Consider the following 55684-nt stretch of genomic DNA (forward strand, 5'->3'; position numbering starts at 1 on the left):
TTCTACATGATAACCGCCAGTTCCTTTTGGCACTTTTCCCCCCTCTGTTCCCACTGTTTTGATTTGAGTCCAAAAAAAAAAAAAAAAAAAAAAAACCAACAACAACAACAAAAACACCAGGTGTGGTGGTGCACGCCTTTAATCCCTGCACTCGGGTGGCAGAGACAGGCAGATTTCTGAGTTCCAGGCCAGCCTAGTCTACAAAGTGAGTTCCAGGACAGCCAGAGCTATACAGAGAAACCCTTGTCTCGAAAAACCAAAACCAAAACAAACAAAAACAAAATCAAATGTTTAAATATTTGTTTATTTGTTTAACTTCTGAGGAAAATGTCTCCTAAGAGTAAGAAGGGAGATGGAGGAGAAAGGATACAGTGGCAGGTAGTGCCGAGAGGAGAAGGAGAGGCAAGATGCTTCAGCCCAGAGCCTAGTACTGGGGAGATTCAGCCAAATCTATCAGGAGTCCCAGTTAGCATTCCCACCGCACTATTGGTGTTGGGAAACTAGAGGACACCATCAAGACTGGGCAGGTGCAGCCACTGGAAGCTCTCAGTATCAGCTCCCCAACAGCCTAGAGTTGCTGGCAGTTGTGAATCACTTAATGTGGGTGCTGGGAACCAAACTCAGATCCTCTGTAAGAGCAGCAAGTTCTTACATACTGAGCCATCATCTCTCCAGGCCCCTTGTGCTTTTACGGACAATGCTGCCTTGGTTTTCCGGTATGCCTCTTTTGAGAGATTTTTAGCTTATTTTTAATGGCTAAATTCCTAGTTGTGGACTCACAGAATCAAAGGGGTAGTAATGCTAACATTGAAATAAATGTTGCCTAATTGCTCTCCAAAGCTTATACCAGTCTGCTTATACCAGGCACACAAGGGCATGTTTATTTACACCCTCGACAACAATAGAGTTACTATAACAACCGTTTAAAAGCGCTGCCAATCTGATAGGTGAAAAATTAGTTCCTGGGAAGTTTAATTTGTGTGCATGTTGGACAAAGAGATCGAGTTTAATCATCTGTCTTTCTTGAACTATTTCTATCTGTCCTTTTGGGGAGGAACTGGCTATTCAGATCCTCTGAGCATCTTTATTTCTCTTTGTTCTTTGTAGTTTCCTGTTGATTCACATACTGGGTAAACGTCACCTCAAGAAACCTTTTCTTGATTTGTCAGCCGACTTTGTATTATCTTGGAAGCCTTATAAATATACAGATTTTAATAAATTTATAAATAATTTCTGTAATGGTTTCTTCCACCCAATAATTTTATTCTTAAATTTCTCTCCTCTTTCCCTTCCCACTGACCCACTCCATTTTATTTATTTATTCATTCGTTTGTTTATTTACTTATTTATTGGAGACAGAGTGTCACCATATAGCACTTGGTGGCACAGAACTGGCTCTAGATCAGGCTGGTCTCCAACTCACAGAAACCAGCCTGCCCCTGTCTCCCAAGTGCTGGATTTAAAGGTGTACACCACCACACCTGGCCTTCTGCTCTTTTCTTTACAAAGTGTATTGATCTACTTATTTGGTGTGGAAGGGTAGGTGGGTACTTAGGTGCTACTGCATGTTATGGAAGTCAGAGGACAGCTTGTGGGACTGGATTCTCTCTTCCACCCATGTGGGTCTTGGGGATAGAGCTTGGATCCATGGGATTGGCATCAAATGCAGTTACTGAGTCATTTTGCTGGCCTCCTCTTCTACTCTCAATTTCTCCTTCCCTCTCAGTCTTCTTTTCTAAAGGCTTCCCCCTCCCCTGCTTCCTTTTCCCTTGCCTTCCTGAAGCATTCACTTCACCCCAGGAGGCGGTTTACCTTGCCTTTGCAAAGTCACCATTAGGATAAAGTGCAACAATGTGGGAAAACTCAAGTCCAGTGTTTACAGCGCACACTGAAAGCCAATAACCACCTGCTCTTTCTGTCTATTACCTGGGCTCCGACTTTTTTTTTTCATCCTAAGCCTCTGCAGGGAAGCATTCCAATTTGGCAGCCAATCCAAGCCCTTCTGAACTGTAACCCTTGTCTGTTTTCCAATCTGACCGCAGATCTTAACTATCTGGAGACTGGCCCAAAGATGGGGCCCTAGGCTTTCCTATAGTACCTGACTTCCTGCGCGCCTGGGTACCTGGCCTGGGCACCCGGTGGGGTTACCTGTAAGCTGTCTTTTGCAGGGTTCATTCCTAGCCTTGTGCTTTCCTCAACCCTGGGGAAACTTCCTCCTTGGGCTTTCGCCCAGAGACTGCAAGTTGTTGGAGGCCATCTTCTCATTCCATGTCTCAGAAATGAATGTCTCTGTGAAACTGGACCCGACTGGTACTTTCTGAACTCCATCTTGCAATCCCTGTAAAAAGAGTGGATTAATTCCTTGATGAGGAAGAAGCCCATACTGTCTTTCTGAGGGGCATGCTGAGTGGGGCCTTTCCTGTGCTTCCACCAGTGTTAGCCCGGGTTTCCAGGTTGACATGACTGGTGGCGTCCCCCACATGTCTGCCTGTCATGCTTTCTCCCAGAGGTCACCCAACCCAGAAAACCCCAAGAGCTTTCCAATATCCACTGGTTTACCTTTCTACAATTATGCCTTGGGTTGGGAATAAGGCTCAATTGGCAGAAGGCTTGCCACCACACACAAGGCCTTGGGTTTAAACTCCTGAAAAACTTAAAAACAAAGCAAAACAAAACAAAACAGAAACCCACCCACTCCTATAGAGAGCTTATAGGCAATCAATGGCTTCTGAGAGAAGAAGAGTCAGTTTTCTTTAGAAGTCAGCTTCTAGATAGATTATCCAATCCCAGTGGTCAACCTTAAACATATGCATTGCAAGCAACATTAAGTAGGATGCTAGCTCTCTGGAAGTAGTTGCAGAGGCAGGAAAATCAAAAGTTTGAGGTCACCCTCTGCTACCTAGCAAGTTTTAGGCTAGCTTGGCCTACTTGAAACCCTGCCTCAAGAAATGTAAAACAGGCATTAGAAAGATGGCTCACCAGTTAAGAGCACTGGTTGCTGTTCCAAAGGACCCAGGTTTAATTCCCAGCACCCACATGGTGGCCCATAACCATCTGTAACTCTATTCTTAGGCAATCTAACACTGCTTCTGACTTCCACAGACTCCTGAATGCTTGTGGTATACAGGCATATTCTCAGACACACACACAAACACATAAAATAAAATCAAAAGTTTTTAAACAAAGAAATGAAAACCAAGAGCCAAGAAATAATGCCCTGTCAATGCAAGAAACATAGTTGTCACCTCAAATGGAATAAGAAGCAGTTTGTCTTAGTGTTCTATTGCTGTGAAGAGACACCATGACCATGGCAACTCTTATAAGGAACAGCATTTAACTGGGGCTGGCTTACAAGTTCAGAGATCCAGTCCATTATCATCATGATGGGAGGCATGGCAGTTCATTGTCGTTATGGCAGGGAACATGGGGACTTGCAGGGACATAGTGGTGGAGAAGTATCTATGAGTTCTACATCTGGATCCACAGGCAGCAGGAAGAGAGAGGGACACCGGGCCTGATTGGTCTTTTAAAAACCTCAAAGCCCAACCCCAGCTACACACTTCCTCCACCAAGGCCATACCTTCTAACTTTTCTAATCCTTCCAAATGATGCCTCTTCCTAGTAACCAAGCATTATGAGCCTGTGGGGGGCATCCTTGTTCAAACCACTACACAGTATTCTGGAGTCAAATCTGAGTGGCCACAGATTTAAGTGACCCCAAAGTCTATGCTCCAGTGAAGTAAAAAATGTCAAGTTGGTTTTTTTTTATCTTTTAATCACATTTATTTATCGTGAATGTATTTGTGTGTGCACAACATACATGTGCACTTATACTACAGGTGTGTGTGTGTGTGTGTGTGTGTGTGTGTGTGTGTGTGTTGGCATCTTTATGGAGACCAGGGAACAACTTGAGGGAGTCAGTTCTCTCCTTACAGCATGTAGATTCCAGGGATCAAACTCAGGTCATCAGGCTTAGTGGCCAGCATCTTTACTTGTTGAGTCATCTCCTCAATAGCTCTTCATGAAGTTTTTATAGTAATGTACTGGCTAGTTTTGTGTCAATTTGACATAGGCTGGAGTTATCACAGAGAAAGGAGCTTCAGTTGGGGAAGTGCCTCCATGAGATCCAGCTGTAAAGCATTTTCTCAATTTGTGATCAAGGGGGGAGGTCCCCTTGTGGGTGGTGCCATCTCTGGGCTGGTAGTCTTGGTTCTATAAGAGAGTAGGCTGAGCAAACCAGGGGAATCAAGCCAGTAAGTAACATCCCTCCATGGCCTCTGCATCAGCTCCTGCTTCCTGACCTGCTTGAGTTCCAGTCCTGACTTCCTTCAGTGATGAACAGCAATGTGGAAGTGTAAGCTGAATAAACCCTTTCCTCCCCAACTTGCTTCTTGGTCATGATGTTTGTGCAGGAATAGAAACCCTGACTAAGACAAATAGTGGAACAGAGAAAGTCCTAAGCCCAAACACTTTCAAATACATTGATGTGTACATGAGACAGGCAGTTTATAGTAAAGTGGGAAAACCCCTGCTGTGGGCCTCCAGTGCTTTGTGATGACATTCTTAGCTCTTGGGTTGGTGAAAACAGAATCTTTTTATACATTACAAAAGGATTTGTTTAATATTTGCAAAGGTTTTAGGTCACTGTCTTAGTCAGGGTTTCTATTTCTGGACAAAACATCATGACCAAGAAGCAAGTTGGAGAGGAAAGGGTTTATTTGGCTTACACTTCCATACTGCTGTTCATCACCAAGGAAGTCAGGACTGGAACTCAAGCAGGTCAGGAAGCAGGAGCTGATGCAGAGGCCATGGAGGGATGTTACTTACTGGCTTGCTGCCCCTGGCTTGCTTAACTTGCTTTCTTATAGAACCCAAAACTACCAGCCCAAAGATGGTACCACCCACAAGGGACCCTCCCCTCTTTTTTTTCAGGTATATTGAAAATATGGCATAAAAGATTAAACAGCTCCACGCGGTGTTTTGAAATTCATGCCAACTGTAGGCTGAGTGACCTGAAGGTTAGAGAGACTGCCCAAGTCCAGAAGCTTCAGCATCTCCTGCTGCCGGGATCCACCTCAATGATCTCCTGATCTAGGGCTGAGACCTCAGGAACGTAATTATCTCTCCTCTCTCTCTCTTCTTCCTGCAACTTGATAGGGATACCTCTCACAGGACCTCTCTGAATCCGCTTCGCTAGCTTGTTCTGAAGCTTCTTGCTGGGGATAATGGCGATCTCCTCGCACATGCGCTTGTTGGTGTGGAAGTCATTACCCAGGCGAGTGTAGTACTCACCTGTGCCGCCTTCTTCACGATCTTGGTGCAAACGCGGCCCATGTTGGTGGGTCTCGGTAAAAGAGGAAATGGGTTGCATTCTGGATGCACGTTGACATGGTCAAACACCTCCGGTCTCAATATTACATAAAAATTGTTTTCCATCATCTCTGATTAGTTAATAAAGAGCAGATTCCTCCATAAATGGGCAGAGGAAAAAGGGAAGATGAGACATCCAATCACAGTGAAAGGGTCCCAGGTGAGGGAGGAGGAAGAGAAGAAGGTGTAGAGACACCTTGTGGAGGGACCTGGAGAAGCAGCAATGAGGACATACATACATGGGTCAGAACCAGCCAGGGCAAGATTCAGATGCAGGTACAGGTACACAAGGCTGGGAAATAGGCAGTGTTAGAGGATTAGACTAGCTCAAAACCTGCTCAGCTTAGTGCACACAGCTTATTAAAAATATAGTCTCTGTTATTTATTAGGGAGCTAAAACAGGCTATTGTGGGCATAGACATGTCCGGCAGTTATTTGGGAGCAAAGAGGGCGCAGAACACGGCCCCACCCCCAATACAATTTCATACTGGTTCTTCACCGTCTTTCCTGAGTGTTCTTTTTAAAGTTCCCTCCCCAGGGTAGAGGGGGTAGGTTGGATTGACACCACTCAAGTTCGCATCCAACTAACGTTCCTCTTCACTCAGCCTCCCAAGTGCTGGGGCTACAGGTAGGTATGGTCAGTTGTGCCCCCCCAGTGCCTTCTTCCTGGCTGAGCATCACTGTGTTCTGGGAATACTCAGAATACTCAGGGAATGTCTCCCTGTCTCCTCCAAAGTTAAATAACTCAAGCCAGCATTGGCAGAGTGTCCAACGGGTAACCCCTGGGATAAACCGAGGAGCAAGCACCTCGACCTGTATCTGCCTAGTGTGCGGTTCTGAAGCTGCATGGACCCAGATCCTCAGCAAGACTTGTCTCAGTGTTCACTGCAAAAGGCTTCACAGGCCCGAATCCTTCCCCTGTCCCTTTGAGATGTGCATTTGCCTCCCACTTAAAGCCGTGTATTCAAAGCATCATCATCAAGATGAATGTGGTGGCTCACTCAGGAAGCTGAGGCTGTAGGATTGCACACACACACACACACACACACACACACACACACAAACACACACAGACACACAGACACACACACAGAGGAGTCGGGGGGGAAAGAGGGATGGAGAGGAAGGCAGGGAGATAAAAAGACAGACAGAGGGCTGGAGAGATGGCAGGGAGATAAAAAGACAGACAGAGGGCTGGAGAGATGGCTCAGTGGTTAAGAGCACTGACTGCTCTTCCAGAGGTCCTGAGTTCAAATCCCAGCAACCACATGGTGACTCATAGCCATCTGTAATGAGATCTGACGCCCTCTTCTGGTAGGTCTGAAGACAGCTACAGTGTACTTACACATAATAAATAAATAAATCTTTAAAAAGAAAAAAGACAGACAGAGAGGCACTCCATCTCCCTTTTAGCAAGAGGCCTCACCTGTACAAACTGCAGTTAGGTTCAGTTCACCAGCCTCCTCCTTCTGCTGCCATGGCACACTGTGGTGACACCAGTGCTTCCTTAAGATTGTGTCACTCTGAGACTCTGACATTTGCTTCTTAACATGTGCTTAGACCCTAGCTTGGTGCCAGGAGCAGAGCAGATAGGAAGTTTTTCCTGGCGGTGAAAACGTAGCTTAGAACATCTCATTTGTTCCGATTCGCTATTGTATAACAAACTCACACCCGCCATCTCTTCAGACATTTAGATCCTGGGTCTGGGAAGACGAAGAAGCGTCTTTCTCTGCTGTTTCTATTTCATCTCTCCAGCTTCTCTCAGGTTCCTGAGGCAGGGATTCCTGCGGGGGATGTAAAACTACCTTCAAATGGAAAAGATTCTCAGGCACCAGCTAGAGCTTTAGAACTTAAAGGTCAACAGAGCGCCACTCACCACCACCCCCACTCTGACCAAACTGCCTGCCCGGCCCAGTTCCTCTTGCCATCAGAGTGTGGGGCTGCACTCTCTACCTCTGTGAAGGCTTTCTGGGTCTGGGAAGATGACTCATGGGGAAAGTGGCTGCACTGAGTACAATTAGCTAGTTCCAGCCCCTCCCTTTGGCTGTCAGACTATTGACACAATGGATCTACACCACTGCCATCCAGGCTTAAGACCTGTGGCCTCTTTTTGGGAGGGGACACAAATCCTTCTGACCTGAGGACGCTCAGAGAAACCTGAAACCTCTACCTGTTCTTCCAGCCCTGTGGCAGGAAGGAGGAAATTACCTGTACTCTCTTCTCCTCCCCTGCCTACTCCAGGCTGGTTGGGCCTGGGAGGGGGAAGTAGTTCCCTTGGTGTCACAGAGCTGCTGTGTGTGTGTGTGTGTGTGTGTGTGTGTGCAAAAAATTAATTCCTTCCTTGTTCAAGGTTTATTAGTTCATGTCCCCTTCTCTACCAGCAACTTGTAAAAATGGAAGATTCAAAATCCTTCCTTTTCTTTAGTGAAGCCACAGCCCCTTACCAGCCTGTTGGAAACTACTTTAAGGTATGAGGATACTGGGCACTTTTCCATCAAATATTGGGAGGATGAAAAGTGACAGTCAGAAAACCTATCAGCTCACCCGAGGTCACCCGAGGTCACCCGAGGTCAGCTTACTCAAGGACCTAAGGGATTGCCCACCAGCTTTCTGGAAAGGCTTTGTGCGACATTATCAGATATTTACTCCCGTAAACCCAGATGCCCACCCCCAAGTCAGTGAGCCACTAATATTGCCTTTGTCAAGCAGTCAGCCCCAGACATGACAAGAAAGCTCCAGAAATCAGACGGATCTGAAGGCATGAGTAGGTCTTAACTTCTGGAAATTGCTCATAAAGTTTACAACAGCCGAGATTCAGCAGCAGACAGACAGGGAAAGAAATTCACTTGTTCTGTCATTGGTGCCCTTGGTGAAACAGACACAAGAGGAAATGGGGGGGGGACAGAACAGGAGAAGGGGTTCAGGGACTCGCCAGCATCATCTGATGGGGTCCCAAGAAGTAGATCTGTTGGAGTTTAGACGAAATTAAGCACAAAACACCCTGCGTCGTGTGTAGACGGCCTCATAGCTCCGACTCCTGAGGAGGAGGGATAACTGGCCACAGAAGGCCTTTTGGAAGCCCTCCAAGCCCTGGGGTACAGAGTATCATCCATGGAGTGTCTGTCCCTCAGATCACATGCCTAGGTGACACTTGGAGAAAGGAAAGCAGGTGCTTTCTCACCACCATGTTTCAGCTGTCCTACAAATCCCTGTTTCCACATGGGGGGGGGGAGCAGGGGAACAAGTATGGGAATTTCTGGGAGGGGTTGAAAATTGCTGGCTATGGTCAATTGGATTTGCTGAGTTAGCCAAGCCCCTCTATGCCAGCACTGGGGGTCTGCAGCCGTTGGAACGGACTGAGACTCAGCAAGGGCCTTCAAAGCCTTGAAAAAGGCCCTGTTATCTGCCCCAGTCCTGAGCTTCCCTAAATGGATGATGCCAGAGGCATTGCCTAGGGGATCCTCATGCAAGCTCCAGGACCCTGGAAAAGACAAATGGCTTATCTGTCTCAGAGACTTGACTTGGTAGCAGCCAGATGGCCGGCATGTACAAGGGACAAGTTAGCTTTAGATCGGGAGCTGTTTCTGACAGCCAGACACTCTGTTGAGGCCCTCTTGAGGGGGATACCCAAGAGGGGGGGGGGTATCTACGTTCAGATGACCCAATACACTGTTTCTGTATCAACCCCATATTAAGTTCCACAAGATGTCAACCCTGCCAGGGAACAACTATGTAGGTCCCCTGCGTGACTGTCTTGAGGCGACTGACCCGATCCAGTCTGTCAGGCCTGATCTGACTGACATTCCATTGGCTGAGGTGTTGTTCACAGACAGGAAGAGTTTTATCCACGATGGGATAGGGCATGTGGGGCAGTGGTAGTGACCCCAGATAAGATCTGGGAACAGTCTTTGCGCAGGGGAACCTCAACTCAATGAGCTGAGCTTTCAGCTTTGACTCAGTGTTCTGCTGGGGGAAAGAGAAGACAATCGCCATACACACTGATAGCTGATATGTTTCTGCCATGTCCATGGGGCACTGGACAGGGGAGGAGGATTGCGAACCTCATCAGGAAAAGAAATAAAAAATAGAGAAGAAATCTTAGCCCTTTTTGAGGCTATCGGGTTACCCAAGAGAGTGGTCGTTGTCCATCGCAAAGGATACCACAAAGGAGATGACCCAGAAGCCAGGAGCAACAGAATGGCTGACTCGATTGCCCAGGAAGTGGCCTGGAACCAATGGGGCCTTTTCAAATCTTGGTGACCCAGCCAAAGCCCAGCTTACCAGACCACCTGGAGCAAACTCTGGAGATTGACCGTGTGACACAGGAACAAGAATAAACAAGGATGGTAAATGCCAAACGGCAGACCCAGCCTTCCTGTGGGTCTGGAGAGACGATTAGATTCAGATCCCCAGCAAGCCACTTACCTAGGGGCCACAGGCACTGCTGAGCTCCTTAGAACATAACCCAGGTGTTACGTTCTAAGTCTGGAAAGTCTGTTTAAAGAGACCACATTCAGGTGTGCCACCTAGGCTCAGGTAAACGCCAGCAGGGAAGCAGATCCCACAAGGAATCGGGGCTCCATGAAGTAGCCTGTGGAACACTGTGTCTGGGCTTTACTGAGGTCATGCCTACTGGTTTTTTTTCCCCTAAGTATTTGCTGGTGTTTGTAGACCAGCAAAGAAGTTATAGACCTCTCAGGCTAGGTGGAGGCCTAACCCACCCAAACAGAGACTGCTCCAAAAGTTACTAAGAAACTTCTTCAGGAAATAATTCCTAGGTATGGACCACACATAGATTTGGAGTCCAACCATGGCCTGGCCTTCATAGACTGAGTGTCTCAAAATCTGACAAAAATATTAAATGTTCATTGGAAATCGCATTGTACATATAGACCACAGAGCTTGGGTCAGGTAGAAAGGATAAATAGAACTCTTAAGGAGACAGTGACCAAATAGGTTTCCGGGAACTAGTTAAAAAAAAAAAATTAGGCAGCTTGCCCCTCCCACAACCCTGCTCAGGGACCAATGTACTCCCTACTGCCAGGAGATTGATTGCTCATTTTAAAGTTATGTTTGGGAGACCACCTCTCATTCTTCCCAAATCTAAGATATTCTCCAGGCATAACTGTCTAATCCAGTGGTTCTCAGCCTTCCCAATGCTGCGACCCTTTAATACAGTTCCTCATGTTGTGGCAACCCCCAACCCTAAAATTATTTTGTCGCTACTTCATAACTGTAATTTTGCTAGTGTTATGAACTGTAATGTAAATATCTGTGTTTTCTGATCGTCTTAGGGAACTCCTGTGAAAGAGTTGGTCAACATCCAAAGAGGTCACGACTCACAGGTTGAGAACCACTGGTCTAATCCCTGTCTTCTCATGTCCTTGCTGGCTTTGATGGGAACTCGCCAGACCATTGGCCAGCCTGAGAAGTGAATCCTGCCTTCTCCCATCCCTGGACCTGCCCACCAGTTCCAGCCAGGAGACTTGGTTTGGATAAAGAGAATCCCTGTCTGGACTCTGGAACCTGTCTGGAAGGGACTCTACCCAGTTCTCCTCACCTTCACAACTGCTGTCAAAGTGCCTGGTGTCATCCCTTGGGGAAAATGGCAGCTGAGGACAGATGGACTGTCACTGGACCTCAGACCCCTTTGAGATAAGACTCTCCAGAGCTTATTAACCCGAGATTCACAATCCTCATCAGCCCAAGCCTGGTCATGGGAATTTAGTAAAACCAGGGGTTGAGAAACTATCTTTTGATAGACCTCTGCTCTCTGCTCTGTGTCCCTTCCAAGGATAGGATAATGTGGGTCTAGGGGAGAGATGAGGATCAGTAAATCGGGTTGTGGAGAAGACTGGCTGGAAAAGGCCTATAGGGATCACAATTTTATGCACTCCCTGCCAGTGGTGGGTTATCCTGTCCTCGTATCTTCAAATTACTTGCTTGCTTGAATTAATATGCACCCTCCAACTCACTGGAAGCTCATACCCCACTCTATGTGTACTGAACTATATTATCTCCCAGGTATATGCCTATAATGGAGAAGAGAGTTGACCTTGACTCAGTGAAGGTCAAACAGGGCCCTATTCTGGTCCCAATCCTAGTAGCTGGTACAACTGTCATTGCACCTCAGCCTTGATCACTGGGAACCGAAACTTTGAAGAACTCAGCTCTCAGATAGACATAGGCCTAGGCCATATGGAAAATTCCATTTCCAGGCTAGAGATCCAAGTTGACTCCCTTGCAGAGGTAGTCCTGCAGAACTGAAGGAGGCTGGACCCCCTCTTTGAGAAGCAGGGGGGACTTTGCGTGGCCTTCAGGGAAACTTGTTGTTTCTATGCCAACCGATCAGTGCTAATTAGGGAAAACATTGCCATGGTCATAGAAAAGCTAAAAGAAAGGGAAGAAAGGAGACTGAGCAGATGACTGGCATCAGTCTCTGTATCAGTCTCAGTTTACCTGGTCTCCATGGCTGATCACCAGTGGTTCTTAATCTGATTGGCTAACAGTGAGAATCTGCATCCTCAACTACATAGCCAACTAAAGAACTTGTCCTTAGGACCAGTTATGCACCAGAACAGGATGAGCCAATGTTTTGATTTATGCCCATAAACCAGTGGTGAATATGTCTAGGTGGCTATGCCTGGTGGGGTCCCTATAACAAAAGTAATTTAAAAAATTAAAAATAGTAGAGCAAGTCTATAACCCCAGCCCTGGGGTTGTGGGGCTTATGGGCCTACATAATCAATCAACCTAGCTAATTGGTAATCTTCAGATTCACTGAGAGATCCTGTCTCAAAAACTAAGGTGGAGAGCAACTGGGAATGAAAAACAATGTTTTACACACACACACACACACACACACACACACACGAGAGAGAGAGAGAGAGAGAGAGAGAGAGAGAGAGAGAGAGAGAGAGAGAGAGAGAGCGAGCACTTTGGCATTGGCTTCACTGAAATTGGTTCCTTTCTTGTTTCTCTGCCGCTCCTCCCTTACTTGGGACCTGCAAGTCAGGACCTGGTTGGTCGGAACTCCATGAGATGGACCTCTGGCCCAGGACTCTGGTGATTCCTGGCTAAGATGACTTAGCTGGAGCTGAGATGACTTGGGAGCTGAAGCGACTTCTGAGCTAAGAGATGGGAGGAACCATGTCTACCACAGCTGCTTCACACACTTGCCTGGTGTCTGAATGCCTGGGGTCTCCTTCAGGGGCACGGAGGCCTGGCTCAGCCTCCCCAGCGTGGCAGTAGCTGTGCAGTTGGATGGCTTGCCTGGTGTCCTTGTCTTTTATGACCAGCTTTGGAACACGTCCACCCCGTTCTATTGACTGAAGCAGTGAGGAGTCTGCTGGCTCAAAGGAGGAAGTGGTCAAGAATCCGAAGCTTGCTTTCTAAGCCACCGCACTGTCAGAGCCAGATTTGGGGGAAGAGTGAGGACTTCATTACAGCTGTTTCAGCAACAACCTGATGTATGTGCATGGACAGGTCAACAGAGATTCACAGAGACCCAAAGGAACTGGGTGCTCACTTCTCCACCACTTACCGGAGGCCTGGAGCAGGCAGTGGGAACGGGTTCACCGTTCTCATGGATGACTTACCCATGATTCACTGCAGTTGCTTGAGCTCCAGTTCTTCAGCCTTTTCCAGCAGGAAGAAAGAAGCTGAAGGCTTCCTTTAAGAACTTTGCAGGCCATCTCTATTAACAGTCTTGAGGAAGTGTAAGTATGACTTGCCTGTCTTACCGAGAAGTTCCTCAAAGTGTGCAGGGTTGTGTTTGACACTTAATATAGAATCAGCACTGGCTATACCTTGCCTGTAAACAATGATATTTACCTCATTATTTGTAATCATATGCTATATAAATATATTAGTCAGGATGGTATGGGTTGCCTGGCCTCCCAATTGTTGTGAAAGACGATAGGTGCCCTGTACAGGGGACACAGGCCACAAGAACTGTAGGTAGGATTGTGAGAGATGAGAAGACAGATAAGGGTGACAGAAAGACACTTGTCACCCTCAGCAGCCAGCAGGTCCCTTAATCTCTTAGGGACCTGGGTTCGTGTCAAACCCAAATCCTGTCTTCAATGCTGGAAATGTTTCAGGATGATGAACCCAAACCAAGCAGAGTTTTTCATTTTCTTTCTTTGAGACAGGGTCTCACTATGTAGCCTTGGCTAGCCTGGAATCTGCTGTGTAGACCAGGCTGTCCTGAAACTCACAGAAATCCACCTGCCTCTGCCTCCCAAATTCTGGGAATTGAAGGCATATACCACTATGCAGGCCAAAGCTAGGATTTTATTGAAAATGGAAAGAAAGACATTCAAAGAAGAAGTAAAAGTATTCTTGGCAGCATGAGTATGGGTTTATAATTTATCAAAGGGTATTTTTGGTACGTATCTGAAGCAGGAGACTTATGAGCAAGATAGCTTCCAGGGTAAGAATCAGACATATTTTCAATAGTGGGTGTGGGCTGACCAAAGGAGAGGCACAATTAAATGTCTTAGCATTAGCCATACATGCCATTTTGATGTGCCTCCCCCACTCTCCTTCTTTTTTCTATTGGTGAGACAAGAGGATGGCTCCAGAGTCACTTGAGCAGAATCAAAATCTGCTGGAGGACACAGACAAGGTTGGTTCCTCCCCACCCCACCTCCAGGTTAGCTTTAGTAACAGAACGTGGCAGGGTATGAACGGAGAGGGAACTTTCTGATTGGAAAACATACTTTTAGAGGTTAGGAGAGGGTTGGGGAGTGGGGAAGAGAGGAAGGAGTCTAGAGAAAGTGAGGGAGAAGTGGAAGAATGACATTCTAGGTGGCTTCATGGGGTGGGTGAAACTGGTGGGTGAGATGTGTCTCTGCCCTTTGACATGTGATGTTTATGATTCCCAAATGTGCCTGCCTTCTCCTCCAGTCCTGGTACCTTGTTGGGAGTTTGCCCTACACATTCAGACAGGCTGTCTCCTTTTCCCTGCAGCATCAGGGAGCCCAGAGGGAACTGTGTGGACTAGCTGACAGATGCCTCACCTCTGGATTTTAGCATTTTTTCCATAAGTGGTGTGGTGGCTGGGAGCCTGTCACAGACTTCCTCCACTAGGAGCCTGCCATAGACTTCCTCCACTAGGAGCCTGCTAGTGTCTATAAGATTGCAGGCAAATGTGATGTTAGCCCTCAGTTCAAATCTCACACTCATAAGGTAAAACTCATAGGGTTGCCCGAAGGGTTTAAGACATGTCCTTTCTCTGTCATGAGGGTTTTGGTGAAAGTCCTAGAAACCTGCAGGTTCACAGCTGGGGAGGAAGAAAAGCCATGAGCAGCTGTAACTGTGCTGGGATTCAGGCTTCTTTGCTGGAGAAGTCAACTGGATTCTAAAGTTTTGTCTTCATTACTTTTTTATTGCTATGACAAGACACCATGACCAATGAAACCTATACAAGAAAGCATTTAGCTGCGTGGTAGTGATGAGCACCTTTAATACCAGCACTTGGGAAGCAAAAGCAGGCCAATCTCTGAGTTCAAGGCCAGCCTGGTCTACAAAGTGAGTTAGTTCTAAGACAGCCAGGGTGGGCTACGCAGAAAACCCTGCCTCAAAATAAAGAAACAAAATCAGAAATTGAAAAGAAAGAAAGAAAGAAAGAAAGAAAGAAAGAAAGAAAGAAAGAAAAGGAAAAGAACAGAAATGAAAGGAAGGAAGGAAGGAAGAGAGAGAGAGAACACAAGCAAGCATTTAATTGTGGGCTTGCTTACAGTCTCAGGGGTGAGTCCATGACCAGCATGGTAAGAGCATGGCTGGCAGGCTGGCATGGCACTGGAGCAGTAGCCGAGTGCTTACGTTTTATCTGAAGTTGGAGGCAGAAACAAAGACTGGGTCTAGGATGGGCTTTGGAAACCTCACTGCCCACCCATCTGCAGTAATACACCTTCGTCAACAAGACACACCTCTTAATCCTTCCCAAAACAGTTCTGCCAACTAGGGACCAGTAATTCAAACATATGAGCCTATGGGGGCTGTACTTGCTAGTTTTGTGTCAACTTGACACAGCTGGAGTTATCACAGAGAAAGGAGCTTCAGTTGGGGTAATGCCTCCATGAGATCCAGCTATAAGACATTTTCTCAATTAGTGATCAAGGGGGGAGGTCCCCTTGTGGGTGGTGCCATCTCTGGGCTGGTATCTTGGTTCTATAAGAGAGCAAGCTGAGCAAGCCAGGGGAAGCAAGCCAGTAAGGAACATTCCTCCATGGCCTCTGCATCAGCTCCTGCTTGAGTTCCAGTCCTGACTTCCTTTAGTGATCAACAGCAGTATGGAAGTGTAAGCCGAATAAGCCCTTTTCTCCCCAACCTGCTTCTTGGTCATGATGTTTGTGCAGGAATAGAAACCCTGACTAAGACAGGGGCATTCTCATTCTAACCACCACATTCTACTCCCTGGCCCCCATAGGTTTGTAGACATATCATAGTGCAAAATTAATTTAATCCAATTTCAAAAGCCCCTATAGTCTTTTACAGCCTCAAGACTGTTTACAGTTCACAGTCTCTTCTGAGACTGTAGGCAGTCTCTTAACTGTAACCTTCTGTTAAATCAAAATGAACAAGCAAACTACATACTTCCAAGATACAGTGGCACAACATAGACATGGTCATTTCAAGAAGGAGGATAGCGAGGAAATACTGGACCAAAGAAAGACCAAACCTGGCAGGGCAAACGCCAAGTCCTGGAATTCTGTCTGATATCGAAGGGCTTAGATGGTTCTTTAGATCTTTCACTCCGTCCAGCTTTGTTGACCGAAGCACACTTCGTTCTCTTGGGCTGGTTCTACTACCTGTATGCACCTCGCCCTGGCAAACAGCCCATGGCTCTGACATCCCCAACATCTTGGAGTGTCCAATACAATCCAGGCTCCGCCTTTGCAGCTTCATGAAATAGTTTCTCTGAACTTCCGTGCAAGGGCTCTCCTCTCTCTCAACCTCCGTGCAGGGGCTCCTCTCCTACATGCCCTACACCAGCAGTTTTTTCTTTTTTTTCCTACAGAGGAAGATTTAACAACCCCCCTAGTCCTGTATCCTTTCTGACTCTTACGCCAGAACCACATAGTTAAAGAAGCCAAGTTGTGCTAGCTTGGTCTGGAACCCTCTTTGAATTATATTTTCATAAGTGTTGGCTTGATGCTTTCCTTTGTTGAATAAGCTTCCCTTTACCTTAGGAGGAAAATCCTTGGGCATTTTCTTCTCATAAGTTGGAAGCCTTGCTGGGTAAGTGTGGTCCTGTCCTGGGGTACCACCCCTTTATTTCATTTCTCATCAGGCCTTTCTTTAAACTTCTCATCTCTTTGAGCCCAAGCCTTAAGTCTGACTTTCCTTTCCTCAGTGCTACTTTTCTCCTCAAACTGTACATTTTGTATTTCATTTTTCTCTGCTCGTTCTTTATCACTGGTGATCTGCATAAGAGTGGTCACTGATAACCACATGACAAGTCAATATTAGGCTGCCTTGAAATCTCCTCTGCCAATGAATGATAGTCTCAAACTCTTCAATTTAGCCTAGGGCAGTTCTTTAGGACAAGAGCAGAAAACAGTCTCATTATTTGCCAAAATATTACAAGAATGGTTTCTAGCCTATCTGCTAATATTGTTCCCTCTGAAACCTTTTGAATTGGACCTCTACAGTCCCACATGGCTCTTTTAGTGTTACTTGGATGGCTGGGTAAACCTGCTTGCAATATTCAACCAATTTTCTAGTCCAAAGTCCCAATGTATTCCGTATATCTTCAACAAACAACATGGTCAGGTCTGTCACAGATATATCCCAGTCCCTGGTACCAATTTCTGTCTTACTGCCTTAGTTAGGGTTTTACTGCTGTGAAGAGACACCATCACCAAGGCAACTCTTATAAAGGAAAACATTTAATTGGGGCTGGCTTACAGGTTCAGAGATTCAGTCTATTATAATCAAGGCATGAGCATGGCCAACATTCAGACAGGCATAGTGCAGGAGCTGAGAGTTCTATATCTTTATCTGCAGACAATTAGCAGAATACTGACTTCCAGGCAGCTAGGATGAGGGTCTTAAAGCCCATACCCACAGTGATAAACCTACTCCAAAAAGGCCACACTTACTCCAAAAGGGCTACAGCCTCTAATAGTGCCACTCCCTGGATCCAGCTTATACAAACCATCACACTTAGTGTTCTATTGCTATGAAGAGACATAACTAACAAACAAACAAATAAACAAACAAAAACAAAAAACCCAAGGCAACTTAGGAAAGCATTTAATCAAGGGCTTGCTTACAATTTCAAAGGGTTAGACCATGATCATCATGGCAAGGAAAAACTGGAGGCAGGCATAACACTGGAGCAGTAGCTGAGAGCTTACATCTTATCTGAAAGTTGAAGCAGAGTGTGTGTGTGTGTGTGTGTGTGAGAGAGAGAGAGAGAGAGAGAGAGAGAGAGACTTGGCCTGGTGTGGACTTTTGAAACCTCAAAGCCCATCCCAAGGGACACACTTTCTCCGACAAGGCCACACCACCCAATCCTTCCCAAAACATTTCCACCAACCAGAGACCAAGCATTCAAAGAGACGAACCTGTGGGGGCCATCCCCATTTAAACCACCACAGGGTTCCTTTTCCTCTTTCATGTTCTTCTACATTTTCCTACCTTTCTCTGCTGCCTTTGTTCCTCTCAAGGAGTCTACGCTCTGAAAGGGGATTTGGGCAGAAGGGTTTCAATCAATGTTTGGGAGCCAGTTCTATCTTTTTCTAACAGTTTTGATTGCTGGTGGCTGGATCTGCAGAAAAGGAAGACAGCCTTGAAAGAGAGTTGTTTGAGTAACAAACTTCAAGGGATCGACTGACACCACTTTGAGGCTCCCAGCAGACAGTGAAGATCCTCATGGACTCACATCAGGAAGACTAAAAGATTCTCTTTGGTCAACTTCCAACTCAACTAATTAAGTCGTTCTACATACAGAGGCTGCATCTGGTTAAATGACGGAAAGGCATTACTGACTTTGCTCACTGCTGTTGCCCTATATTGTCTGTAATCATGAAAATGAAATAAACCGTAGCATTTAATATTTTTAAGAAAGGGCACTGCCGTTACCCCAATAATAGCAGTATACGGTCAGCAATCTCCAGTAGATTCCCAAAACCTTCACTAGTAATAATTTTAGTTACTATTCTCATACCTGTGAGAAAGCAGAGTAAGGGAGCAGGGGTTTCTTTTGGCTCACAGTTCACAGGGCACCACAGCAGGAAGGCATGGCAGTACAATGTGACTTGGAGGGTCACATTGCTTCGCCAGGTGGACAGCAGGGAGGGGACACTGCCACACCCTCAGCCAGTTTTCTCCCTCATGCCTTTTCACTCAGTCTGGGACCACACCCCACGGGTTGCTGCCTCCCACATTCACAGTGGGTCTTCCTTCCTCACTCAGACTTCTCTGGAAACACTCTCACAGGCACATCCAGAAGCATGTCTCATATGGGATTCTAAACCCAGTCACGTTGACCATGAAGAGTAATCACCACAGTAGCAAATACTATATGTGCTATATTTTTCCATCTCTATTATTTATGATAAAGTTTAACTTAAGGCTAACAAAAATAAAAACAAATAATAAAAAGAAGAACAATGATAAGAACATATGTTAAATATGCATGGTCTCTGTCTTTCAAAATATTTTATTCCAGTGTATATCATAGCAACTTTATCTTTGTGTGTGTGTGTGTGTGGTTAGTTGAGAACTGGAGTGTAGGAAGCACTATAAGTTGCCTCTCTGATCTCTCTGAACTGCAGCATCACTGACTCTGCACTTGGAGCTGTTATTAAGTACACTAGGGGGACCTGACCACCAGCATCAGTGCTCAGTACCATAGCTATTTATCCACTATGCAAGACAGGTACCAAATAGCTTACATGTGGGTAGCATATACAATATGGACTCTCTAGACAAGAAGATGACTCATGGTCCGGACAGAACAGAGAAAAACAGACAAGATTTCATCATTTTACTCAGAGAGGTGTTAGGACCTAGGTAAACTATTAAGGCCTAAACAGAATGTTAAGGCCTAGGTGAAATGTTGAGGCCTAGATGGAAGGTTAAGGCCTAGGTAACTGTTACTTGGCCAGCCTGACATTATAAGGAAATTTTCTTACATGTTTCTGCTGTTCCTAGGAAACTTTCTCATGCCCAAGTTGATTATATATTCTGTTATGTTCTGAGCCCTTGAAAATCAATCATGATAGAAATCAGTAGATCTGCTTTGTATAGTTACCCACAATAAGCTTGGATGTGAACCAACCACTCAACAGCACTTCCTGCACCTGTGTGTGAGCTTTTGTGCCATTTTCCCTGGGATGGACTCCAGCGTAAGGGAGGAGAGACAACTGCACCCATACAAGAAACTATTTGGAGTAAGACTTCCATTTTGAGTAGTGGTCTAGTAAAGTTTAAATTCCCAAGACCTCCCTGGGAACTGACATCCTACTTGGCAGAAAGAGACATGTGGGTAACTGACATCCTGGTTGGCAAGTTAAGACACATATATTGGCAAATGAAACATATACTTAAAAAAAGGATCTATTGATAAGGAAGATGAGAGAGGTGAGGAAAATGGCCCGGCCAATTGTAAAAGTATCTTTTATCATCCGATGTAATTGTTGTCTTGGAGGCTTACTGTCTCCCTCTGCTAATCAAGGCCTAGTCCTGGAAGCTACTAGCTTCCATACAGTCTTATGAGGCCTAGAATGTTTTCAGCCTCTGAGATTTACTGCTGAATAAGCTCACCCTTACTACGGCTTTCTGAACTCTGGCTGGCTGGTCAACTCAGCTGTTCTGGCTCAAAACTCCTCTCTATGCTGATTGATTCAAACTGGCTTCTTTAAACTTCTGGATGAATTGCTCTGCTTGGCCTCATACTAACTTTGGCAATCTGTTCTAGTCTTCTGGCTCCTTCTCATTCTCTGGCTTGTTCTGTCTTCACCTGTGTCTAGCTTGTTCTCTTTCTACAACCTGTCTCTGTACAACTGTCTCGGCAAAACTTTCCTCTCTACCTTCTCCCTCTGCTTGCTGTCTCTAAGTAGCTTCCTTTTCCTCTCTGTTCTCAGGAGAGTTCTGCATATCTGATCCTGCCCAAACTTTCTCTGACTTGTCAGCCACTCAATTTAGACATCACTTTCAAACATGGGTGCTTCCTTCTACAAACTAACTTTACCTTCATTGTTTGGGCTTAAAGGTGTGTACTAAGGACGGGTTTGTATTCCAGCTGGAAAAGCCATATTGCTGGATTAAATCCCTCTACAGCCATCAGAGGTTCCTGTCCCATCTTACTCTACCCTCCTTCCTGTTGTGCCTGGTGACCAGTTCCCAAGGAGGGCACTGATGTTTAAATAGGAAGCTCCAAGTATCACGTAGTAAATACCAATGTCCTGGATTCAGGAGCCTGACAGATGACCTGCTTGTCATCTTCCTGCCTGATATATATATATATATATATATATATATATATATATATATATACACACACACGTGTGTGTGTGTGTGTGTATGCATGTATTTACCCAGGAGATAAGGCCTTATATGTAGCCCAGGCTGGCCTCTAAAACTCACATTGCAGCCAAGAATGATCTTTACTCAGCTTCCCAACTGCTGGGCTTCTAGGCACGCTTCACCACGCCTGGCTGCTTGTCATGTTTGGAAGTGGAGGGAGTCTCCCTGCACTTGCCCAGGCTTCATCCTGCTTCAGAACCCTCTCCCTGGATTAATGCCATTACAGAAGCTGAGTGTGCCCTTCGGAGCCAGCCAGGAGCTAAGCACCATTTGCCTCCATCCCAAGTTTTAGCTTTTGTTGGTTTCTTTGCTTTGACCCGGGGTCTCATAATGTACCCATGATCCCGTGCTCTGCCGGGACTTGGGATCTTCCTCCTTCAGCCTGGGATCTCAAGTGTGCCGCAGAGTCGATCTGGAGTTCTAGAATGGATATGGCCCCACATTAGTTCTTTCTGCTGGAAGGGCAGGTGTGAATTCGACATAGTTCTGTGCATCGGGTCCCATAGCCAGGTGATGTCAGCAAGGGCTAGATTATTTCTACTTCTGTGGAAAGAGATATGGAGGGCATCCGGGTGAGTCTGAGCCAGTCCGAGCTTGCCAGAAGTCCAGACCACCCTGACGGCCTATCATGTGGATTTCAGGTTGACCAACCAGCATCTACCATAGTCTGACTTCCTTATAGTGAATGACTTAGTCTCTCCTTCCCTAATTCTGTTTCATGCTGTTATAAAATACAGCAGCCTAAAACTCAGCCTGAAAGTATGGGTCTGCACCCCATATGGGGTGACATAACTAAATGTGGGGAACCAAGAAAAAATTAGCAATAGTAAAATGCAAAGAGCAAACATCTATTCAAAATAAAATGTAAGGAATCCCATGTTTTTCTGGTGGTCTGTGTTATATCAAGTGACTTTACTGCAGCCTCCGTTCTGAACACGCATTGTGTGTGCTTTGTGCTGTGAGCCATCCTAATTTGCAATGCTGGTGGAGCTGCCTGAACCCACCTCAACTCAAACTTGAGACTATTGTATGATGTGGACCACAGTGTTCTTTTGCTTGTTTGTTTGTTTTTTGTTTTACTGAACATACAGTTTTCACTTTTACAGAAACAAAAGTTTCTTCTGGGAAACCGAGTCCCTTACTGCCCATTCGTCAGTATGGAAGTATTAAGCGGGTTGCGTTGTGTAAAGGTGTTTGAGTTTTAAAGTAGCTGTTTGAGTTTTGATTCATAGAAAAAAGATCAGAGACTGGAGAGATGGCTCAGTGGTCCACAGTGGTTGCTGCTTTTGCGGAGGACTAGAGTTGGGTTCCCAGCACCTGTGTGGGGCAGTTCACAGCTACCAGCAACTCTAGCTCCAGGGGACCCAGTGCTCTTTCCTGGCCTCCACTGACACCCCCACATATGTGGTACACATTCACACACACACACATACACATAAATTTTTAAAAACTGGAGATTTTATTTTTCTATTTTATATGTATATATATGTATATATATATGTCATATATAAGGCAGAAACATATATAAAATATTATATATGTCATATAAATACATATGCATATATATACATATATAAATGCACCATGTGTATACAGTGCCCAGGGCACCCAGAATATGGTGTCAGATCCCCAGGGACTGGGATTACAGACAGTTGTGAGCTGCCAAGTAGATGCTGGGAATTGAACCTGGGTCCTCTGGAAGAGCAGCCAGTGCTCTTAATGGCTGAGCTATCTCTACAGCACCAACATAAATCTTTAAAAACAAATTTTCTTGGGACTGGGGCAGAATTTCAAAACAACGCTCCAAAATATAGTTCTGCTACCTGGCACCACACATTGGGGATATGTGAAATGGCACTCCCAGCATTGGGGATTTTTAAAATGAAATTATCAATCAACTCTGAAAATTATGATGATGGTTTGTGTCCTGTAGTATCAAATGCTTAGCCTTAATTTAAGTCTTTATATAAAAATAAGCAAGTCCACCCATCTGAACATGTAAATGGCTTTCTTTTATTAATAGTAAAATTATATGTATTTTAAAGATTGTTTTAAAATGAGTTTCTTTATGACTTACTATGAGTAAGTGGTTGATTTATATACTGGTTTTATATACATATACACCCAGAATTACACAAAAACGTCTGCCGTGAAAATGTGTCATTAGTGTCAAAATTAATAATAATAATAATAAGCCATCCTGAAAACGCTGCAGTGGCTGAAGGCTTCAGGAAGAGTTGGTAAGGTGGAGCAAGGCAAGTGGGTACAGGAACAGAATTTGTAAAGGCACCAGCCTAGCCTGGCTCCTTCCTTTCCCCACAACTAAAGGTAAAAGTGGCAGTTTGTGTACATTACTAAAGACATTTTATTCCTAAAAGTTAGAGGCCAGCCTGGGCTATGTAGAAAGTTTAGAGTCAACCAGGACTACAGAGTGAGACCATATTTCAGTCAACATCAGGGGCTGGGACTGGAGACACTATTTAGCTAGGCTTGGTGCCACTGACCTGTAATTCTAGGACTCAGGAATGGAGGCAGGAGGATCAGGAGTTGGAGGCCAGCCTGGGTTACTTGAGATTCCAACTATGATACAGCAACAAATTTTTGATTTAAACTTTAAATTTAAAACTTTTACCTGTATGCATGTATGTATACACAAGTGTCTATATCACACGTGGGGGTTGGAGGACAACTTGAGGGAGCCCTCCTTTCACCGTGTGGGGATGGATGGAACTCTGTCCTTCAAGCTTCGAAGCAAGGGCCCCGTGGCTCCCCTTTTCTCCTATAAGACCTGAACCAAACCTGATACATTACAGGAAAGGATGGTGTGTGTGTGTGTGTGTGTGTGTGTGTGTGTGTGATGGGCCTGCGGAGTGTAGGTGTCCCTAAAGCAAAGACTGAAAAACATAGCTTGGAAAACCATGGGCTCCAGACGAAAGTTAGTTATTCTAGGCGCCACTGAGTACCGCACAGAACCGCCTGCAGCTTTCATGAGTCTCGGCCAGCACATCCTGAACACATAGTGGCTAAGGTTAAGGACCTTCCATCCGGGATAGTGCTAGTGTCACGTAAGTTCAAGGAAGGGCCCCCAAAGCGCCCAGAGCACTGTGCTCAGCCCACACTCACGCCGCAGAGGTCGCCAAGCTCTTCGCTCTCCCAAGTGCGCACAGGCAGGTGGGCGCGGGAGGCAGCAGCCAGGAAGAGGGCGGGGCGCAGGTGGGGCGGGCCGGGGGCGGGGCGAGCGCGGTTCCGGGATCCGGGTCCAGCCTCGGTCCGAGGCCACGGGGTGCAGCTAGCGGGTGCATGTGGGGGCGTGCGGTGAGGAGGCGCTGCCCGCGGGGGCTGCGGCGCGGCCGGGAGGCGTTGCTGGCACTGCTGGCCCTGGCTGGGCTGGGCGCGCTGCTGCGGGCTCGAAGCAGGTCGGGGACGTTGGACCCGGGACCCCCGCGGACTCCTCTCCCCGGGCGTCACGAGCCAGTGCTGCCCAGGCCGCCGCTGCCCGCCGATGCTCTGGGAGCGCATGGGGAGGCGGTGCGGCTGCAGCTGCAGGGCGAGGAGCTGCGGCTGCAGGAGGAGAGCGTGCAGCAGCACCAGATCAACATCTATCTGAGCGACCGTATCTCGCTGCACCGCCGCCTGCCCGAGCGCTGGAACCCTCTGTGAGTAGTCGCGGAGCACTGGCGCGTGGGACGCAGCATCCTTCTCGGGAGGAGGTGGTGCAGAGCGGGGGTGGTGGTGGGGGGCGTATCTAGAGGGCGAAGAGGCGGGAAAGTTTAAAAAAAAATCAGAACGAACCTAAGAAAGTCAAACTGGTAACTGAGTGGTCCCTTGAATCAGACACCTCAAAGTTGTCTTTCTGTCGGGACAGGGTGAGATTCGAGTTAAGCACACAGAAGAGACCCCCTACTTCGTGCCTGTGAGGGCAGTTAGGACTGTGGGTGTGGCTGTGACTCCGGGGAGCTGACGGCGACTAGCACAGGGCTGACCCCATTCATTGGTGTGGGTGTGCTGTTGCCCAGGGATAGAGCAGAGCCATCGAGATGCCCAATGGCCGTGCCCGAGGCCGGGAGCCGCCTCCCTTTCTCTCTGGCTGTTGAAGTCCTAGCTTGGGGTGGAGGGCGGTGGGAAGAAGAGATTTGTGGGGAGGGCGCCTGTGACTCTTCAGTCCAGCCGAGCACACTCTTGTAGGTGGTGCAGGGCAGATCCTGTGTAGTCAGAGCCTAGTTCCTGTTGGAGCTGCTGGCTTTTCAACAGGTGAGAGACAAGGAAGCAAACACCCCGCAGCAGCTGCTGCTGCCACCTTTGACCCTGGGTCTCCCAGATGCCTCCACCCTTTAAATTTGTTAGAGAACTTTTAGTCCCCACTTGAGCTCGGTAGATTGCCTGGAAAACAGAACTCAGAAAGGGGTCCTGGTTAGAGCCACAGAGCCAGCCTGGTGTGATTATCAGGCGCTTGCCACCTTCTACTCCCCAGGCCTTGACAGTTCATTTTTTTTTTCCACTTTGGAAATGGACTCAGAGGGCATAGGCAACACTGAGCTGCGAGAGGATGAGATCAGCGGTCTGCTGTGCCCCTGCCCCCATCAGGGAGAGTTTAACAGACTTAACTGAATTTCTCTCACCTACTGCCATGGCTGTGCCCGAGGCCCTTTTCACTCTCTTTCTGAGTCAAAATTGCTGGGATTGGCAGGGATTCTCTACTCCTACCCAGTGCCTCAGGCAGCTTCAGCTCTTTGAAAGGGCAGGTCTTTTGCTCACTAGTTCTGCGGTCTCTGACAGTGGGATTCAGTCTTTAGTTGATTTGGCCTCAGTTTCCTCATTTGCCAACTAGGGAACTGATGAGGGTTAGTCTGTATACTCTGGGTGTCACCTGGGAGGGCCCTGTGCTGCTTACTTCCTCTTCCTCAACTGCCCTTCGTGTCATCTGCATTTGGCTGGAAAGTTATTCTTCTCAGGATCCAATTTCCTTTATGGTTAGGAGTTGTGAATATCTCTTTGAAACACTTTAGGTGACCTGTGGGGCTTACGGTTTCCTGTCTCCATGGTGATGCAGCTGCCTTGTGTCCTGCCGGGATTTGAGACTAGATCCTGCTGTGCCATTGACCCTGGAAATTAATCCAACCCAGCAGGATGGGCCTTGCCTCTGACTCGGGCAGCAGAGCCTGCCTCCTTAGTTTTGGCTGGCCTGAGAGAAAGGTGAACTGGAGCTGTGTATGTCTGGATCAGGACAGTCTTTGAGGCACAGCCTCCATATGGTTAGCAGTGCTGGGGCCTTGCAAGGGAGTCTCACTAATACTGCATAATAATAGTCTTACCCCTCCCCCACCCCCTTATTCTCAGGGAGCAGCTTCCAGATCCTAGTAGATGTCTGAATTCTCTCACGTGGTACCAAACCTTATGTATACTAAGCACTGTGATTCCGAGACAGTCCTGCAACAAGATGGCTGCTAAGTGACTACGGCTTGTTGGTGGTCAGTGTGAATACACTGGACAAGGAAGGGGATGAATGATTCATCTCATAGAAAGGGCAAGCTTTTATTACAGTATTTGAGGAGGTTTACAATCTTCCTTTTGTAACTGATTTGTTTCTGGAATTTTCCATTTGATACTTTGGGAATAAGATTGATTGAATAACCAAAGCTACAGAATGGGAACCCCCACACAGGATGGGGTCTCTGTAGTAGTTATGAGTCAATCTTGAGATTTGGGTTGAGAATTCAGATGGTATCCTGTGCTCACAGCATAGGGTCCCTCAGGAGTCCAGTTAATCAGCAGAGAGGTAACCAGGGTCCTTAACTGTCAAGGAGGGCGAGCCTGTAAGTTAACTTCCAGACAAACCAAAGAAAAGCCATGCAGCAGGTCACCCAGAAGGTCTGGGTAGATACGTTCTGTTTTCCTTTTTAGGTGGGAACAGTTATTTATCTGTTTTTATTATAAAAGCAAGATATGTGGGCTTCAGAAATTTTAAAATAAGAAAAGCAAAAACCCCAAACAGCTAAAAAAATGCCAACAAGAGAGCATTAAGGCAGGCATGGTGGTGCATGTCTGGGGCCAGATCAAGCAGAGCCACATAGCAAGACTCCAAAAGTAAAAGGAAAAAAAAATCAGCTTACAACCCCGGCAAAACTGTTATTAACATTTTGCTGTGTATCTGTCTAGACTTTTTCCAAGTATAGAAACAGACTTTGGAAAATATACACGAGATGTGTGGGTGAGAGAGAACATGAGCGTACACGCAAAGTCGAAAGTTTTTGCTGTCTTCACTTTGCCTTTTGCATACATGCCTGAGGACACACAGGACGGGTCAACCCAGAGACATCTGCTTTGGCCCTTGCTGGCAAGGGCAAGGTCTGGCACCGGGGTCCGATCAGTAAAGGGACTTTTGGGAAGTTGACTTTGCTTTCTTGAGATGCGGTGGAGGATCTGACAGTTGCGGGCACAGCTTTGTTTTGTTAGTTTAGTGCTGACTCGAGGAGGAAACAAGGCCCTTGGATAGCGGTCTAGTCAGCGAAGGTTCTGGATAGCAGCATAGTCAATTCATGGGTTCATGGTTCACAGGCCCTTCTCCAGTGCCTCTCATTTGATGCTAGTGAGGAGGGAGGATTTTACTTCTCGATAGCAGGCCCAAGTAGGGGGAGCCCATATAGTTGGGCTCTGCAGTCCTAGGGAATTCTCTCAGTGCCAGGGACCTTCTCTAGAACAATGAAATCAGAATTTCTGTGGCTCTGATGTGTGACCTGGCTGGAGCTGCTGACCTAGTTGTTTTGGACTGCTGGCTCAGAGGAATCATGGTATGATGGAAAGTAGAGGAAATAATTTATAATAACTGCGTTGAAACTAGCAAGGATTATGTCACAGGCCAAGAGTTGCTAACATTACACTAAAAAAAAAAAGTATTCATTAAATACAGTAATAAGATGATTGCTGTCTGCCACTCACATTCTGATCTAGGTATCAGGAAAGAAAGTGGAGTGACTGTGTTGTGGTGGTGTCCTCTGACCCATATCTGGTGATGTCATGTGTGCCAGCACCAGCCACACAGCTGTCTGCTGCTGGCTAGAGGAATGAGCTTTCTTGACCTTTTTGTGACCTTGACTGCTGGGGCTAGGTGTGTGTTTAGGCTCAGAGATCAGGACTTGGGATGTCAGAGGGTCTCAGAATAACTCCTCATAGTTGTCCACAAGACAGAAAGTGCCCTGCTGAGCTTGCAGGAGGAAGCTTGTGGGACTTCTCTTTTGTAGAGAGAGAGCTTATCTGCTCTTGCAACATTAACTTTCTGAAGCATCCCATATCAAGTGGATATTAAACTAGTATTTCTTCTGCTTTCCAAAAAGGATTGCAAAGCATAGAATGTTTTTTTAATCTTTGTCAGACCAAGCTTGTGGCCTTTAGCCAGTGACTCAGATCCACAGAACCTCCTTAGAGCCACAGAACCTCCTCAGAGCCACAGAACCTCCTCAGATCCACAGAACTTCCTCAGATCCACAGAACCTCCTCAGAGCCACAGAACCTCCTCAGAGCCACAGAACCTCCTCAGTTCCACAGAGCCTCCTCAGAGCCACAGAACCTCCTCAGAGCCACAGAACCTCCTCAGTTCCACAGAACCTCCTCAGAGCCACAGAACCTTCACAACACCTCCTCAGATCCACAGAACCTCCTCTGATCCACAGAACCTCCTCAGAGCCACAGAACCTTCTCAGATCCACAGAACCTCCTCAGCTTTGGATCCATTTTCCTGCCCCTTTTTTCCCCCACTCATTTTGGACCTATATGCTTTAGGCATATCACTAAATAGCTGTGAAGGTACAGTATGCTCAAGGCACCTTATAAAAAGGAAGCATTTAGTTTGGGCCTTGCTTTCAGTTTCAGAGGGTGAGACCATGACTGTCATGGCAGGGAGTGTGGTGGCAGGCAGGCAGGCATGGCACTGGAGCAGTAGCTGAGACCTCATATCTGAAAATTGGAGGGAGGGAGGTTGACTGACTTTTAAGCGGATATTTCTATCATTTATATTTATTGTGCACATTAATACTGATACTTTGGATTTGATTATGCCATTTATGTTATAAGTCATATTTGTTATATTCTTGTCTTTTGTTACTTGCTCATTTGGTTTTGTTTTACAACACAGGGCTTCTCTGTATCTCAGGCTGCCCTGGAACTCACCATCATCCCCCTGCCTTGGCCTCTAAAGTACTGGGATTACAGGTGTGACACACCATGCCTGGCTTGTTGCAATATTTTTGTTTTGTTGTTTTTTGAGACAGGGCCTCACTGTATAGGTCCAGCTGGCCTGGAACATTCTATATGACTGATGATGGCTTTGAACCCCTGATCCCCATGCCTCTACTTCTCCAGTGTTTGGATTGTAGGCCAGCACTCATGGTGTTGTGTCCTGACTCAGCCTCTTCCTGTCTCAGGCCACTGACATGAATACAGTGATGTTGGTCTAAGAGTCCCTCATCTTGGACTTCCTTATGGTTTGTTTTGAAGGATGGATCAACACAAAATGTCACAATTTAAATAACAATGGCCATTCATTATTTTATGTTTCTTTGATCAGGAGTTTAGGAATACCATAGATGGGTGGGTCTGGATCAGAGTCTCAGAAAGTCTCAGCCAACATGATGCCTGCATCTTGGTCATCTGAACCCATTATGGGGCAGGAGACTGTGACCCCTAGCGCACTTACCTGTTCACAGCCTCCCCCATGGGGCTGCTCGAATAGTCTCAGGAAGTGGCAGCTGCCTTTCCTGTGCCCCATTACACTGTAATATGGAGAAAATGTCACCCACCACCACCTTCTTTTTCCTCTTCCTTTTCTTCCTCCTCCCTTCCTCTTCCTCCACTTCCCTGCTTCTTCTTCTTCATGTCTTCTCTTCTTGTATGGTAGTTTGAAATATACTATTTTTGCTTTCTTCTTTGATGTTATTCCTTCTGAGGCTGGATTGAATTCTTACCTTGAATATCGATCAGACTCCTGTGTGTGGCTTACTAGAGTTTCCTGATGCTGGTACTGTTGTGCCCATGAATTACAGCCTGGGGTCTGAAGGTATCGCTCCTGCCTGGCTGCATGACAGCGGGATGTCCCTGCTGCCACAGCTCAATTTTCCTTGAGTGCCTTGGGATGCAGCTGGGATGAGACTGTGGAACTGGCTGAGGAGAGAAGCTCCCTGCCCCACACAGAGTCTCTCAAGAGGCCATTTGTGATTCCAGAGAAGCCATTACAGTGGTACTAGAGCCAGGCCATGGCCACGGAGCCTCAGGGCTCACTGCAGAAGTGGTTGTGACATTTATCCTGGGAAAATGTCCTACAGGGCCCTGGGAAGGAGCAAGGGAAGATCACTGTTTGGTGGGAAGGAGTGCCATATAGGATGCCTCCTATTGGATACGAGGAATGAGCCAGGAGCTCCCGAGAAGACCATTGGTTATAGACATCCGGTGTGTTCCCAGCCCTGTGCTCTGTGAGCTGAGCATACCGTTTGACATCACTGAACCTCAGCTTTAAAACCAAACCCGTGAAGCTGACGCGGGGTACATGCTTTTATTATTAATTGTATGTTTGTGTGTATGTGCTGGCAGGCCCAGAGATGTTGAATCCCCTGGAGTTAGAGTTACAGGAGTTGTGAGCCTTCTATTATGGGTACTGGGAATCAAACTGGGTCATCTGCAAGAGCAAATAGCACCCTTAACCACAGAACTAACTCCCTCTCCAGCCCAGGAAGTGATTTCAGAGGTAAAGATTAAATACTGGATTTTATGTGAGTGGAGTCCCATGCTGACATCTCTAAAATGAATCTGTTCTGTACAATTCAGTTGGCAACTTTTCCCTTTCTGGTTCCTGAAACTTTGTCAGCCGCCTGCTTAGCTTTGATGGATGACTACAGAGCAGAGAGCTAGGGTAGCCCCAAAAGACATTCCATTTCTAAAGCGTGGCAGAAACAGATACGTTAAGGAACAAATCTTTATTTTAGAGATACATGTTCAAGAAACTGTGGGTGCTGCGCTATGCAGGGGTTTCTTTACAAACAGTCTGAGATGAGGACGGTGGGGGCGGGGTGGGTAATAAACATGGGTTGAGGTCTCGTGTGTGTGAACTCTTGATGGTGGACAGTCAGCATGGGTTGAGGTCTCGTGTGTGTGAACTCTTGATGGTGGACAGTCAGCATGGGTTGAGGTCTCCTATGTGTGAACTCTTGATGGTGAACAGTCAGCATGGGTTGGGGTCTCGTGTGTGTGAACTCCTGGGTGGACAGTCAGCATGGGTTGGGGTCTCGTGTGTGATAACTCCTGGGTGGACAGTCAGTGGAAGTTTCTGGTCCTCCTGCCTCCTGTTTGAAAAACTTCAAAGTAAAATAAAATGGAAAACGTGCCAGGGGTAAGTTAAGTCACACATGTGCTTTGAGGGGCTAGGTTTCTAACCACCTGGTTTGGTTTGGCTTTTCTGAGTCAGGGTCTCACGTATCCCAGGCGGCGAAGATGACCTTGAACTTCTGATCTGCCTCTCTTTATGTCCCAAGACGATACGTGTACATCGCCAGTCCTGGTTTATGTGGTACTGGGGTCAAACCCAGGGGTTTATGCATGTTAGACAATCACTAAACTTCATGGGGAATGTCACCTCTGCAGAGAGCCCACTACCTCACTAATTCTATCTATGGCCACTTCCGTCTCGCTCCTCTGTGGTTCTTGTCCACTACCCTTCCTGACTTCCTCTGTTACATAGGTCATTTTTGTCATGATTGATTTGCTTCCCTGATTACTGTCCCCCGGAAGGTAAGCTCTAGGGATAAAAGCCCTTGCCTACTTGGCACATGGCAGGCAATCAGGAAATACTTGGTGACTGACTGAGGTGGGCCACCGAAGCATTGCTAGTTAGTGGGCAGCTGTGGGTTGTGCTCCTCTGTGTAGCTCTGTGTCTCTCGAGTCTCACCTGTCTTTCGAGGCCCTCTCTTGGAGGCCAGGAGACTGGCTGCTCTTCGGTGCTTATCTTCTTGTGGTGTAGCCAGCTCATCCCGTGGCATGGTCCCAGAGTCTGAAATCTGGTGGCTCTGCTATCATCTCGTTTTGCCATCAGCACTTCCTGCTGACAATTTCTAGGCATTGCCCCATAGTGAGCGCCACAGCCCTGAGGTGATTCTGAGGATAGATTGTTGTATCGACCAGGAGCCTTCAGTGCACAGTGACACAAACTCCTGACCAAGCCAGGAGATCATTGACTCCCAGGAGCCTTAGTCAGGGCCCCACCTCGATGGTTAGACAGGCTCAGTTTCACCCCCAGAAGCTGTCCCTTACTATAGACGCCATGTATCTAGTTTGTGTGCTCGGCTTCCAACCTTTGTGAGGTGTAGTGACTTTTGCATGCTGGGGAAGGTGGGCACAGTTCCTGGGTGACAGGAATCGTGTGACCTGCACCTGTTGAAATGGAGGAGCCCCCGTGCTGGAGCTCCGTGTGGCCGCCATCTCTCCAGGACAGACATTTTCCTTCTTAGAGGAGATCAGGGCTGAGCTGCTTTTGGAAAGCATAGGGGGTTTTCCAAGAAGAGAAGGGAGGAGGAAGCAGAAACTGCCAGGAGGAGGGAACAGTCTGAGCCGAGCCGGATTGGAATGGGGTGGACAGATAGGATAGCCAAGACCCGAGTGAGTGACAGGCTCTCTCCCTTGGATTCTGTCTAGTTTGTGTGTTGTCCAAGTCTTGACATTGCTTTACGGTTTGAAACCAGTATCCCATAAGCAGGCGTTATGGTTACACCTTCTCTTGAGCATCTTCTGGAGCTCAGTGAGAGATCTTTTAGTAGATTATTTCCCAGGGGAAGCCTAAAGACTATGGTCTGTGTCCCTATCGTCACTCCATCCCCAGTGCTATACGCTCGGGCTTTTCTGCTGTTGAAGTTACATTCTGTTTACAGGTGCAGAGAGGTGAAATACGATTATGATAACCTGCCCAAGACTTCTGTTGTCATAGCATTTTATAATGAAGCCTGGTCCACACTCCTTCGGACAGTTTACAGTGTTCTTGAGACCTCCCCTGACATCCTGCTGGAGGAGGTCATTCTGGTAGATGACTACAGCGACAGAGGTAAGCCCTGTGTCAGGGGCTAGGGGGAGAGGGAGAGGGAAGAGGGACTAGGTGTGCTCAGTGATAATTTGAGGCATACTCTAGGGTCAGCTATTGGCCAGCAGGGAGAGGAGGCTGTACGTGGAGAGCCTTGGAGGTCACCATAAGGTATTAAGATTTCAGGAGTCTGGTAGGAGCCACCTAGAGAGCTTCAGAGGGACAGGTGGGTCGTCAAGAGGTCAGTGTGCTCTATGAGGAATGGCCAAGGGCAGGGGCAAGGCTGGGCAGGGATGGGAATGGGGGAGGGGAGGGCAAACACAGGGCTGCCTTGGCTTAGCTGTGACTAGTATATCCATGGAGTGACCCTCGCCAGTAGATTTTGGGTGACTGGCTAAAGTTGAGACTGTTGGGCTTAACTGAGGAGAAGTGTCAGGAATGAAGCAACAGAGATCACTGAGTGTCATTGCAGTTTAAATGTAACTGTGTCATTGTCCTGAGCTATCACACACTCGGCAGCTGCTACCTGTGGGCTGTGTAACAGCCGGGCTGTGCTCGGACCTACAGGTGCTGGGCTGTTCTCACAGACAGAAATTCACCTGGGGTGACAGGAGTTTGGTGTAATAGGTCAAGATGATGTCTGGACTTGTCCCCTCCTAACACATGTCTCCCCTCTGGGGGATTCTGCAGCTCCAGTCTGCCTGGCCTGGCCTAGCACCTCACACCCCACCATTCTGGTCTGCCAGAAAAGTTAAAAGGATGCTGCAAGAGACTTACCCTTTTTCTAGACGTTCCCAACCTTCTTCCGTCAGGCAGAACGTCAGACCATAGCCGCACCCAGCTGCAAGGGGAATTAGAAATTAATCTTGCACAGCTGTTAAAAACAGTGAATTTATGAAATTCTTAGACAGATGGATGGATCTGGAGAATATCATTCTGAGTGAGGTAGCCCAATCACAAAAGAACACACGTGATATGCACTCACTGATAAGTGGATATTAGCCCAGAAGCTCAGAATACCCAAAATACAATCTGCAAAACACATGAAACTCAAGAAGAAGGAAGATCAAAGTGTGGATACTTTGATCCTTCTTAAAGGGGGAACAAAAGGAAGGAGTTACAAAGTTTAGAGCAGAGACTGAAGGAACGACCATCCAGAGACTGCCCCACTTGGTGGATCCATCCCATAAACAACCACCAAACCCAAACACTATGGCAGATGCCAACAAGAGTTTGCTGACAGGAGCCTAATATAGCTGTCTTCGAGAGGCTCTGCCAGTGCTTGGCAAATACAGAAGTGGATGCTCACAGTCATCTATTGGATGGAGCACAGGGTCCCCAATGAAGGAGCTAGAAAAAGTACCCAGGGAGCTGAAGGGGTCTGAAGCCCCGTAGGAGGAACAACAATATGAACCAACCAGTACCCCCAGAGCTCCCTGGGACTAAACCGCCAATCAAAGAAAACACATGGTGGGACTTGTGGCTCCAGCTGCATAAGTAGCAGAGGATGGCCTAGTTAGTCATCAATGGGAGGAGAGGCCCTTGGTCCTGTGAAGCTTCTATGCCCCAGTATAGGGGAATGTCAGGGCCAGGAAGTGGGAGTGGGTGGGTTAGGGAGCAGGGAGAAGGGGAAGGAGATAGGGGATTTTTCGGAGAGGAAAGTAGGAAAGGGGATAACATTTGAAATGTAAATAAAGAAAATATCTAATAAAAAGTAGCAGAAAGAAAGAAAGAAAGAAAGAAAGAAAGAAAGAAAGAAAGAAAGAAAGAAAGGAAGGAAGGAAGGAAGGAAAGAAGGAAGAGAGAATTACAGTCTTTATTCTGTTGACTGTGAGCTCAGCTAGAATCCCTGGCAGGGAGGAGACGGAGAACAAGCAAGGGCTGGAGTTTGATGTTGAGCACAGCCTGGGGCCCCTGAACTCCAGGTAGAGGATCCCTGGGTCTGAGGCAAGCTCTACCCTGGTCTGGCCACACCATCATGGTACCTTGGGAAGTCACTCCTATTCTCTGAGCTGCAGGTTCTGCCCTGAGAATACATTTATCCACTCCTCTGTCAGAGAATTACATGGAAAAATAAATGAGGTCACATGCAGCCCGCTCATACGTCTCACTGAGGGCTTGGACCCCACGCCTACCCAGGGACTCCACAGCTTTGAGCTCTGGCATTAATGAGTTCAGTCTCCATAAAGGGGTAATCATAAGTCCTACAGTATAGGATTGCTCACAGTGAGGACTACGTGAGATGAGGCTAGGGATGCATGTTAGTGCCTTGAAAATACTTATGCCTCGTTAAATGATAACTTCTGTTTGTATGAAATGGTGTCAGATTTGTAAACTTAGCTCTTGTCTACCATACCAACACTGATCACCAACCAAATGGACTGACATCAACATCAGAACCAAAAATCAAATACCAGATTGCTTATATTATCTGGTGGGAATTAGACAGTTCTTGAGCAGACAGAAGTGCAGTCCCTCACAGTGGGGAGTGTTGAGCTGCTACTGACCTTCCTGTGGTGGCCACATAGAGAGCAAGGGAGGAGCCACGAGGCCTGGGATGCCATTGGCATGGCAGCTCCACTTGCCTTCTCTTTGCTTACCAGAACTGATTGTGGGGTAGGGGGTAGGGAGTTGAGGGTCGACTCCTCAGCCTAGGGAACAGCACAGGCACACCCCACATCAGTTACGGCAAACCCACATGTGTCTCAGGGTGCACACACCACACTGAGGTCAACTGTCATGGCGTGGCTTGTAAAGTCACCTTCTTCATCTGTGCTGTCAGCTCACGGGCAGTCATTTAGAGCTTAAACAGAAAACCAGTGAGGAATGTTAGTGTGTTAAGCACGTCTAGAGAGGACATAGAACATTCACTAATGGATGAGAACTTTGGGTGGCGAGGGAAACGCTCTCTCTTCCCTTTCTTTGGCTCAAGTGGGTTCCCATCATCCTCCCCTGACCCTCTAGTCAGAGTGTGACTCCTTGTCCTGGAATTAGGAGACTGGAGGCTAGTTGTTGCCTGTCATCTTCATGCGTAACCTCTTCTGCAGACCGAGATGTGCACATCCCCTGACAAGCTGTGGTAGCTGCTACCCTATAAAGTGCTGATTCCAAACAAGGAAAATGTCTGCTACCATAATTACTGTTTTAATAAAAACTATGTCTTAGGCAGCTTTCTGTCACTATCGCAATACCTGATGCAGGCCGCTCAGAAGGGAGAAGGGGTTTCTTTGGCTTACAGTTTGGGGAATTCCGTTTCTCATCTTCAGCATGCTATAGTGGAAGGCGTTGGTGGGAAGTTATACTTCCCAGCCTGGGGCTGGGGGCAGAGGGGGTGACAGGAGTCCTGTGTCCCCCCTGGAGTGCACTCTCACAGCAGCCTCAGGGCCTCCCCATAGGCTCCGCCTCCAAAAGGTTCCACCAGCTCCCAACTTCACCATCCTGGTGAGGAAGCTTTAGTCACAGTGCGTCCACAGAGGCAAGGGACCATATTCAGTTGGTTTCAGCTTTTATGTGCACAAGTCAACCTCTGAGGGACTTTTAAATAAAGGTTTATTTGGTGGCTGGAGAGTGGGCTCAGTGGTTAATAGCGGTCACTTGCTGTTCTACCAGAGGACCTGGGTTTGGTTCCCAGCACCTATCTGATGGTTCACAATGGTCTGTCACTACAGTTCCAGGGGATCTGATACCCTATTTTGGCCTCTGCAGGCACCTAACAGGCAAATGATGCATGAATCTACAGGTAGGCCAAACATCCATGCACACATAACATTAAAAATCAGCCACAAGTGTGCGTGTATGTGTGTGCATGCATCATATGTATTTGGTGCCCTTGGAGGCCAGAAGAGAGTGCTGGAACCCCTGGAAATGGAGTTATAGACTGTTAGGGACAGCCTGATGTGGGTACTGGGAACCTGGATCCCGTCCTCAGGAAGGGGACCTCAGATTTTTAACAACTGAGCCCTCTCTGCAGTCCCTTATGAAATACTTTTTAGCATCGGGCAGACACTGGATGGTGGGGGCTGGGATGTTTGCTCTGCCAAAGATGTGGGACAATGACCACTGTTCTGTTTGTGTCCACAGAGCACCTGAAGGAGCGCTTGGCCAACGAGCTGTCACAGCTCCCCAAGGTGCGCCTGATCCGTGCTAGCAGGAGAGAGGGCCTAGTGCGAGCCCGGCTACTGGGAGCCTCTGCGGCCAGGGGCGAAGTGCTGACCTTCCTAGACTGTCACTGTGAATGTCATGAGGGGTGGCTGGAGCCTCTGCTGCAGAGGTGTGTGAGACCCCATGGGGGTGGAAGCAAGGACAGATTTACCTTGGCTGCTGAGGGGGTTGGGGTGTCAGCCCACATCTGGTACCCTTCAGCAGGATCTCTGTGATGGTGCAATGGTAAATGAAGTGGTGTGTGAAAGGTGCTTAGAACTGGCAGCTTGTTGGGAACTGCTACAGTGCCAGCTTCTTATAGCAGAGCCATGGAGTATCATCAACCCCAGGCTTACAAAGTTGTTGCAGACGAACTCTTCATGGGGATGTGCATTTGCATGTGTGTTTCAAGCACGGCTCACTTAGCCATGGATACTGGAGTTACTCAGCATTCATTAAGTACAACACTTGGGGTCCTTGAAACTCAGACCCTAAAAGAGGTAGGGAGGTGTGTGTGTGTGTGTATTTACAAGTATGTGCATATAGTACTAGAGGTTGAACTAAGAGCTTTATATATTTGAAGCATATCCCTAGAGCCTGCAATTTAAAAAAATATTAATTTCTTTAAATATCAGAACTAAAAAATGCAAGTATACATGAGCAGAAAGAACCTAGCCTGTATTTTTACCTTTATGCTAGTTTAGTTGTAAAGTATACTTTTTAAAAATAAAACACACACACACACACACACACACACACACACACGTCTTCAAGGCTGTTCCCTGTCATCCCCAGCCTCTTACCTAGCTGTCTACACTGTAGGTCTGGCTGTGGTCCTCTGTGTCTCCCTCTCCCAGGCTTCCCAATTGTCTACTATAGAAGGCAGAAGTTAGCTAGCAAGCCAGGAGTTCCCCCAGATGGAGCTCTGTTTAGGATCCCCACTGTAGGCAGACAAAAGGTCAGAGCTGTCATTAGTGACGGCCTCGGGGTTTCTCTAGAGCTGAGCTGGAGGCTGAGGTTCAGATCTATATAGTGTGCTATCTAGAGTCTGGCCAACCGGCTCCCCTGTCTCTCCCACAACGTGCAAGCAGATGGCTACCCTTGGGGCCAGTGTGAAGTCTGTGGATGCCAACCTACCCCCTGAGCTGGTGAGCTAACAGAATATCAGAGTGGCAGACTCTTAGACTATCAGCGCAGCTCCTCCCTGTGAGCAAGGCCATTCTGCAGATCCATTGAAAATACCCAGAGGATGTTTGTATCTGACTCTTAGAGTTTCACTGAGCTTCTAGATGGGTTCAAAGCTCACTAGGACTTTGGCACACATTGGAATGAGACCCATAGGGCTGCAGGCTGTGCCTGATAGTCTTAGCTGTATCCTGGCCCTTTCCCTCCAGGGGCCTCTGGAAATAGACGTCTGGGTCGTCATGTCAAAGACTGTTCTTGGTGTGCTGCAGGCGGAGGATGCTGAGTAATGCACGATGTGCTCTTAATTCTGGAAACTTCCCCATGCATACATCTACCCCCAAGGCAGAGCCCTGCACCCGAGTATTAGTGTGGCATTTCCTCAGGTTCCTCTTTGTCTAAAGTTGGGCTCTCTGTGGTTCCCACCAAAGACCTGCAGCCAAGCAGACCTGTCCTTAGTCTGCTCCACCTTTCTAACCAACAGTCCCTCAGTTTGTTTGAAGAGGTGGGTGTTGACAGATGCACTGTCTGCTCCGGCATGGCCTTTGCCAGTCCCACCTCAGCTGGCATCTGCTGTCTCTCTGACTTTGTTCTGTTGGTCTAGGACAGGAGCGGCTCCAGTCTACCTCTCTGTTTCATGTGTCCTCTATGCCGAGATTGGAAGGTCTTACTTACATTTGAGATAGCTTCCCTCCCTGCTGTAACCCAAAGAAATGAGTTCCCAAGGGGAAGTTCCCTTTCAATTCATTTTCTCCCATGTGTCAAAGGTAATGATGTCACGCTGATGGACAGTTGGTCTTGGAGAGTGTTTGTGGATAGCAAAGCCAGCATGTGTGCAGGCTGATGATGTGTACACACACAAGTTAAGACGTTTTAGTTCACTGCATTGTTCACAGTAACAGGGAAAGAAAAGCGGTGGTTCCAGGTTTTCATCCACTGAGCTTACAGACATGCCCTTGGGAATCTTCATTTTAGTCCTGTGAGGACACATCTCCATCTTGTTATCATAGAGGCAATAGATTTTGAGACATCAGGTGACTTGGCTGATACAGTATAGCAAATAAAGAGCAATGTTCAAATCCTTAAAGATGAGAGTCTAACTATGAGCCTGACCTCAGGCTACCTCTTCCTCCTCCTCCTTCTCCTCTTCCTTTTTATTTTTGACATAGTTCCTCTATCTAGCTGTCCTGGAATTCACCATGTAGACCAGGCTGGCTTCATACTCTCCAAAGAACCATCTTGTCTTCCTAGTGCTGAGATTAAAGGCATTTACTACCATGCCTGGTACATCTTCTGGTCTTAAAATAAATTTTTTTTATCAAAAAAATTAATTGCATCACATTTAGAGATAGAGCAAGCATGCATGGGTACCTCACACTGCATGTGTGGAAGTCAGAGGACACTTTGGAGGAGTCAGTCTCTCTTCCCACCAGGTGGGTCCCAGGGATTGAACTCGGGTCATTAGTCTTGGCCATAGGCTCCTTTATCCACCAAGCCATCCCAGAGATAGTTGTTTCTTGATGAAGCGTTTTGCACTCCTGAGAACTTGAGCATGTGTGATATTCACACGCCTTGATTCTTTGAAAGAGATTCAGATTTAGCCAGAATGCCCGAGGACGGGAAGAGAGGAGATGGAATTGTGGGATGTTCCCATTTCAGTTCCTCTCCACCTTCTCCCATGCTCCATGGTGGCCCCCAACATAACCCAGACCCCCGAATAAGGGAGGTGGGTCTTCTCACCCAGGAGTGGTCCTGCTGCCCCCCTGCGAGGTCTGGAGCAGACAGATGAGATGGATGTGTTGGGTATTTACAGGATCCACGAGAAGGAGTCCGCAGTGGTGTGCCCTGTTATCGATGTGATTGACTGGAACACCTTTGAGTACCTGGGCAACTCGGGAGAGCCCCAGATTGGCGGCTTTGACTGGCGGCTGGTATTCACGTGGCACGTGGTTCCCCAGCGGGAGCGGCAGTTGATGCGGTCTCCTATAGATGTTATCAGGTCAGGTTAGCCTTCCTGGCCACTCATCTCAGAGCCTGTCCTATGGGAGGGATGGCTTCCATTCTCTACATCGGTGCTTCCCCAGAGCATTTATCTTATCAAATATCTTTGCTACACAGATAGACTTTATATTGGTATCTTTCAGCTAATTAATTAAAAATTTTAATAGGGAGAAGCATGCATAAGCTAAAATTTGCACTTTTCCCTGATTGAGCTGAAGGTGGAATCCTGGGCATCACACTTGCCAGGCAAGTGCTGGCTCCCCAGCCTCTGATCTCTAAACTTCTAACAGCACTGGGGTTTTCCTGCTCAGGCCATTGTTCATGTCAGGGGGTGTGGCCATGCTCCTTCTTCCCAGACCTCGCCTCCTCAGGAAGCTTGGATCTTCCCTCCCCTCCCTCACAGGGCTCTGGGTAGCCTTTGTCACACATGGAAGACTTGGCTGTTCAGCTCATCTGAACTTCAAAGCGAGGGCTGTGGGGTGTATCTGTGGGCCTCCAGGCTCTGCCTGGTGTAAGGCACAGAGGGAGCGTGAGCTCAGGTGTGCTTGTGGATGGATGAATACATGAAAGCCACTCAGCTTCGTGGATCAGAGACTCGGGGGCGGGGGTGGCAGGGTGAGGGTTGCTCAGCCGTTCATGAGGGCTTTGTGTCTCTTGCATTGAAATATAGGTACTACTTTTTTCTAGGTCTCCAACTATGGCTGGGGGCCTGTTTGCTGTGAGTAAGAGATATTTTGATTATCTGGGGTCTTACGATACAGGAATGGAAGTCTGGGGAGGAGAAAACCTTGAGTTCTCCTTTAGGGTGAGTAGTCTTGTTTGGACTCATTCTGTGTTCTAATTTCTCATATTCTCTCTCTCTCTCTCTCTCTCACACACACACACACACACACACACACATCTCTCCCTCCCCCCCTGTGCTGCCCCCCCTCTTCAGCCTTGGAGGCATATCCAATTAACCTGAAAGACATTGACAAGCACATCTTAGCAACATGCTTGATGTCTTAGTCAGCTATTTTGGGAGATGTACTTTTACATTTCTGCCAGACTTGTGCTGGAAACAGCACAGCAAGTCTTCTAGCGTCTCTCTCTCTCTCTCTCTCTCTCTCTCTCTCTCTCTCTCTCTCTCTTGCAATTGAGGCTAGGAGTGGCCATGACTTGCCCATGCTCACTCAGAACGGGTACCAGAGCCAGAGTCCTGGGCCCACCTCTTGGAGCTGCTTTCTGACCTCTGTGCTCAGCTTAGGAGGCGGCTCCTGCATGTAGCACAGCTGATAACTGTGGGGCGCTGTCTTTTAAACAGGCATGTTCACAGGTTCACTGTACAAAGTCAGACACAATTGATTGAGTCTGTGGTCTGAAGCTTGCCCTCTGCCGCAGGCCTGGCTGCTGCCCTGGAAGCCCCTCTTGCAGAGCCTTAGTGTCTCAGCCATCTCCTCGTCAGCAGAATCTTAACGTGTTTCAGAATCAAAACCAATATTTTTAGCAATGTTTTCTGTTGTCCTACCCTCTTGAAAACAGTTAGCTAAGAAGAATTTGGCCTCCTCCCTACCACACAGTGTTCACACCCTACATTATAAACACCAGATGCTAGGCTCCTTCAAGAATGCCTTTGGGAAAACGAGGCCCCAAGTGACCTGAGTTTTGGGTGTGATTCTAACAGTTTTTCTGCCTCTTCCCTAGGTGTCAGGACGCTCTGCCTCTTCTAGAAGCTTCCTCTCTACCTTTCAAACCTCTCTTCTTCCTTGCTGCTCTCTTCTCTTCTGTGGTGTCAGGTAATGAAGGCACATCCGACCCGCCGAGGAAGTGGGTTGCTGGCGTGGTCTCTAGGGCCCACGCCAGTCAAGTGCATGAGCTGTAGCCTGGGCCTTGAGGTTCTTAGCTTCTGTGTCTTGCCTGTCTCAGGGCTGCTTTCTCATTCTCTCCCTTTGTGCCAGGTGCATGCCAGTTAGTGGCTTCTGTCCCTGGGGAGGGTGAGCGCCTTGGAGGGTGCCACCTCCAGACTGCACTCCCTGTGGACCGGCAGCCATCCCTTGCTCACTGTGTGACCTCCCCTCTCCACGTCCATTGCAGATCTGGCAGTGTGGTGGCACACTGGAAACGCACCCGTGCTCCCACGTGGGCCACGTCTTCCCTAAGCAAGCTCCCTATTCCCGTAGCAAGGCCCTGGCCAACAGTGTCCGAGCTGCAGAAGTGTGGATGGATGAATTTAAAGAACTCTACTACCACCGGAATCCCCAGGCCCGCCTGGTGAGTGAGAAAACCTCTTCTTCCATTTATGGGTAGGAATACCCAGTCAGTTCTCACAATCCACAGAACCATGTTTTATAAAAGCTGCTACAAATACTGAATTAGTGATTTTCATGCCATTGCTTCTAGCAATATTAGGTTCCTGTGAGGCTCAGACACAATAGTTTTGCCAGCTAGTTGGGAGTGTTAGGCGTATCAGGACATACCATTCATGTGTTCTGTTTGAGGACTCTTGATTGATTGATTGATTGATTGATTGTTGGTTCATCAACACTGTTTGCTTAGCCAAGGGCACTGGAACCCATGTCTGAACAGCTCTTACCTACAGGTATTTTCTTTGCAAGGCACATCACAATCTCACAGAGAAAACACCTTTAGATAAGAGCTGTTAGGTATTTTTCTCTTGTGTTTATTTATTTGTGTGTGTGTGTTTATGCTTAGGCATACGCATGCTGTGGCACATGTGTTGTGGTCAGAGGACAACTCTAGGGGAATTGCTTCTCTCTTACTACCACGTAGGTTCCAGGAATCAAACTCATGTTGTCAGACTTTGTGGCAAGTGCCTTTAACAGCTGAGCCATATTGTTGGCCCTGCGTCACTTTCTTACATTTAGGAATGCAAGAAGCACTGACTGGTAGTCACTTTAGATGGCTGTGTCTTAGTTATGGTTTACTGCTGTGAACAGACACCATGACCCAGGCAAGTCTTATACAGGACAGCATTTAATTGGGGCTGGCTTACAGGTTCAGAGGTTCAGTCCACTTTCATCAAGGCGGGAACATGGCAGTGTCCAGACAGACGTAGGGTTGGAGGAGGTGGTAATTCTACCTCTTGTTCCAAAGGCAGCTAGGAGAAGACTTACTTCCAAGAATCTAGGAGGAAGGTCTCAAAGTCCACCTCCACAGTGACATACTTCCTCTAACAAGGCCACACCTACTCCAACAAGGTCATACCTGCAAATAGTGCCACTCCCTGGGCCAAGCAAATTCAAACCACCACAGCTGATAAAGTCAGAAACACGGTGTGAAATCCAAGGCCCCAATAGATTGTGGAAAAGACACTTTTACAGTGTGAATGCAACTCAGAAAGGCATTGGCCTTGTTAGACCTTCCTGGGAGCATGCGTGTTGAACGATTTGAAGGGATTATTTGTGGATGTCCATGACAGTGCGACTCAACACGGAGGTAAAGAGCTAGAGAGCAGCCAGGTCTGGCTGCGCCGGTATGTCCAGTCTGGGTTGTGTGGCGTCATCTGTTGGCACTGCCAGTCTTGGCTGTGCTGACACATTTAGTCTGGGTTGTATGGTGTCATCTGTTGGCACTGGTGCAGGGGTCTTGGCTTTCCTCTTGAGCCCATGTGCTCGGGTTGGGAGTTAAGCACAGATTATTGTCTGAAGTTCCTGCTCAGAGCACACCTGACTTCTTAGCTGGCAGTCTCTTGTGCCCTTCATCCTGCACTCCCTGGAATGGTTCACAAACCTACAGCCTTATTCTTCCACAGCTATATCCCTGCACCCATGGAATCCAGCCACCCATTGAGCTGAGCCCATATTCCATGTGATGAATGAGACCCTATGAGAGCAAGTTAGTATCTCTCTTCAGGACCATACCTCAGGGGCTGCTTGTGCCTCAGAGCCTCATTCTGTCCCTGCCTTAGAGACCTATGGATCTGCCCCACCCCTGCTCCTGTCACAAGGCTTTGGGTCCATGGCCTCTAAACAGCCATCTCTGTAGGTCAGAAGCCAGCTCTGCATATCTAAGGGCCACTTGCTGGCACAGGAGGTCGTTAAGACATCTGCCCTGGCCCTTGATGGAAAATTCTCCCAAGGCCCTGCAGGGTAGCTACCAAATTCTCATCTTATAGCTTTGAAGTCTGACACACAAGGAGACAGGGGAGGAATGGGAGGAGGGGGAGGGGGAGGGGGAAGAAGAGGAGGAGGGAAGGAGACTGAGAAACTAAAGGAACCTCCCTAAGGCCTGGTAGCTCAGGGGAGGCGGTAGCAGGCCTGGGGCCTGCATGCCAGGGGGCTTTTCTCAGTTCAGCTGAACCCAGGAGCCAACAACCTGATCTGCTGCAAGGCCCTGTATCTTAGAGGCTCCCCATCATCTGCCTCCGCTTTTTCTGTCTTGCCTAGAGCAACAGACTAAAATACCTGCTCCTCACTGCCAACCAGCCTGGAACTCTCAGCTGCTATTCTCAAAGTGTACCCCTCTCCCCAGAACAAACATGTCAGTAGGTGTTGAATGCAACTGTATGCTCAATGCTAAGGTGGGCTTTGGTTAAAGCGGTGGGCACTGTGACTCGTTAAAGAAAGGACTTGTGGGACCAGTGAGATGGCTCGTGAAGGGACTTGCCACCAAGTCCGAAGACCTGACTTCAGTCCTGAGGACCCACATGATGGAAGGAGCAAACCGAGTATCACAACTTGTCGTCTGGTTTCCATATGTGCATGCAGGCTGACACAAAACAAATGAAAGGTTATTAGAGGGAAGTACTGGGGATGTCGTAGACATTATTTAATCCGGACCTGGGGTTTCTACCCTGCCTTGTCAGTTCCTGGATAAAAGACACAACTTTTATTATTTATAGTAAGCTTCAAACAGCACAAGAGCTGGGCAGGTCTCTACCCTTCTATGCTATCAGAATCTACTCTCCTATCTGAAACCCGAGTTATCACTTACTGTGTCTCCTCTAGGCTCCAGTTGCCCAGCCCTTAAGCCCATGCTTTATTGACTCCTAACTCATGGTGTCTTTCTTCATCACCCTTCACAGTCTTCTCATGATGGTTCTCTTCAGACCCCAGACCCGGAATCCTAAACCCCACCTATGTCTCTTCTGCCCAGCTGTTGGCTGTCAGCATCTTTATTTACCAATCAGAAATAATTTGGAGGCAAGGTCATATAGGGTCTACGTACGGACCCTGGTCTTGAGGGCCCGCACTTGGCATTGCAATAGATGTGACATCCAGATGTTTATATGTTGCCGTTCCTTGGTGTCCCTCACCAGTCTTCAGCAGGAAAACAAATTAGAGCAAGGACAGTCATATCTCAGACCTTGCTGTTGTTCTTGTGTGAACATTTGCTGTGCTACCTGGTGGCAGGCTTTATTTCATTACTCAAAAGCTCTTGGGAGAATGCAGGACAGTGGTGGCAATCGCCTTTAATCCCAGCACTTGGGAGGCAGAGGCAGGCGGATTTCTGAGTTCGAGGACAGCTTGGTCTATAGGGTGAGTTCTAGGACAGCCAGGACTACACAGAGAAACTCTGTCTCAAAAAACCAAAAAAAAAANAGAGGCAGGCGGATTTCTGAGTTCGAGGACAGCTTGGTCTATAGGGTGAGTTCTAGGACAGCCAGGACTACACAGAGAAACTCTGTCTCAAAAAAAAAAAAAAAAAAAAAAAAAAAAAAAAAAAACAAACCAAACCAAAACAAAACCAAAACAACGCTCTTGGAGGGCAACGGGGGTGCCTGTAAAGTCAAACACTTGCTCGCTGCAGTCTTGAGCTCATATTAGTGAGTCAAATGTTCAGCATATGTTTGTACTTCACTATACTGAACATGCCGGTCACTTATAGTAAATGATATCTAGGCCACTTGCCTGTGTTTGAGAGTGAATATTCATATATCAATAATAAGAAGGGTACAGCCGTAAGCCATCCCATTCCTCTGGTTAGACATAAGAACAGCCTGTGGCTAGAGTCCACCAGGGTGCATGGGTCCAGGATATTGATGTGGGGGCTCCTAGGCTCTGTCTGCAGGTGCCTTGTCTCCTGACCCCATAGCTCTGCCAGTGTGACAGTCTCTTCTGCTTATTGCCTTTGATGTGACTGTCCCCACTCTAATGTGTTATTCTGTTGAAGACTGACATGTGACACCCTCCTCCCCAAAAGGGCAATAAGTATCTGGTCCCTTCACACTGCTGTCCCCCTGTTCTTCCTCTTAAAAATAAATCTCATTTCACTTGTTTTATGTGACTGTGAAGGTGCCAGTGGTGCACATATGGAGGACAGGGGACAATTTGAATATTCTGTGCCCAGCACCCAGCTCAGTAAGAGTGTGGCTTGTACATTAGCTAGTGATTTCATCGAGAACAGCTGTGGATAGGCAGCCTGTAGGGACTCAGCGTTCTGTTGTTTTCTCAGGAACCCTTTGGGGACGTGACAGAGAGGAAGAAGCTTCGGGCCAAGCTCCAGTGTAAAGACTTCAAGTGGTTCTTAGATACAGTGTACCCAGAGTTGCACGTGCCGGAGGACAGGCCTGGCTTCTTTGGGATGGTAAGTGGTGGGTCATGGTGGAGTGGATGTTTGCCTTAGGTCTGAACAACAGTCCTGGGGAGGAATTCCCCATTTGTGAGCACCCCAGACCTCCCCCGTTTTCACCCCTCTGGTCTGATCATGTATGTACCGTCCTTTCCTCTCCCCTTGGGCGTCTGGGCCCTGGGTCCGCAAGGTCAGGACTGGAAGGCACCTGGAAATTGTCAGGGGTGAGCTACTGTTTGTTGTTTAATTAACTGGGATGTCTTGCTGCATGTGGAGATCCGAGAACAGTTCTCAGGAGTGGCTTCTCTTCTGTCACTCTGGGACCCGGGGACCAAGTTCCAGTCATTAGACCTGTGTGGACATGCATGCACCCATTGAACATCTCACCAGTCAGTTAATTGTGGGGCATGGGCATATGTGGGGTTTCTGTGTCTTAGTTTCTGCCAGTATTTTCAGATTACTTTAATCTTAATGGCCTGGCCAGTTAGTGATTTGTGGCCCTTAGAAACAACACAAGCAATAGCAGAGGCAGAAGACTCCCTTCCAGTCATCCAGAATATGTAGAGAAAAAAAAAGAGGCCAAACAAGGCGAGAGTCTTGATTTTGCTAGGAGCTGAACCATCTCCCTATGGGCTAACTGTTGCCTATCTGAGATGCTGCTGTCCCATTTTGGATAACTACAAAGCCAGGGTTTAGTGTTAAATTATGTTTTCAAGGTGAAAGTGTTCAAATGTACCGAAGCACCGGGAATAGTGTAATGAGTCCTGTGTCTGTAGTCAACATTCTCTTCCTCTTGCTTCCTCTTCCCTGTCCTGCCTCGGTGCTTTTGGCTATTGGTGTCCTGTGATTTCCTTCTGTACACTCAAGTGGGCACAACCTGCCACGTAACCACGAAGCCTGCCACATTTTCACTAAGCCTGCCACGTAACCATGAAGCCTGCCACGTAACCACGAAGCCTCGCTCCTGTTCACTCTGCCACTCAGCGCACACTCCTCCATTTCTCAGGTTGCTCTGTGGGTGGTTGCAGATTCTAGTGGGGATCCACACACTGTGTCGGGCTGTTGCAGCTTGCTTTGGAAGACTCCTTTAGTCTGAGCCACACCTCCTCATTTTCTCTGCCATGACTGCTTTTACCCCAGCCTGGTTGTGTGCGTACTGTTTCACTCGTGGCACTGTCGGTAAGCTGTACCTCTCTCCTCCGTGTTTCCTAATCGTGGAAGTGAGGCCACACCCAAGATTGTGCTAGGGCAGCAAGAAGGCTGTGACCGAGCAGTTAGAGGTGCAAGCTTTTAGGCCAGGTTTGTTGTCTTAAAGTTTGGCCATGTTCCCATCTGTTGTTAGCATAAGAAAACATTATAGTGACTGGAAAGAGCTGGACAAAGCGACAGGGCTCCTCTCTCATTGTGTTCTCCCCGCTGAACCTGTGTGGAGTCCTTTTGGTGTGTGGAAATCTAGACTGAGGTGCCACCTCTGTGTCTTGTTTAGCTCCAGAACAGAGGACTAAGAGGGTACTGCCTTGACTACAATCCTCCCAATGAAAACCATGTTGAAGGCCACCAGGTCCTTCTGTACCTCTGCCACGGGATGGGTCAGAACCAGGTAGGTCTGGGCCTTGATGGGGAGGGGCAAGCTTTGTTGCTCTTCTTTTAAAACACTTTTTAAAAAATATGTATTTATTTGCCTGTGTATGTGTGTGTGTATATACCTACTCTGTGTGTGTGTGGTGTGTGTGTGTGTGTGTGTGTAAGTCAGAATGGCGGGGGTCAGTTCTCTCTTCCCTCCATGTGGATCCCAGGGACAGGACTCAGGTGAGGTCGTCAGAGCCTTTACCCCTCTCACTAGCCCTCTGCATGAGTATCACTCAGTGGCAGAGCACTAGCCTAGCATGTGGGATTCACGGTGTCTGTTACTTTGGATGTGGCATGACAGAAAAAAAAAATCCAGGAGTAGGGTCTTATCTAGGTTTAAATAAGAGGTCAACTTAGTACCTCAAGATACCTGGAACCGTACTACAGGGTCATGGCAGTGGTGGTGTGGGGTAGGGGTGGTGCTCTAACCCACCCTCACTTATTTCCCGTAGAGAAGTGGTTCTCAGCCTTCCTAATGCTGTGACCTTTCAATACAGTTCCTCATGTTGTGGTGAGCTCCAGCCATATTATTATTATCATTGCTACTTTATAACTATGATTTTGCTACTGTGATGTGAATGTCTGATATGCAGGTTGAGAAATTACCACCCTAGATAAACTTGTGCAGGGCGTCTTCCTCCATATCACAAGGTAAGCTGACATATGTTGGTTGTTAAACTGTTGTTAGTTTTTCGAGTATACGACCCGGAAAGAAATACGCTATAACACCCGCCAGCCCGAAGCCTGCATCACCGTGGAGGACGGGAAGGATACCCTTGTCATGGATCTCTGCCGAGAGACCGTCCCAGAGAACCAGGAGTTCATCCTACAGGAGGTCAGTGAATGCAGCTTTCGGTGCCATCTGCCCACTGTGCGACTGTGCGGAAGCCAGGTGTACTCTAGCCTGGTCCCGGTGGTTCTCAGACACTGGAAACTTCACTTTGACCCTGGGGGAATGACTGTGAGTCTATGGCTTCTGGTGACAGTGAGGCTTTCTTCTTTTTCAGTCTTTTACATTATGAGCTGACAGTGAGGGTTTCTTCTTTTTCAGTCTTTTACATTATGAGCTGCTGTGGGTTGTAATAGAAAGTAGAGTTGACACTAATGTGTGGGGGTGAGGTGGGTATACGAGTGTCGTAAGTGACCCAAGTGCCAGAACATGAGGTTAGACCCAGGCATGACCCACCCTTCTTCTCTGAGCATCATTTCACCTTGCTCTGAAACAGGCTTGATAACAGCAGCCTTGCTCTGCTCCAGGAAGGACTTAGAGATTCCCGGGACTTCCTGTGGAAGCTGTGAGGGCCTGTAGAGAACTCATGGCTGTTTGGGATGGGACCAAAGAGGCAGCCTGGGATAGAGCTGGCTTTCCATATACTGTTGATTGACCCATTTGTGAGCAGTCCGAAATCCCATTCAAAGTTGAAATATATTTTCCTGTAGAGAAATAGAATAATAAGCAGTGGAGTTTGCAGGCTCCCTGGAAGAGCTGCGGTGTTAACCCTGTGGTGTTAACCTGTTTGACAGAAGAAAGTAAGATCTGGATATGGTAGCACACTCCTATGATCCCAGCACTCAGGAGGCTGAGGCAGGAGGATTGTGAGTTCCAGGCTAGCAAGACCTGTCTTAAAATACAATAGTTTAGGAAAAATAATCCACACAGTCCACAATCTGTTGTCCTCTTCCTTTTGCATTTTTCTTCTACCCCACCCCCACCCCCAGAGAACTATAGTACAATCTAGAAACAAGATTGGTCACATGCTGCGTTAAGAATTCCACTGTAAGGCTGGCGGGATGGCTCAGTGGGTAACATGCTTGGCACACAGGCATGAAGACTGGAGTTCAGACTTTCAGCACCCCCACCCCCCGGAAAAGCCCTGACAGGTCACCTGGGAGGCAGTACTTAGGAAACAGGGATTCCCAGGACAGGCTGGCTAGTTAAATTGATGAGCTTTAGAGTCAGAAAAGGCCCTGTCTCAAGTAAAGAAGGTGGAGGTGTGATACCTTGTCATCTTCTGGTCTCTGCATACACATACATGAATGTGTAGACGCCTATGTGTGTGAACGTGCATAGCCCCCACACAAACAAAGATTTTACCTTAAAGTTCACTGGTCACTTTGGAGACGTGGGTTTGTGTAGAAGGCTGGCCAGAGAGATGCTGTAGCGAGCCCCTTACTTTTAGCTTCCTCAGGGGGAAACTTGGAGAGCCATGGAAGGGTGAGGGTTAACAGCATCTAGCAGTTAGCAAAGCCTCTCCCTCGGAACCAGGAGCCTATGCACTGTCACTTTTGGCTGCTGGCCCCTTGTTATGTTTCTTACACTACAGAGGAGAGAGGGGCAAGATACACAGCAAAGAGAGGCTCTCCATGCCCACAGCAAGTATTGAGGAAGCAAGCTGGCTGTCAAAGACTGCCATGACCTGGGATGTGAGACTGTGACCAGGCTGAGAACAGGTGACCTGGGGACTCAGGTCCCTCACCTGGATATGCTGCCACCAAGTTAGAATGTCACGTGATGCTGTTAATCGGCTCAGGAGAAGGAAGTCATGGTTGGAGTTAGGTGATGGAAAGACATGAGGGAGGTGTATGTACATAAAGGATCTCGGCTGTGACTTCACTGAAGGAGGGGCGTGGTGAAGAGCTAGAGGCTCCCTCCCATCCTCTTGAGTAGCCAGCAGGTGGCGCTGTTTTGCATTGCTGACATTTACGAAATGCTAAAAGTCACTCCTTGGGGTCTTCAAAATCTGCCTTAAGGGAAACGTGGCTTTTCTGAGGAATCACTAAAATCATTTTGAACATACAATGTTTTCATTTGTAGGATGGCACTTTAGTTCACAAGCACAGCAGGAAATGTGTGGAGGCCACAGAGAAGGTGTCAGACGACGGCTTTGCACCATACTTACGGGACTGTACCAACTCAGATAACCAGAGGTGGTTCTTCAAGGAGCGCATGGCGTAGTGCATCGCCTTGCCAAGGAAGACGCCCGCCACGGCTGTGGACTGTGTGCCCAATGAGATGGACAACGTACACGGTTGTCATTCGTGAATGTGCTGGGTGTCACAAGAGTGTGAATAAGCTTTGTACAGATTTTGAAAACTTTAAAAATGTCTCCTGGCATCCTGCTTTCTGAGGGCAAAGATGTTGCCTTTGGAAAGGATATTTTCCTATCCAGATGTGCATTTTACAATGGTGCCTTTTATTCTCATTAGCAAAAAAAGGTAAATACTTTATTTTGATACATACAAAGCATCCTGGGTGTTTGTAGCACACTTTACACAAACTGTTAGTACCTCAAATGAATGTTGAGTTAGAGTTCTCTCAGGGGGATGAGGTGGACACTGGAAATACTGTTTTGATTTCTTCAGGTGTGAGTGGGGTGAGATAGTCTAGATTCATACAATAAAGAATGCTTTTGCTTATGTGTTGATGCCACAGCCAAAATTCTATCATAATGTTCATACTGACCAAACCAGGCTAACCACATCTGAAAGCTCAAAGAAACTACATGGTTCGCCAAGGCCCTGTAAACTTAAGAAGGTATTTCCAGCAAGAAATGTAATGTTCTACATGAAACTCAACTTTTAAGTTTTTCCTTAAATAGCATTTGACTATTTAATAATATTATTTTATAATATTATTTGATTATAGATATTATTGCTTATAGTATTTGCTTATTGAGAGTTGGTGATGAGGCAGCTGCTGTGGACATTGCTGGATAATTCAGCTGTCCGAATGACTCCAGATCAGCTCCAAGAGCTCACCAACTTGGTGAAGCTCATAGGAACAATTAGAAATGCCACCAGTGAACTGAGGGTGTGGGTCTCTGGCTAGAGGGCCTGCCTTGCACGCATGAAGCCCTGGGTTAAATCCCCAGGACCCCATTTAAAAAAATCAGCTTGACAGCACACCCCTAATCCCTGCACTTGGGAAGTGGAAGCAGGAGAATCAGAAGTTTAGGGTTATCACTGGATACACAGTTTGAGGTTAGCCTGGGCTACATGAGACCCTGTCTCAAGAAAACATCAGTCAGAAGGTAGACTGCAGATCCTATTTTAGTCCCCGTCAATTGCGAGAACACAAGTGCGACTGATTAAAAGCATTAGCGTATTTCTCTAGCTCTTCTCTCAGACATGTATCCTGAGGGTGTCCTTCTAGAGTGAGGCTTAACAGCTCCTCAGAATCAGGTTTGCTTTGCCTGGACCCACCTGCTCTGTACTGTAGTTCCTGTGAGCGAGATGGAGACCAAGAAACTGGGTGTGGGGGTGGGAGCAGGTAGGGCTTAGCATGTGTGTGTGGGGTCTCTGAGATGTTACCTTTGATATCCTCCGCCACCCTCTTTTATGTGTATGTAGTGTGTTTACATATCTGAGGTACATGTGTGTTGAGGTCAGAGTTTAAATCAAGGTGTCTGCCTTGATCACTCTCTGCAGACCTCCATGTCAGCCAGGCTTTTCTGTGGATGCTGAGGGTCCATCCTCTGGTCCCCACTCTGTGAAGGCAAGCACTTTACCCACTGAGCCATCCCACCCCTTTAGATTCTCATAATAGCCCCGTATAAAGTGCAAAGCACAGCGAGTGTCAGCAGGTGTTTATTCAGAAGCCAGTACAGGATAATGCAGATGTTTTCTCTCTGTGGACTAGGCAGCCCTTCATCAGTGTAGGGTGGGGTGGCTTCGGCACAGCTCAGCTCTCATGCTGAGGCAGGCAGGGTCTGGCCTTCCCCTTGTCCTACTGGGGAGACTTGTGGGTCAGGGGAGGGTCCACAGTTCTGCCTCCCTCTGCCTTCTATAGTGTGGTTAGGTGGGCCTGGTGTAGCAGAGAGCCTCTCCCCAAACAGAGGAAAACAGCCTGGGTGGGCCAGACATGCAGTCGGCGGCATCCCAGACTGCACCCTGCATGTGGGCGGCTGCACCGGTGTCTGTGTGCCTCAGAGGTGGCCAATTGGCTCTGCTCGAGGACTCTTCACTGATCTCTTCCACCAGGAGAAGTAAGCCTCAGGGTGTGGGAGGACCAGGAAAACAATATTCTCTTAGTCTTGAAGATGTTATAATATTTGAGGCGGCTTTCCCTTCAGTGATGGGTGAAGGGTCTAGAAGGCCACATGGGTGTGAGGAAGTGCCCCCAGCTGTCCTGCCTGTGTGTTCCCGTCCCTAGTGGGTGGATGCAGTGCTGGTGTGCAGAGTGGCTGAGGCAGCTTGCTTTGGATCCTAGGGTTCTGTTTTGCTTTTCTATCTGTGACTCACAGAAGAGCATCAGTCCTAGCCTGCCCTGCAGGGGACCTGGGTGTGTGATGATAGATGTTTAGGGTATGATTTGCCTGGGTGACTCCTGAGTCCTGGAGGAGAGCCTGAGGCTCGAGTGTCCGACCTGTGAACAGGTGTCTCTCTCACAGGGTTCGTTCATACTGGCAGGTGGCTGTGGCTCTTCTCTCCCCCAGGACTAATAGAATCTACCGTGACCACCATCGTCTGGGGGAGCCCTGACCTGGAAAGAAAGAGGTTAGGGTTAGAAGTGTTAGCAAGTGGGCCATGGGAAGGAAATGGCATGAAAGGCAAGAAGCAGTGCATCACAGATCCAGGGAGGAATGAGACAGGCTTGTGTTAGGTAGGGTTCTCAGAGGGACAGAACTGATAGATGACTATGTAGATAGGTAGGTGGATGGATGGATGGATGGATGGATGGATGGATGGATGGATGGATGAATAGATAGATAGATAGATAGATAACTAATAGGTGAATATGGATAGATAGATGGGTGGGTGAGTAGGTGGATGGATGAGGAACAAAATTGATAGGTGAATATGGATAGATAGATAGATAGATAGATAGATAGATAGATAGAGAATTGATAAGTGAATAGGTGTAGATAGATAGGTGAGTGGGTGGATGGATGAGGAACAGAACTGAAAGGTGACTATGGATAGATAGATAGATAGATAGATAGATAGATAGATAGATAGATAGATAGATGATTAATTGAGAAAGTAGATTTATTAGAATGGCTTACAGGCTATGGTCCAGCTAGTCCAACAATGGCTACCTCACTCTTCCCTGGCTAGTCTACCAATGGAAGGTCCAAGAACCCAGTAGCTGTTCAGTCCACGAGAATGGATGTCTCCACTGGATTTCAGTATGCACTGGGATCTCAAAGAAGCGGGCTCTAATCCAAGTGAAGGAGTAGACCTGCCAGGGAGAGTGAGAACAGTCAGACAGAGAAAGCAAGCTTCCGTCTTCCATGTCCTTTATGTAGACTCTCAGTAGAAGGCGTGGCCCAAGTTAAGAATGGATCTTCCCACCTCAAAAGACCTAGATTAAAAAGTGGGTCTTCCAGCTTCAAATTATTTAAGAAAAAGCCCTCGCAGCTGTGCCCAGGCACTCGTTACTTCCAGATGTAATCAGGTGACAACTACGAATAGCCACTGTCATGCCCACTTTGCAAACCTCCAAAGACCACCAAGGAGCTGATTCTGATGCAGTTGCACTGGGTCTTTATTCAAGCTCGAGTGTGGGCCACATTGCAGGCACTGATGCGGCTGGACGGGAGGGTGAACCCCCTTGCTTAGTTTCAAGCAAGCTTTTGTTGAGGCAAGCAAACAAGCAAGGGGATTCCAGCCTGGCACACATTTTGTTGCGGGGCTATTATGGAATTTGTTGCCCTTTAGAATGATCGGCTGGTGCTGGGAGCCCAGCTGTAAACTTTCATAAGTAAATATCTTTAGGTACAACAGTAACTTCTGCTTTCCTCCTCATGGGTGGTTGTTAGGAAAGACCTGAAACTAGTGCTAGGTGCAGGCTTGTTGGTTAACTCAAGTTCTTTAAGATGGAGCCTGAACCCAAGATGGAGTTGATGTGGTCTTTTAGCCAGAGGAATAGGGAGCTGGGACATGAACAGTCAACTGAGGAGTAGAAAAGAGTTGTGGTGTTGGGGCACAGGTGACCAAAGCCTTTGCTGTTATTCAGGGTATCTTAGCACTTTCCCTGCAGGCTTTGAACAGGTATGTTCAGAGTTGAGCCTCTTCTGCAAAGCCATACCGAGACAGGTGGTCTTCATAGCAGATCACCTTTCTACACTGAGTGTGGGTATCAGTGGGGTGAGTCTTACAGGAGAGTGGTCACCAGGATGATGGCTCTCATAAAATGATGAGAGTCCAGTACAGATTCATCACCTACCTGCATGATGGCTTAAGTATGTCTTTTGGAGATGTCTCTGCCTCTGTCTCTCTCTCTCTCTCTCTCTCTCTCTCTCTCTCTCTCTCTCT

General features: G+C 47.5%; 1 protein-coding gene and 1 pseudogene across 1 annotated transcript; one reads left to right on the forward strand and one right to left on the reverse strand.

The window, feature by feature from the left end:
• Nucleotides 1–4958: 4958 nt before the first annotated feature.
• Nucleotides 4959–5352, reverse strand: LOC110293655 (annotated as a pseudogene).
• An 18803-nt stretch (nt 5353–24155) lies between these two features.
• On the forward strand, nt 24156–51844 carry Galnt12 (polypeptide N-acetylgalactosaminyltransferase 12). Its single transcript, XM_021160646.2, has 10 exons — nt 24156–24569; nt 32820–32989; nt 37046–37235; nt 40101–40286; nt 40976–41093; nt 42362–42538; nt 46682–46813; nt 48285–48398; nt 49116–49262; nt 51243–51844. Exons 1-10 carry the CDS (start codon nt 24214–24216, stop codon nt 51381–51383), a joined length of 1731 nt encoding a protein of 576 aa, XP_021016305.1. The 5' UTR covers nt 24156–24213; the 3' UTR covers nt 51384–51844.
• Nucleotides 51845–55684: the final 3840 nt, after the last annotated feature.

Source organism: Mus caroli, chromosome 4 (genome assembly GCF_900094665.2).
Source record: "Mus caroli chromosome 4, CAROLI_EIJ_v1.1, whole genome shotgun sequence".
Taxonomy (NCBI): domain Eukaryota; kingdom Metazoa; phylum Chordata; class Mammalia; order Rodentia; family Muridae; genus Mus; species Mus caroli.

Coding starts and splice junctions, on each gene's coding strand:
- Galnt12 (XM_021160646.2), top strand. CDS start 24,214: ATGTGGGGGCGTGCGGTGAGGAGGCGCTGCCCGCGGGGGCTGCGGCGC. Junction 41,094..42,361: donor ACCTTGAGTTCTCCTTTAGG/GTGAGTAGTCTT, acceptor CGTCCATTGCAG/ATCTGGCAGTGTGGTGGCAC. Junction 42,539..46,681: donor GGAATCCCCAGGCCCGCCTG/GTGAGTGAGAAA, acceptor TTGTTTTCTCAG/GAACCCTTTGGGGACGTGAC.